The sequence below is a fragment of the Prionailurus viverrinus genome, chromosome B2, assembly GCF_022837055.1.
Source record: "Prionailurus viverrinus isolate Anna chromosome B2, UM_Priviv_1.0, whole genome shotgun sequence".
Taxonomy (NCBI): Eukaryota; Metazoa; Chordata; class Mammalia; order Carnivora; family Felidae; genus Prionailurus; species Prionailurus viverrinus.
The window spans coordinates 57,266,897-57,338,985 of record NC_062565.1 but is presented as its reverse complement, the minus strand read 5'-3'; the positions used below and the strand labels follow the sequence as shown (position 1 = coordinate 57,338,985).

Here is a 72,089-nt window from a genome sequence, read left to right as displayed (position 1 = left end):
AATACTTCGACCAGATAACTTTTATGGGTTCCAATGAGCTCTTACAACTGTTGATTTCCACAAAGATGCACTTTATTCTTATAGGGCAGGTTTCTTCAAATTCCAAACCAGTGGTGGAGGGAGGGTGAAAAGTCAAATTCAGTTTTACTTTTATTGAAATGTGAACTCATTGAAGGCAAAGAGTTATACAATTTTATTTACTGCTTTGTCCCCAGGCACAAGAAATGTGTAAAATGAATATTTAGGGTAAAATAAATATCTGTTTAAAGAATAATAATTTAAGTTTACAATCAATCAGTATCCCCACTATTCTTGCTAAAGATAAGTTAACTGAAAAACATCAACTTGTTCAGAGTTAAAAAGAATGATTTGTGGTTGTAATATTCATAGACCTTTCTTTTACAATCATGAAAATCTTTTAAAGAACGAAGACGAGGGTCATTTAAAGTTCTTATTTTCAGGAGCAGATATCTCTTCTTTCATTTACCTGCATGCTCCGATTTCTCAATTCTTTGTTCAAATCTCATTTTATTCAAATGTCATTTTCTGTGACCACCTTATCTAAACATGCCTTCCCCCCACCTTTGCCACCTTCAATTTATTTTGTTCTGTTTCTTTTTTTTTTTTTTTTCACTGTATAGGTTATGAGTTGAATTGTGTCCCCACCAACAGGTGTGCTGAGGCACTAACTCCCAACACCTCAGATTGTGACCTTATTTATATATGGGGTCTTTGTAGATGTAGCCAAGTTAAAATGAGGCTGTTTAGGTGGGCCTTAGTCCAATATGACTAGTGTCCTTATAAAAAGGGGACATTTGGGCATAGACATAGACATATATGGGAAGAAGGGTATATGAAGAGACATGAGGAGAGTACCATGTGAACACAGAGAATGGAAGTGATGTATCTACAAGCCAAGGAATGACAAAGATCAATGGACAACCACCAAAAGCTAGGGAAATGGCAAAGAAGATTGCAGAGAGACATGGCCCTACAGATAACTCGATTTTGGATTTCTATTCTCCAAAACTGTGAGACAATAGATTTCTGTTGTTTTAACTCATATTACTTGTAGCATGTTGTTGTAGCAGCTCTAGGAAATGAATATACCACTCAACATTTACCATTTATTTAACTTCTGTCTGCCCCTGGCAGATTCCAAGTTCCATGAGGAAAGAGGCATGGTGTATTTTGTTTATTACGTACCCCACGTACTTAGAACAGTCCCTGGCACTCAATAAATATTTGCCAAGTGTAGGGATAAGAAATTTTATTTTTTCCTATTCTTTTCTTTGCTACTATTTAGTCTTTCTTATCTTATAAATCCAGGTCCAGGATTGGAGAGGTAGGAAAAAATGTCAATAACTGTAGAGGAGTATAGAGGAAAAAACTTTACTTCATATTCTATTATGGTTCCCTAAAAAATACTCTGTTGTAGGAATTGATTCTCTGGTAGGGAGAGTCTTAAATACCTCTGAGGATGTCCAGGAAGGGGCTATGACCAAGATGGAGACCATCTGCCCAGGAGACTCTGTTGGGTACTTAGGATTAGGATATCCTGTGTGTTGTCAGCCTCTTGCCTGTTGTGCAACTCAAAGAAAGTGACAGCAAGTTCTGGCAGGATTGCTCCATTTCCCTTCCCCTTTGCTGTCACTGACCTCTGCTGATGCAAAGCAGCGCCTTCTGCTCACCTTCAAGAGCTGCGTTTTCATTGTCCACCAGGAAAACATTCAGTAACAAATCTCATCATTCTGGAAAATAAAAATAACCCCAGGCGTCAAAGGCCACAGTGACTTCCAGCATTTATCTCCTAAAATGGCTTCTGAGGTTTGGAAACTTGTCTGTGAGAACTGCACACAGGGTCACAGGTCTTCAACCTTCAGTGTTACTGAGAGAGTAAAGAGAAAAGGAAACTTGATGCAGCTTCCGCCTTCCCTTGACCACTAGATGTGCCTCCTGCAGCAACTTCCTGCAAACTCTAGTTACTGAGGTGACGCTATGGCTTTTTTTTTTAAAACATAAAATAAAGAGTCCATGCTTCCATTAATCCTCACTCTTATCTAATTCTACCACCTCATCTGGCCAACTCATGGGAGGAAAAAAATATTCTATCCCTTTATTTAGATGAACAATCTAATATGCCTCACAAAGAAAACATTAAGATTAATGATCTCAGTGAAGTCCTTCTGATAAGGCAGCAGCATGACATTCTAAAATAGAAAGAATAAAAACAAAGAATACGTTCATGCATAAACATCCCTCTTAATACATGAGTTTTGGAAAGTCCCATATTTCATGAATCATTAGCCTGTTTTATCTCTGTGTTATACAATCATTTCCAAAACAAGACTGTGGTGATGTTGCCACCTACTGTTTGCCTGGAAATATACTAGTATAATTCACTTTATATAACTATACTCTTTCCTCTAACTGCATTTCTCTTTCTGCAAAGACCATTTTTATCTCAATTCCTTCTTCTTTTAAAATTGTTTATTTAATCACTTACTGTTAAGTACTCTACAAAGTTATCACAAGAAATTCTTCCACTGATATACTAGGAAATCTGGAGGAAGTGGCCTAATTTTCCTTAAATCTTCCGCAATCTATTGAAATAATTTTTAGGTTCAAAAAGATATATAGTATGTGTAATTGAAACCCCATTTTATTTATTTATTTATTATTATTTTTTGATCTTTTAAATGTTTATTTATTTTTGAGAGAGAGAGAGAGAGACAAGGAGCATGAGTAGGGCAGGGGCAGAGAGAGAGAGAGAGAGAGAGATTGGGAGACACAGAATCTGAAGCAGGCTCTAGGCTCCAAGCTGTCAGCACAGAGTCCAATGTGGGCTGGAACCCATGAACTGTGAGATCATGACCTGAGCCAATGTCAGACGCTTAACTGAGCCAACCAGTTTCCTCTGAAACACCATTTTAAAAATACATTAGTCTCCAATCTAATTCAAAGGAGTTAAGATTACTGGATTGCTGTTAGTTTTAAGATTCAAATCGAAGATATTTATAAGGCAAATATCTGCTTTCCCCCTCCCGTAAATATATTTAGATGTCAGTGATTGTCCATTCTTTTTATTAGGATAAAATACCAATTCTTCTACTAACCAATGTCTACTTTGTAGTTCCTACTACTTTGTAGTAGGTGCGTGTAGCACTATTTTAAGTAGGATGTTGATTCAAACTGGAAATAAAGTGAAAAATTTTAAATCTTCTCAACCCTATTTCAGGCTAATTTAAATGCACTGAGATAATCTGTGGCTTATAGACAAATAACTATTCTAGACCTAGTAATAATCTTAATTAAAATCTGTGAACTGTTTTACAGTATGTATTTTTTTTGTATATTTTAGTAAATTTGGTCTTAGTAACAATACTGTAGAGTAATTAGTACAGTAATTGTTTCCATATTACAGATAAAGGAAGTAAGACTGGAAGAAATCAAGGTACCCGTTGAATACTGCATGGCCCAAATAACTACAAATCCAATTCTCTTAACTCCTGAGCTTATTCACTTATTATTTGTTATAAGTAGGTTTAATTAATTTACAAGATAGGTACTCAACACCTTTTCAACTTTTGCTTGTTGAGTAATTTTAAAGTATTTGCAAAAATCACGTAATTCACCTCCAAATCTTTGGGCAAGTCTGTAACAACTGAAATTTACTGAAATGTATTCCTGTCCTATGAAGCTGACCTGGACAAGCAGGTCCGTAAACACTGCCTTCCCTAAGTATGTGCTGAATACTTGGTTTAGTAAAGAGCAGATCTTTTAAAATGGTAGAAAGTACTATATTTCATTACTTGCGCTATTTCTATTGCTGCTAGCAAATTACCACAAACTTAGAGGCTTAAAATAACACAAATATGTGATATCACCACTTCTGTAGGTCAGACGTCTTGGCATGAGGTGAGTGAATTTTAGGCTGAAGGTATCACAAGGCTGAAAGCAAGGTATTGGCCAGGCTGAGTTTTTGTGTGGAGACTCTAGGGAATGAGCCACTTCCAAACTTATTCAAATTGTGGACAGAATTCAGTTCCTTTTGTTGTGAGACTGAAGTCCCCATTTTCTTGCTGGCTGTTGACCAGGAGCCAATTTTAGCTCCCAGAGGTCACTGACCTTCCTTGCCATAAAGCGCCTCCTCCGTCTTCAAAGCCAGTAATGGAAACATTTTCCCTTGTTGAGCTCCTCTCATGCTTTGGCTCTTTCTAACTTCCCTGTCTCTGGCCTCGAGACACACATATATTGAAGGGACTTGTGATTAGGTCAGGTATTCCTGGATGATTTGTCTTTTTAAATTTTTAAAATTTTTAATTTTTTTAATCTTTATTTATTCTTGAGAGGGAGACAGAGTGTGAGCAGGGGAGGAGCGTAGAGAGAGGGAGACACAGAATCGGAAGCAGGCTCCAGGCTCTGAGCTCTCAGCACAGAGCCTGACGCGGGGCCTGAAACCACAAACCGCGAGATCATGATCTGAGCCAAAGTCGGTCCCTCAACTGACTGAGCCACCCAGGCACCCCTGATTTCTTTGTCTGTTAAGGTCAGCTGATTTGGGACCTTAATTACATCCCCAAATCCATTCACAGCAACACCTCGATTAATATTTTGCTGAATAACTGGGAGAAGGTGTGCATATACCAAGGGCTGGGAATTTTGAGGGTCTTTTTAGAATTTTACTGACCATGCTTGTCATCTGTGCAGCTACAAACATTTTCTAATTTCGCTTTTAATACTCCCATAAATTCACATTACAAAATAGGACCCTCAGTGAATCTTGCTTAAATTGATAATAAAACAACCCACACTTTGAAGGTCCCTCATTGTAAGTAAGGGCACTGAAAATCAAGATCTGTGTCACCTGTTTCTCTCTACTTTCCTTCATGTATCATTAAATCGAGAATTCACCCTGTGTGTCCAGTATACGGCAAGCTCAGTGCTTTGACTTCTCCCTCTTTTCCTTGTCCTCATCTTTACAAATCTTAAATGTTGTTTCAAGGCAGCATTCCAATGCTAACTCCTTCAAAGAGCTTTGCATTAACCTTTTCTCCTTTGAATGCTTTTGTTTTATTTTTTTGAAGTTTATATCTCTAGTGTGGCGAGGGCTCCACCTTGGGTTAGGGTAAGTAACAAACTGTAAGGAATAATTGCTCCTACTGAATGGAGAATTCTTCCAGGCCAGATCTGGATTTGGTTCATCTTTGTCTCTCTAAAACACCTGGTAGTACCTTGTAGAGATTTTATATTGCCTAATGGTTGTTGAGCCATTAAGTCAAAATAAAAATAGAAACCAGAGTGGGTCAAGAATTCATAGATCTTCTGGGATGCCTGGGTGGCTCAGTTGGTTAAGTGTCGGATTCTTGACTTCCGGCACAGATCATGATCTCATAGTTCTTGAGTTCCAGCTCCACATCAGGCTCTGCACTAACAGCATGGAGCCTGCTTGGGATTCTGTCTCCTTCTCTTTTTACCCCTCCCCTGATTGTGCTCTCTCTTAAAATAAATAAAAATAAAATTAAAAAAAAAAAAAGAGAATTCATAGATCTTCATTGTGAATGCTTAATTACATTTCCACATGTTTGGCAGTTCAGGCTGATAGTCTGTTCTTTTGTGGCAACTATTTTTCAACATCATTGACTCCAGAGCTGTGGTTTCTCAGTTAGACTATATTCTTCAAATGCCTACCTAATATTGAATGTTCAACTCATTTGTGTTTTCAATTATTATAAATAAATGTTTTTGATATACTGGATAAAAATGTTTTTCTGTTGAAATTTAAGAAAACTTTCAAGAGCTAGAGAGAGACTTAGTCATCTACCTTATTATCTCATTCACAGAATTTACTGTTTTTTAATATTAGTAATATTTCTTTACAAGTCATTCCTTGACTAGTGGACTCTGTTATATGAGTCATGCATGACTCAGCGATTATTTTGGATTTTAAATGAGTTACCATTTATTTAAGCAGGCTTCACAAACATGATTAGTCATTCTGCGATTCAGCTTGCACAGTTCCAGTTATGATTAATTAAAAGTAAGAACAGAACAGATATTTACTTGGTAACTTTTCTGAATTTTCAAAGGACTTTGGCATTAATTATTTAATTTTATTTCATAAAACATGTATGTCATCATCAGCTGTGAAAAATAGCACCTTACCTTAGAGATCCCTTTTAGAACATACTGAAATAAGTGATTTTGGAAAAAAAAAATGAATTAACTTATGAATGGATAAAGTGAATGAACTTATGGAAAAATGACAGATTACAAAATAAATGGAAGCAGAGAAAAATGGACTTTAAGTTGCACATTTGAGAAAATAATCAAAACCTTACAACTTAACTAAAGAACACAAAAAAGACCTAAATAAATAATCATGTCATTGTAATAACAACACTGTGAATAAATATGTCAATTTTCCCCAAATATTCTACAATTGATGTGAATCCAAAGTATCAAATGGATTTTTTTTCTTGTTTGTTTTGGTCTTGTAATTCATCTGTAATGGAAAATGCGCACAACTATTAAAATGTTGAAAAGGGAACAATGAAGGAAGATTTGCCCTGCTGCATATGTTTTATTTAATATAATTTATTGTCACATTGGGTTCCATGCAACACCCAGTTCTCATCCCAATAAGTGCCCTCCTCAATGCCTATCACCCATTTTCCCTTTCCCCCATGCCCCCATCCACCCTTAGTTTGTTCTCTGTATTTAAGAGTCTCCTATGGTTTGCCTCCCTCCCTCTCTGTAGTCCCACTGCATATCTAAAGTATACTTTAAATTTGTTGTAAGTAAAACAGTGCAGAATTAGTGTAAGAATCAACAAATAGGTCACATACTGTAATGGAATTCAGAAACATACCATTTAGTTCTGGAAATTGAAGTGGGGCCAGAGACTGCTAGTTGGTCCATTCTTCTCTGCTATTTCGTTATAGAACCCATGATTTCCAGCTCAGAATATGGCTGCCCACAGTAAAGACCATACTTTCCGGCCTCCCTTCCAGTAGGGTGGCTATATGATTAATTCCAGATTGATGGGCAATGGGCTGGAAGCATGAAGGTTGTACTGTGATCTCAAAGTAAAAGGCATAGGCACCTTTGCCTTTCACTCTTCCTGCTGGTTGAAACAAGCACAATATATGATATCTTTTTTTTTTTTTATGGTTATTTATTTTTGAGAGAGAGAGAGAGAGCGAGCAGGGGAGGGGCAGAGAGAGAGGGAAACAGAATCCGAAGTAGGCTCCAGGCTCTGAGCTGTCAGTACAGAGCCCAGCACCGGGCTCAAACTAGCCAACCCTGAGATCATGACCTGAGCTGAAGTCAGACCCTTAATGGACTGAGCCACCCAGGCTCACCTATCTGCTATCTTAAAACAGTCTTGGCCCATGTGGAAAAAGCCATGCCTATAGTTGGCAGAGAAATAAGATAGAGGGGACAGGGATCCATGACACTACAAGTGCTGGCTCGCCTATCTTTAAATCTTATTTTTGGAGGAATATACAATTCTATTTTGTTTGTGCCTCTCTTATTTTGGGTTTCCTGTTATCTCTAGATGAACCCTATTCTATCTGTCACAGGTATAAGACTATTGATCACACATTTAAGAAATAAATTTAAAGTTTACAAAAAAGTGGAAAAAAAGAAGAAATAAAAAAGAAACCACCTTACTAAAACATGTTAAAGAGAAAAGAAAGAATCCTCAAGCCCAAGGCATATATTTCTGAGCCTAGGTTTTATCTCTCTACTGCTAATGTAATGATTCTTTAAAGGGGTGTCTTTATTTTTGTGGGATAATGGTGTCTGTTCCAAAAGTTCATTTGTAAGTTTCTTGATTAGGATTTGGAATATATTTTCTCATAGAAGTAAAGTTATAGATGATGGTTGGGTTCCCTATGAACCAGTGCCACAGAGGACAATAGCGGGTTCTGATAAAGACACAGGGACTTGAATCAGTATTGATAGTAGTACATATTTCCAGTCTTCTGTCTTTCTAATATAATCACATTGTTAAGTTTACAGTATTCTGTGTGTTTATATTATCATGAATATAAATGTTATGGATGGCTCAGCCAAATATTATACTATGATCATTTTTCCTTTACTTCAACTCTTTGTTTTCCTAGGGATTAATTACAGTTTATTTTCTTCATTTGCTTATGTCTCTATGAACTAACAGTTTGACCCTAAACTCTCAATCAATGGTCTAAACCTCTTCTTAATACATTCAGACCCACCAGGTATTCTTATGGCTCTTCAGATGTGCTTCCATCTGGAAGAGTTTCCCTTAGAGCCTTGGACTCTGAGCTTTGGATTGAGAATCCTGGTAGCTCTGCCTGACTGGCTGGGCAGAGGACAAATATCTTTTCTTAGATGAGGTGCATACATGTTAATTGTAGGGGTAGAAATGTGAGAATCTGATATTTTCACCCTCTGTAGTGAGAGCTGACTATTGCTTCCACCAAGACTCTCAACATAGGTACTTTTTTCCCCCAAACGCAGGAAGGGTTTTAGATTTTAGGCAGTAAACAACACAAAATAGCACCAGTATCCATAAGGGCTATGAGTAAACAATGTTCACTATTCATCTAATTGAATTGATAAAGCAAGTAGCAAATTGAATAGCTGTACTTTCAACATTCACTGATAATAACATTTTTTTTTTAAATTTTTTTCAACGTTTTTTATTTATTTTTGGGACAGAGAGAGACAGAGCATGAACGGGGGAGGGGCAGAGAGAGGGAGACACAGAATCGGAAACAGGCTCCAGGCTCCGAGCCATCAGCCCAGAGCCTGATGCGGGGCTCGAACTCACGGACCGCAAGATCGTGACCTGGCTGAAGTCGGACGCTTAACCGACTGCACCACCCAGGCGCCCTGATAATAACATTTAAATGTCCCAGTTTTCAGGTGCCTCTGTGGCTCAGTGTGTTAAGTATCTGACTCTTGATTTCAGCTCAGGTCATGACCTCAGGGTCCCGAAATCAGCCCCTCGGCAGGCTCCACACTGAGTGTGGATTCTCTTTCTCCCTCTCCCTCTACCCCTCCCCCCTCTCAAAATAAATAAACATTATAAAAATAAATTTCCCAGTTTTAATCAGTTTTCTAAAAATTAAATTCCTATATGGGATCTTGAATCATGTTCTGAGATATCTGGGCTACTTCCCTTCAAAATCTTTTGGGTTCTTAAAAAATGATTAGGAGACAGCGAGGGCCTGAGGAGCAGAGTTGCTATGGAGGGATCTGAAGGGCGGCTCTGCCCCTCTCCCCATCAGCTCTGTCACAGTGATATAACAGTGCCCTCAATGCCACCTTATGCTTTGAGATGATTTAAACTTACAGAAGAGTTCCAAAAATAGTACAGAGTTCTAGTATGCTCTTTTTCAAGCTTCCTCTTATGTTTGCATCTTACATAACCACAGAACATTTACCAAAACTAAGAAAACTAAGAAATTAATCTTGGCACAGTACTACTAATTAGAGAATGTATTTGTATTTCACCAGTTTTTCCAAAAATGTCCTTTATTTATTTCAAATCCCATTTTGCCCTTAGAAACGCCATAGCTTTATTTTTATTTTATTTAATTTATTATGTCAGATAACTCTACACATAGAAATTTTACAGTTCTTCCCTGGCCTAGTCATGCTAGGTGCTTAGTTGGAATTAATTTCCTTGTTTTATTTTAATTTTTTTTAACGTTTATTTAATTTTGAGAGAGACAGAGTGTGAGTGGGGAAGGGACAGAGAGAGGGGGACACAGAGTCTGAAGCAGGCTTCAGGCCCTGAGCCGTCAGTACAGAGGCTGACACTGGGCTCGAACCTATGATCCGCGAGATCATGACCTGAGCCAAACTGGGATGCTTAACTGACTGAGCCACGCAGGCTTCAACTCCCAGTTGGAGTTAATTTCTAAGATCAGTTTCCTATTATGACAATTACAGCATGGACGTGAAGAGGTTACATTAAACTTGGAATACGCCACAAGGAGCATAAATAAGTGTAGGGGACCATGAGTGTGTCTCCTGTTCTTTAATATTTTACAGAATTACAGAATATTAGAGTTGGGAAGAACCTGAGAGATCATCTTACCCCAATCCTCATTTTGCAAAGGAACCAAGATCTAGAAAATTAAGTGATGTGCCTTCAAGGCTTCATCTGGAACTCGGGTCTTTAATCTGCTGGCTCTTCCCCACTGCAGTAGCAGTTCTCGGTGTGGTCCAGGGACCCAGGGATCCCCACACCTTGTGAGGAGATTATGACATCAAAATTATTTCCATAGTAAGATGCTATTTGCCTTTTTCACTCTTATTTTCTCACGAGTATACAGTGGAATTGTCCAGGGGCTGCCTGGCATGTGGTGATGCAGTAGAATGCAGAAGCAGATGTGAGGTTCTAGTGATTTTCAATTTCTAGACACTAACAAGAGTTGCAAAAATATGAAATGGTGTCAAGCCTCTATTACTTTTTTGCGTTTTGGAGAATATGGTTATTTTTCTTTGAAATATATTATTTGTGTTAACATGTACTCTGTTCATTACTATTTTGTTTTGAAATACGGTCAATATTGATTGACATAATCCACATAAATGAAAGGTTTTGGAATTCTCAATAATTTTTAAGCACTGTCCCAGTGTTTGGAAGGATGTCCTTAGTAAGAGAAGAAAACATGGACTGGACAACATTCACTATCAAATTTGTTAAATTAATGGTGCTATAAAAATGTTTTCTGTGACACTCCCCTTCTTTCTCTAAATAGGGCTCTGGCTGTTTGGGAGTAATTTTTTTACTCATTATATGTGATAGCAAGCTCCTTGGAACTAAGATTTCATGCTCCAACATTCATGATTGACTTTAACTTTATGGAGTTTGGCTAAATATATGAATAATGATTGAAAATATTGTATTAAAATGGTTTTGAACTAGTTTTTCATTTTATCAAACCTGCACAATTGTCACCTACTTTTTTCAGGGAGTTGCATTATTTTGTACTTCTTGCCTCATTGAATTTACAGAAGGGGAAGATGACAGGAGAAATTCCCTTTCCAGAGCAAGTGAAGAGGGCAACAACAACAGCAAAATCCTCACATTCCCTGCCAATGCGTGTTTCTTCTCATTCATGAAATCACTAAGCCTCTACACAGCCCCACCCAAACTACTTTTTTTAGTGATGGGTTTAAAATCTCAATCCTGTAAACAGATCTACGTTTCCTTAGGAAATGAAATGTTTCTAGGCAGAACTGGGGAGAGGCGGGGGCTGAGTAGGTGGAGGGGACTACTGGAAGCTGTTGTAATCAGGAGTTCCAGAACTCCTGAGAGAGCCCAAATATTACTCTTCACAATGCTTGGCCATATTCTCTTCAGTTAAGGGTGTCGATGGCAGTTTTCTGGTTGTCTGTCACAGCTAGACACATATGAAAGAGGAGCAAACCCATGCAGCTTCTAGAACACAAATCTGGAGAAAGATAAAGTGCAAGTATCCTGTCACTGTTGTCATGGCCTTGCACTGACCCTAAACTATGGTTGTGTGATTGACGGAAGTGGTAAGAAAGACTATTCTCTCCTTTGCACTTATCTATTATTCTCACAAATCAGTTAGGCCCTTAGCTCCATTGGGCATGTTCTATCCTATTTCTTCAGCAGTTAGTGTTGGGAAGGCAAGAACTTTGTGTCTTATACATTGTTTTGTAACATGCATACATAAGTGTGAAGTAAAACCAGAATTATTGTGGTTTCATTTTCTTCCACTGTTTCTTGTACAATGAAAAGAATAGGTTTAATCTTGTACTTAATTTGCATCCTTTGCTCCTCTAGCCCTGTTAAATAATTCAACAGAAGGCAGTAACTTAGTGGTAAACAACACACTGTTTCCCCTGATTGGTACTTAGTAAACTTTAGCTCCTGCAATCTGTTCTCAGAGAATGAATCCCATCATTCCGTTAATCATTTTAGTCACTCCTCTCTGGATCCACTCAATTAGAGTACATCTTTTTGGCAAGAGAAGTACTCGAGTTGAACAGTCTTCCCATATGTTGTCTCAGAAGAGTGGTAGGGGAAAGACTTGAATCTTATGTTCATGGCTCAATGACTCTAATCATTTGGCTGATAGAGTCCCTGAATATAGTAGGTATTGAACAAATGCTTGTGAATGAGCAATATTGACTATGGACTTATGACAATTCACTGTTTTTTCCCATCTATCTCTTAAACATTTTACTAACATTCGGTTTCCTGAAAACTGATTTTATAACAGTAAGACTTTTAATGTATCTTGTGCTACTATCACAGATTTGGTTATTTCCATGTATCCATGCACACAAATGATTATGGTAGCTGCATGCATGGTTAGCCTATTTGCCATCCATTGCTGGACTGCAGCAGTATCAATGAAAAGATGAATAAGTGGAATAGCAAATAACCAAGAATTTTCCAAAAGGACGTTAAATATATACACATAAATATGTATAAGTGAAATAATTGACTTTATCATTCATCCAATTTGTTTTTCCTTTAATAGTTTTTAGTTCAAGAGTGAAGTTTAACATTTTATAAATTCTTTTCTTCATAGATTTTATTTTATTTTATTTTATTTTTATTTTAGAGAGAGAGTGAGCATAAGCAGGGGAGAGGAGCAGAGGGAGAGAGAATCTTAAGCAGGCTCCACGCTCAGCAAGGAGTCTGAGGTGGGGCTTGATCTCAGGACTCTGGGATTGTGACCTGAGTCAAAATTAAGAGTCAGATGCTTAATCAACTAAAACACCCAGATGCCCCTATAAATTCTTTTTGTTTTTTTTTAATGTTTATTTATTTTGAGAAAGAGTGTGAATGCACAAGAGGGGAGGGGCAGAGAGAGAGCAGGGGAGAGAATCCCAAGCAGGCACTGTGCTGATTGAGCCCAATGCAGGGCTTAGTCTCATAAACCCTGTGATCGTGACCTGAGCTGAATTAAAAGTTGGTCACTTAACTGACTGAGCCACCCAGGCACCCCTATAAATTCTTCATATAATAAAATTCCCTGGGTAAAATTACAATTGGTCTTGAAAATTGACTTGATGTCTTGGACTTTAAATAACATATTTTTCAAACAACATTTTAAGGAACAAATCATAAATCATACTAAGGAGGGGTGCCTAGGTGGCTTAGTCAGTTGAGCATCCAACTTTGGCTCAGGTCATGATCTTGTGGTTCATAAGTTTGAGCCCTGCATTGGGCTCACTGCTGTCAGTGTAGAGCCCACTTTGGATCTTCTGTCCCCCTCTTTCTCTGCCCTTTCCCTGTTCACGCTCTCTCTCTCAAAAATAAAAAATAAGCACTAAAAAAAAAGAAAAATCACACTGAGGAAAAAAATGTGTACACCTCATAAAAAGATGCAAAGCATATAAGAAGAAAGGAAATTATAGTAAGCAAATAGTGCTTATATTTACTTTTGCTGACCCTAAACAGAATATGAGGCAATGTGCTAAATAAGAATTCTTCCAGAAAATCGGACATTGATGAAAGGAGTTTTTAAAAGCAAAAATATGTTTGTTCCTGTGTCTTATTAAATGTTTTAAGTTTACTTTCAAAATGATATGTGATATATAGAATATATTATTACATATTTTTATTTAAAAGAGTGAAAACAGAAAGTCTCTTGAGAGATCACAAAGTATAAATGTGTACATTTATCGATCAAATTCTCTGTCAGGGGTTGGCAAACTGGCCATATATTGTCTATGGCTGTTGTCATCCTACAGAGGCACAACAATGACTTACAAAGCTTAAAATATTTATTATTTGGATTATGGAAAAAAAGTTTGTTGATCCCCATTCATGGTTAAATACCCAGATTTATTCCTTAAAGTTTATTTATTTAGTTTGAGAGAGAGAGATGTGGGAGGGGCAGAGAGAGAGGGAGAGACAAAGAATCCCAAGTAGGCTCCACATGGATGCGGGGCTCGAACTCACGAACTGTGAGATCATGACCTGAGCAGAAAGCAAGAGTCCAACATTTAACTCATTGAGCCACCCAGGTGCCCCCGCCCTGATTTATCCTTTAAAGTCATCTGTGCATGTTAATTATCTTCCAACAGTTTCTTTTAAACATTCCTTTCCCTACAAGGATTTTCCTTTCTCTGAAAAATTGAGGGAAAAAAAAATCAAATTAGCAGAAAGGAGAGACAAAAATAATGTGAAAGACCAAATGTTGGTCTCAAATTCTGTGCAAATGCTATTCTAAAATTTTGCCTCTTTCCTCAGCCTTCAACTATCATACTTTCTACAGATGGAATGGCCTACTTCTACCTATGCAGATTTCCATCTGAAGTCTTCAGTATTTAGGAATGTTAAATATATGATATTAAACCTCACTCCCACAAAGTAAAAAGTACCTGTGCCCTCCTAAAATAGATTGACAATTTAATTTTTGCTGCAAGTAGTCCAATGAGTTCCTACTCACATCAGTCAGTTTTAGAGATCAAAAAATGACGCCAGAGGTGCCTGTGTGGCACGGTCAGTTGAGCGTCCGACTTCAGCTCAGGTCATGATCTCACTGCTCATGGTTTTGAGCCCCACATTGGGCTCTGTGCTGACAGCTCAGGGACTGGAGCCTGCTTCAGATTCTGTCTCCATCTCTCTGTTCATGCTCTGTCTCTCTCACTCTCTCTCTCAAATATAAAATAAAACATTAGAAAAAAATTTTTAAAATGACACCAGCAGAGTTTCCTTTAACCTGTATGGGTCCTGATAGGCTCTTATGAATGCAAAGGGGCAAGGGTTATTGAGTTTCCTGACTTTAGATTCATGCATATGTTTATGATTTCTTAGGTGCTGTGTTCTTTTAAGCCTGAGTCCTCTCCTGTGTTGCCTTCATGGCTGAGATTGTGGAGTCTGGGCGAGGCTATTAGAGTTCAGATCCTGGTTGTGCCACTTAAGCTGTGGGGCTTCCAAAAGATACATAAAGTTTCTGTGCCTCAGTTACTCCATCTGTAAAATGGTGGTAATAATAGCAGTACCTAATTAATTTTGGGGGAGGTTAAATGAGTTCGTATCTGTAAAGCACTTAGACATTCATCTGTACACACTAAGAACTAGGTATGTGTATCTTATTTTATCTATTAAAATAATGTAGCAGTGTTAAATATTTGTGAAATTGCTAAAGCTTTTGTCATAATTACAAACTTCTCAAATGGAGTGGAGGAAGCAGTGTCAACACTCCAGGTTCATCTCGGTCACAGTTCCAAAGTAAAGAGATTGAAGCACACGATATAGGCACAAGGGCGTTCAGTGAAGAAGCTCAATCAGTGAGCAAAGAAAGAGATCTTCTTGGACTTTTTTTTTTCTCATTTGCTTCCTTTTCTAAAGCATGTTTGCTTAATTAAAGACCCATTACTTTAAAACTTATGATGCCATCAGAAACGTATTTATTTGTTTTCTGATGTAAAGTATACCAAACGGACATGAAACACATACCATTAGTTTATTACCTACCATCTTTTTTTTTTTTTAATTTTTTTTTCAACGTTTATTTATTTTTGGGACAGAGAGAGACAGAGCATGAACGGGGGAGGGGCAGAGAGAGAGGGAGACACAGAATCGGAAACAGGCTCCAGGCTCCGAGCCATCAGCCCAGAGCCTGATGCGGGGCTCGAACTCACGGACCGCGAGATCGTGACCTGGCTGAAGTCGGACGCTTAACCGACTACGCCACCCAGGCGCCCCATTACCTACCATCTTTTATAGCGGCCAACAAACAACGGAAATCAAATGTTTCAAATGAGTGTGGGCCCTATTGTTTTAGAGTCTAATACCTTTATGTTTTTAAAATATTTTGTGTACAGATGACAATTCTATTGTTTAGAAAACATTGTTCATTAATCATTTAAATTCGAGCAGAAGATACAGCTTATCTTTCTAGGTGGTAAGAATATTGTGTTCGGTTTGTGAATCATTCTTTTTAAAAAAATTTTGAAAATATTTATTTATTTTTGAGAGAGAGCGAGAGAGAGAGAAAGAGAGTGCACGAGCGAGCATGAGCTGGAGAGGGGCAGAGAGAGAGGGAGACACAGAATCTGAAGCAGGCTCCAGGTTCTGAGCTGTCAGCACAGAGCCAAATGGGGAGCTCGAACTTACCAACCGTGACATCATGACCTGAGCCAAAGTCGGATGCTTAACTGACTGAGCCAGCCACCCAAGCACCCCTGAATCATTCTTTTTAAAACAATTTTATTTTTATTTTTATTTTTACTTTTTAAAAATGTTTATTTATTTTTGAGAGAGACAGACAGAGTGCAAGTGGGGGAGGGGCAGAGAGAGAGAGGGAGACACAGAATCCAAAGCAGGCTCCAGCCTCTGAGCTGTCAGCACAGAGTCCAATGCAGGGCTCGAACTCACGAACTGCGAGATCATTACCTGAGCCGGAGTTGGAGGCTTAACTGACTGAGTGAACCAAGTGCCCCAAGAATCATTCTTAATTGAACAATCTTAGAATGATTTTCAAGAACCTGAAATAGGAGTAAATAATATACAGTATTTTCTAAAGCAGCAACCTGGTCAGAGAACACTCAAATGTTTGGTATATAAATTATATGAAGGGCTCTGACTTTACCTAAAAAGTAAGTAATCATGAATACAAATTGTCACTTCTGGGTGAAGATGTCTGACAGTAGATGTTTTCAGTCCTTTGTCTAATAGAAAGAAAGCACTCATGGTAACTTCAGTGGCCATGGTGAGTGACTGCAGCATAGAGGCTATATCACTTGAAACTAAGTCATCATAAAAATTTGATTTAGAATGGCATAAGAGACTATTTGTTTTTTGGCAATATATACTTAATTCTCATAATAGAAGTGTGCCATATTTTTCCTAGATAATAAATTCAGTTTTTCTCATACATCATTCATTCATTTAACAAAAGTCTATTGATCTCTTATGAGATAGGCAGTATTCCAGGTACTTGAGTTACAAAATAGAGTCCAAAATCTCTAGGAATTCACAGTTTTGGTGGGAGATACAGAGACAGATAAAATACTCTATGATATGGTAAACACTATATTAAGTTATGTAAAAGGATTAAGTGGCTAACTGTACATAAAGAAATTACATAAGACCACTTACCAGAAAAAGAAAGAAAGAAACAGAGATCAAGTAAACACAACTGAATGAACTACATTTGAAGAGAGAAATCAACATTTCAACCATCCCCACCCCCACTAACTTTTGTGTTTATTAAAGATATATATGCCCATGGTTTAAAGAGGCAAACAGTTCCTCAGTCCACTTCTGTTTCCTCTCCCAAGACATCTAGTCTCAATTTCTTTAGCTGGATCTTTTTGTTTTGACTCAGTTATCTCTAAAAATTGTACTTACATTACTATTTATTCATCTTTAAGTTTTTGGCATTAACTATTGACTTCTCACATTGGATAAATGAGGATTTAGCTGTCTTTCCTTGCTGAATATACATGTACACTTTCAATTCCCACAGTTCTAATAAAGCATTGTAATGTTATTAGGATCAAAACTTAGTATTTACATTATTATGTAAAGCTATTCACAGTTGAGCTGTGTAGTATTGTTACATGATTCTTTTTCCTGACCCACATCATTTTTTTCTTTTCCATGATGTTAGCAATTGTCTTTTTTTTCTCCAGTTGCTTATGTATAAGTATCCTATGTAAAATTAGAAATTCAGTCTCAGTTATTCCCCCAAAATTTAGACACAAGAGATGTTTTATTAATTTATTCTTTTTGAAAGTTATTTCTTGAGACTTTGCTCTGAAAATATCTGGCAATACTTTACTTTTGATATTCAGCTGTCATTCTGAGATTTCACCTTATCAGTTTCCTGGTGATTCTCTTTACTCTCCCCCATGTGGATCTCCTGTTACTTGGGCCTGTGGTTTTCTTCTATTTTGGTTTCCTACACTGGAAAACAATATCCTTCATTAGCTTTCTGAGAAAGGGTACATGAGTGGTATGTGAAACATGTCATTAGTTTGTTCATTTGATTGTTAGTTTTGACTCAGTATAGAATAATGGGTTAGGTATTTTTCCACAGAACTTTGAAACCTTTTCTCCATTGTTTTCTATTAAGAAGTCTGGGTTCTTTTGGATTCTTCATACATTGTATATGTTAGTGTTCTGAAATTTTATAATAGTGAGACTAGATATGTATAAATTTTATTCCATTTAGCTAGTTATTCAGAGTAACCTTTCATTCTGAAAACTCATGGCCTTCAATTCTGGGAAATGACTATTTTGAAGATATCTTCCCCTTTATTTTTCTCTATTATATTTTTCTGAGGCTCTTATTATTCATATATCAAACCTCCTACATTGGTCATCTTTTTCTTTTTTAGTCTCTTTGATCTTATTTTTTTTACTTTTTGCTTTTTTTCTCTTACTTCTGGAAAGTTCTACAGTGCACGCTGTATTGTTTCTTGACTTTTCTCACTGATTACTTAGGATTAGCTTACTGTGGTTTGTTAAAGTTTGCTACAATTTTTCAACATGCTTTCTACCATCCAAATCTTTTTTCTGTTGTCCTCATTTCCATTTTCTTTTTCCTTTTTCACTTATGCCTTTTAGTTCATTTTTTTTGAAACCAGCAAAAGTAAATGTGTATATTATATCTGACATCTCTCTCCAAAAAGCCTCATCCACTTTTTTTAAAGAAAAGTTTATAAAAATAAAGGAGGTCTTTCATCTTAAACGATCAAGTAAAAAAATATTTGGTTAATCAAGGAAATCAGCTAAAATAAAGTACCATAAGGCATACTTATTTAAAAAAAAATATATATATATATACATATATATATATATATATTAACTTAAGTCATCTAATTATACACTTATTAGCCAATATATTGATTTAGGATCAATGCCTTGTTTTGAGTATACATCCATTGATTTGAATCTTATATTGGCTCTCTTGCATAAACCATTATCATAGTGCTTCATGTAAGAATAATATAAAATTGTTTATTTTAGTTAGTGTTGTAATAACTTAAAGATGATCACAAGGCAATCCAAAAGAAAATTCTATACTCTAATAAGTTATCTTTATTTTCTACAGGCATATTACCTGAACAGTATTTAGCAACAAGTATTATTAGACATATACTGCTATTTACTGAGTCCCTTGTGAATGAGATTAGTACCCTTATAAAAGGGACTCCAGAAAGGTCTATGTGAGGACACAGTGAGGAGACTGCCATTTATGACCAGGAAGGGGGTCCTCACAAGGCATCGAATCTGCTGGTGTCTTGGTCTTGAACTTCCTAGCCTCCAGAATTGTAAGAAATACATTTTTAATATTTTTATACTACCTAGTTAATGGTATTTTGTTAAGCATAGCAGACTAAGGCTTGTATCATTTTTAAATCTTTCTAAAACATTCACCTTAGCTTTGAAGCAATGTTAAATATCTTTCTTTTTATTAGTTTACACAATATTTAATTAAACTGCATATTTGCAAGAACCAGTGCAGTTAGGATAAGCAATTTTGGAAAGAACTACAATTAATTTTTAGTAAGTATACAACTAGAATGGTGGAAGAAGTGGTGGACGGGACTTGTTAAAGTAGCTGATCTCGAGGGTTAGAGTGAGGAGGGTCAAAGATAATTTGATTGGGAGGCGAGAGATGATGGGGTGAAGGCTAGTGAGCACAACAGAATTGGAAAGATGCTCAGTGGATAGGTTGTTACTGGAAATTGGAATCTCTGAATTAAGATCTCTCTGACTTACAATGTATGGCTTGTGTCACTATTGCAGATAATACTCCTCTGCATGTGACAGGAAAACTCTTATATATGAATAATGAAGATGTTTTAACAGCCTGGTAAGATTTAATTGTTTATCTGATTTACTCTTCAGAAATGTATCAACTCCCTGTTTCATAATACAACAATATTTTCATTTTATTTTGCTTATTAAAATTAGAATTAATTGTTAATTTGGAGAGTTAAAGAAAGAGGATGAAAACTTCAGCTATAATTTTTTTACTCTGCCTTTATTTTTAAAAATTTTAAAAGTTTATTGATTAATTTTGAGAAAGAGCAAGCAGGGATGGGGCAGAGAAAGAAGGAGAGGGAGAATCGCAAGCAGGCTCTGTGCTGTGAATGTGGAGACTGACATGGGGCTTGATCTCGAGAACTGTGAGATCATGACCTGAGCTTAAACAAGAGTTAGATGCTCAACCGACTGAGCCACCCAGGCACCCCATGATTTATTAAAGTTTCCAAAGAAAATCAGCATTTGGCTTTGGATTAAATTATGAAAAATCAACCAAAAGTAATTAGACAAATAGGTCCAGTTTGATTTTTTTAAGTTTTAAGAGAGAAATGAAAAACTTTTTAGATATTAAGTTTTGTAATTAAGAACAGAGAACAAAATTTGTCAGCAATATAGAAACTATTATAAACAATGTGTTTGAATTTTATATTATGGTTTGGTTAGAAGTAGACACAGAGGGTAAACTGAGAAGACCTTGAAGTTTATACGGTAGACAAGGGACACAAGGGAGACAGGTGGAAAGATGAGCAAAGAAGCAAAGGAAAAAATAGAGTTGATTACAACAAACATAAAACAATATGCAGTTATGGAAATAGAACAAAAAAGTCAGGCCTGGCTGATGGGCTGGAGTGTTGGCTTGGGCTTCTCAGGCCAGAGTCCAGAACAGAAGTGATCAGCTATGGAGACTGTACACTCATTCATGGAAAATGCTCAGAGAGGATTTGATTCGATTCAGAACACTTCCCTCCTCTCCCCCACCAACACGAAGTCACAATTGAAGGCAACAGAAGCATAATTTCAAACTCTTTGAGAAAGCATTCCCTATTCCTCTGACTGAGTTAGGATTGTTTCTGGACCATGTGGGGGCAACCTGTAGATCATTCTATGTTCCTTGTGGCCAGCTGGGAAGGGCGGGGGGTTTGTCAGAGAGTGACATTTGTAAAATTAGAAAGGCTAAATAAAGAAAAATGGTTGTGGCTATATAGCAAAGGACCAGAATTAATTTAGAAGCTAGAAAAGACCCTAGAAAACAAAAGGAGAGGAAAGGAAAGGAAAGGGAAGGGAAGGGAAGAGAAAAGAAGAGAAGAAAAAAATGGGAATTACAAATGAGTGGATCTTTGCCATTGGTATAAATCTGGGTCACTTACAACTGTATTTTTCCATTTGTGTTTTGTCTGTGGACTGTGATTGCATAGTTGTCTAATAAATGTTTCATCATCTGAGTCTAACAATAGAGTTCATTCTAGAATACAATTGTTATATAACAAAATTCAGTATGTTGGAGAAAAAGTCAATCAACACAGTTTTAAGCTCTGCAATGTCCTTTGTTTGTAGGGAGTCAGGCATAAATGAGCATTTGTCATTCGACTCTTCTAGTGCATTTCCAGCATACTGTGCCTTGGGCATGACACATCAGAGTCTGGTGTTTATCTTTTATTACCTGCCAGACCCCTCTGGAAAAGAGCCTCAATGGAATTCATCATCTGCCGTGTTTGTTTCAGGTATACATATAAATACGTGTTGAACGCATTTGTTGGGGATTGTGGTTTCCAAAGTGGACTTAAATAAAAAAGTGTGAGATGGATGATGAAGGGGACCTTCTACAGGAGGTATGAAGTTAATGGTTAAAATGTTATTTACCAAAATACTGACAGCAAAGCTTTTTATTATTCTATGTGAACTATTTGAGTGCCAGTATGAATAAGGGCAGCATGATTATACTTGTTTTATGTCTGCTTCAGAGAAGTTGGTGAAGACACTCTCTCCTCTACTACACGTTGAGTTTATAAATATAATAAAAACTAAATTCAGAATTTGCATTAGGAAAGCTCATTTAGTTTGAATAATCATTGAAAATAACTTCACTAGGCACTGCATTTAAGAAGCATAAGGATGGTGTAGAATTCTTTTATGCATATTTTGGTTGTTTTTAAGAGCACAATCTTTGTTTTTCTCAAAGCTTTTGTCTCATAATAAAAATGCTTTGAGGTTAAGTGGCTAAAAGTGAGAACCCATTTTCAAATTATAATTGAAATGCATGGCATTTAAATAGTGATAGCCTCTCATCTGCTCTAGAATATATTAAAATACTCAGTTGTCAACATGTAGCACTTCTCACTAGTTTTTAATGGGTATGTACCCAACTTTTACTCTTGTATTTCTGACAGACCATTCTGAAAACTGAAAGGTAGACTGGGAGGTGCATTGTGGTCGAATCTTGGAGAATGTGGGTTTTCTTTAGATGGATTTAAGAAAATAAAATACAAGAAGCACATCTACTAAGTGCAAAGCATAGTGGTAGGACAATGCACTGTGTTTGAAATAGAGGCATAGAGAAAATAGACCTGATCCCCCCTCCTCCATCTAGTGGAGAAGACAGCTTGAAGGCTAAGGAAGAGTGGGGTCACTGCTACGTAGAATGAGTGTGAGCTGTGTGCTTTGGGATGGAGACAACAAATGCACTTTCCACAAGGAAACTGGGTAACAGTATGTGAAGAAGGGATTCACTGAATAGTAGCTGTGGCTCATCACACAGTGTCCTGTCATTGTCAGAGGTGTCAAATGATGGACACATTTAATAGAATGATTTTATCTGAAAGTAAATTTGGAGCTGAAAATAAATGATGACTTCGGGAAAGTAATTAGAATGCACATCATTACCTTTTTAAAAAATTTCTTTTAAGTTTTATTTATTTTGAGAAAGAAAGAGCATGAGCAGGGGAAGGGGGAGAGAGACAAGGAGGGAGAGAATCCCAAACAGGTTCTGCACTGTCAGTGTGGAGCCCAATTCAGGGCTCAAACCCAAGAACCGTGAGATCATGACCTGAGAAGAAATCAGGAGTCAGATGCTTAACCAACTGAGCCACACAGGTAACTCACTCACCTTTTCAAATATTGGCGTCTAACTATTCAACTTCTTCTTGGTCTAGGTTTTATTACACCTGAGCCTATGACAAAACTGTATTTCCCACCCCCAGCTGTATTCCCAGGTGGCCCAGCTTTTGTGAAAATCTTTAAGTGTCATAGTCTCCCAAGACCAGTCTAGACCAAATGTTGAGTATTCATTCACTCTTAGGAGAATGGAAAAACTAGCAATATGATTTTGAAGTACACAATTTTCATGGCAAGAGACAAACCCTGTATCTTGGGAAAAAGTTCTTTGATAACTTTGATAACTGGGACAGAACATTATATTTACTAGATGTAATAAAAGTGAGTGTTGGTGTCCACTTGACCCAACTCTCCTCTGAATAACCCCTGTAGTTACCCTGTGTAGGGTCATATTCTCAGGAAGAGAAAGAATATGGAAGGTGGGAGGGAGATGGTGTGTGACATTCTGTTTCTACTTAACTAATGTCTGGAAAAGGACAATGATTTTGTTCCATACCAGATGTTTTGGTAGCGTGAGCTGCAGCAGCATGAGGTTAACTGCAAAAAACACAGCAGCTGAACAAAGACTCGATGAATCAAAAGGGCAGATTGTGTGTGTGAAGAAACTCTCCCAGGTGGTTACTTCCCCAGCCTGAACAAATTTTTTGGTAGAATCTTCAGTGAAAATGAACAGTTATTAATCTTAGATCTGGTATTTCCCTAAAGAATATTTTACTGAGATTCTCTATTCAAAACAATGTCATAAAGTCGTGTGTTCAGCCAAATTCTCAGCAGCAGTGAACAGACAATAGATCAAAAACACATTCTTATTCCTGAAAGTAGACCCTATGGGTGTGTGAAGTTGCAAATTGATGGAAATGGCAGGACATCATAATAATTAAAAGCTATTTATCAAAACCTTGCGTGTGGTCCTGAGTTGGGTGATATGCCAAGCGAGTTGGGTAAGATCTGTTCTCTGCCCTGTAAATTATGCATCTGTGAGGTAGGCACAGAGGAAAACACCTGCACAGGTAGACACAAAGGGGTGATGCTTCCAGATTGCAGGACGAATGGACCCCATCTGGGTGAGACCAGAGGTTCATCCTACTCTGCAGCCTGTATCTTGTGTGTGTGTGTGTGTGTGTGTGTGTGTGTCTGTGTGTTGGGGCATTAAGTGCAGCTCTGTGGGAAGCTATGACTGACTTTCTAGAAGTAGGACTCAAGGCTAGAGATTTCCCTACTCCAACTTACCCTCTTTTCCCTGCTTTATGCTTGTCTGTGCAACTCTGTATAGACTTTCTGATTCTATTTTTATATTTTAAATATGTTTTGTCTCTTAAACATTCAGTTTTGTTTTTAGATTTCAAGGTTTTTAGTTCATTTTATGTTTATTTTTATTTACCTTGAATCTACCTCCCTTTAAGTACCTCTCTTGATGTTAAAAATTAGGTTTGTGTTTCACATACCTAATACACTCCCCGAAACCGGAATGCCTGTGTTTTCATCTTGGCTGTACTACCTACTAGCTGGGTGAGCTGGGGCAAAGTATTGGATTTTTCTGTGCTTCATTTGGACATTAATAGTACTGAATGGAAGAGATTTTGTGAGAGATTAAATGAGTTAATACAAGTCCAGGGCTTAGAATAGTGCTCAGAACTACTGAATGACAGCAGTTATTCATCATATGCACTTTACTATGTTGTAGATGACTAGCAGTGTTTCCCCTAAGTTTTCATTTTTATAGCCTTGAGGAGTTTTGCACTTTTTCTTTTACATGGTAGAACTTTATTTACCTTTTTTGGTAAACGTTTGTTTGTTTGTTTGTTTGTTTATGAGAGAGAGTGGGGGAGGGGCAGAGAGAGGGAGAAAGAGAATCCCAAGCAGGCTCCACACTATCAGCACAGAGCCCAACCTGGGGCTCCATCTCATGAACCGTGAGACCATGACCTGAACTGAAATCAAGAGTTAGACACTTAACTGGGTGAGCCACCCAGGTGCCCCTATTTGCCTTTCTACGTGATAATGATAACAATTACATGTGGCATACATTTATATAAATAAACACATATTGATCCACTTCTAGCCCATTAATGTTTTTCCAGGGGCAGTGACTAGAACTATATTTAGTATTCTAGCCATAAACACATCACATTGTTTTTAAAAGATGGAGCTCCTCCTGTCACATTGAAAATATTCTTTTTTGATGAGGCCCAATATTTTTATCTGCAGCGGCCTATTAGCTGATACCTTTGCTGACAGTTCTATAATGTTCTTGGATCTTATTTCACTCTATATTATAGAACTCATTACCATAAATATATATTATATACTACATGTATATTTAAATTTTTCTACAAATCTTCTCTCACCTTTGAAACATATTTGTTTTTATGCCCATCACAGAGACTGCAAAAATTACTTTGATCCTATTTACACGGATATTTTTAGAGACAAAATCTTCATTTCTCAGGTAAATATGGAAATTTATTTTTCAGTAAAAAAAGAAGGCCAGTACTAGCATCAAGCTCAGGAAATTGACCAAACTTTTTGTCCTTTATTATTTTAGCTTCATTTGTTTTTTAGCTTCATATTGTGAAAATAACATGGTGTTAGATGTTTATAAAATCATTTTTCCCCTCTCTAAAACTATTGACTCTGCACACTTTTCTCATATAGAATGTTGTGTTCAAGATTTTACCTGCAGAGGAGAGATTGGCTCTAGGCTTGGTTCTGCTGTTGCATATTTTGCCATCTTGTTGGGAATGGAAGTGAGATGCCGAGAACTTCACATCATTTACAGCGTAGGGGCAGCCAATAATTAACATTGTGGCCCTTCTTTCACATAGAGGCTTCCATAGAGAAACTATAATTTTTGGGCGGAGATGGATATATAGGTGGAACAGGGTTCCATCTAACCTACCAACTTGGATCTAGGTTATTTTACTGCAAAAGTGGTGAGAACTGGAAACTATCTGGGTGATCCCTGACAATTGACTATCCAACCCCACCACAAATGTGCTTGAGGATGACAAACCTGACATGTTTCCAAATAGCTCCTCCTATTTTTAGCCCATTATAGTTAAGTAAAATTCTGATTCTCTGTAACTTCCAAGGAATGTATCTGTAGTTACCTTTACCTTAGGTTTACCTCAAAAGACAGTGATGCTACTGAACTCTGTGTTAAAATGTGAAGTTAAAAAAAATCAACTTGAATTTCCTGCTGCCTTTTATATAAAACTGCTCAGCATTCTTAAAGGCAACATTTTTATTTTTCAATATTTTGTTGCTTGAGGGCACCTGGGTTGCTCATTTGGTTGAGCATCTCTTTAAAAAAAATTTTTTTTTAATGTTTATTTATTTTTGAGAGAGAGAGAGAGAGAGAGAGAGAGTGAACGAACGGGGGGAGCGGCAGAGAACGGGAGATACAGAATCTGAAGCATGCTCCAGGCTCCAAGCTGTCAGCCCAGAGCCCAGTGCAGGGCTCAGACTCAGGAATGGTAAGATCATGACCTGAGCTGAAGTAAGATGCTTAACCAACTGAGCCACCCAGGTGCCCCATCCAGCCCCTGACTCTTGATTTAGCTCAGGTCATGATCTCCTGGTTCGTGGGTTTGAGCCCCACAATTGGCTCTGTGTTGATAGCACAGAGCCTGCTTGGGATTCTGTCTCCCTCTATCTTTGCCCACCACCCCCACTTCTCATCCCCTTGCTTACTCTCTATCTCGCTCTCTCAAAACAACAACAACAACAGCAACAACAACAACAACTCATTATTTTGTTGTCTGTAAAGTTTGTAAATAAGAGGAAAAAATGAAAGAAGAATTTCAAACCACACGTTTGGATTCTGCTATTTTCTAGGTGTGAAGTCAGGGGGGTAGTTACTATAACTTTCAAAGACTCAGCTGTTGCATCAGCAAGATGGTTCTAGGGGCACCTTCCTCATTCATATAATATACTTACACCACTTTCTATCACATATTATATTTATGTTCCATGGAACAAGTAGCTTTATTTCTCCTATGGCATCCTCCTATCTTTATTTCTCCTATGGCATCCAAACCAGTGACTGGCCTCTTCTAGATAGTCACTAAGTACTTGTTGAGTAAATGAATGAATTTCATACAAAGAGGGTGGCTCCAGTAAGTCTCCTGTCAACAAGGTGTATAAATGTACTATATCTATTCTTTTCAGTTTCTATTTTTGATATATTTCAAAATGTGCATAGTCTCAATCAGTACTGACACATTAAGTCATTACTAGAAACAATTATTAAAGAACTTATGTTAGAAGATGAGCCATTATAAGAGTTATTTGGAGTGGTAAGAAATGACTTTCCGAAAATATTTGCTTGTCAAAAAATCTAAAGTTTAGAGGAGAACAGAGGACTCTTACTGTTTTTAAAATTTTCCATTTTATTTCATGAGCTTCTGACCTTTGAGTTTTTGCAATGAGGATTATTGCATTTGTAATAAAGAACATTGTAACAAAAGTCTCCAGAGATCCATGTATTCAGATGGAACCTCCTAAAATGCAATACAGCTTAAGGATTAAAATTATTTAAAAAATATATAGATGAAGAATTAGCGTTGGAAATAAGTAGATCTGTGGGTAATGTCTCCTTAAGAATGTCTTATTTTCTTTAAGTTGGGAAATGGTGGTCATTTGGGTCTTTGTCCTTAATGATATCAGGGACTCTAATTTAGGGTAAGACTACAGTGACTTTGCAGAAACAGTTTGGTTGAAGGAGTGAATCACTTAGTAGACCATAAAGAAGTGTTCTAGGTTTCCAAATAAGTTTCCAAAGGATGCTTATTTATCTGGTTGGTGAGTCAGAGAACTAAAGAGGCAAATACTTTGGACAGGTCTTGAGTAAGACAGGGAACAGATCAGAACTGAAGAAAATATATCTAATGACCAAGACAATAGAAAGCATGTGTTTTATAATTTTCTTTCTTTTTTATTTTCTTTTTTATTGTTCCTTAATGTTTAGAAAATTCTTTTGAAATATTAGCATGTTTTAGTTATGCTATGGGGAAAAATAGGAAATAAGATTTTGTGTATGTCTTAAAGGACATAATCATAACCTTGAAGATAAGGTGTGGCTTTGAGGATAAATACAGTGAGGAAAACCCTAAAGGAAAGGTGGAATTAATGGGGTGAAGGGACAGAGTCACTGCAGAGCAGCTCCCCAGCAGGGATTCCTTTCTCTTAGCTCACCTTGAGAAAACTGAGGGAATCCAGTAACATTTTATCTAGGAAAAGTGTTTTGATTACATCAACCCATTCATTCTAATGGATATCCAAAGATTTCATTTTAAATCACTTGTGAAGGAGAGATCTGAGTTGAAGTTCCCTTCTGGCCTTATATTCCAACAAAGTAGGCCTTGGTTGCCATTCACTGATTAGAAAATATTTACTCAATTCCTATTTTATTCTAGTCAATATATTCGGCACAAGGATACATATAAAATGCCACCTTCTAAGACTCTCCAGTCCTTGGACTAGGTTCCCCTTGTCGGTCTTTCCTGGTTTCATTTCCCATTTCATCTCTCTTGGATTCCATATCTCATTATTTTAGTCTTTCTTGCCAGTATCCTTAACTTATTTTTGTTATTGTCTTCCTAAGTTTGTATCTTCACAAAACCTCAATCCTGGAAGAATTTTATGGAGGAAAAATAATTTACCTGTACAGATTGATGCCACTATAACTTAAAAATCTCCCATTTCTGTGGGGCACTCGGCACTTTTGTTTCCTGAGTTGGCTTTTTTGAATTCTCTGCTGTGGCAATGTCAACCATTTCCATTTTTCTTAAACCTCTAGTCTTGCATTCTAATACTGTCTGTGCATCTCCCACCCAGAGAAGAAAATTGGAAACTTCATAACTGGCTACCTTTCTTATCCAGAATAGACAAGAAAGAACAAATGTTTAAAATTAGTTTTGCATCCAGATTCTGCCACTTCCTGGGTGAACTTAATTGTCATGAGGCACAATTATGTTACCTGAATAGCCCTCATTAGATGTTGACAATTCCCTTCTTCCCCTCCTCCTCTTAATTTCCCTTTCCTCCTTAATTTTTTTTTCTTCTCTCTTCCAACATTCTATCTTCCTTTCTTCCTCTTATAGAGGAAGATATATTAAAGTTAAACCTTTCATTTCAACTCTAGTTTCCATCTTTTCTGCCCTTTCAGGGACCTTGCTTTATCCTTCTTCTCCCTTCAACATCTTTTTTATTAACTCCTTTCATTAAGCATTTAAATATGTGTAAGCCGTTCTTCCTGAAAGCAACATACGCTTTTCTTAGACCCTTCAGCACTTCTCCAGTGGTCAAAGTCTCTGTCTCTTTCTCTTGTTATTTTTGAGGTGTATTTTCTGACTGTCTCCGCTTGATAGTAGAGAATATTTCTGTTGTGTTTGTAGTGTGTGGACCTTGGACTAAGCATCTCTCATTCCCTCCTCAACTCTTTGGTGTCCACCTTCTTCCGCTGAACCTGCCTTTACCAATGCCTCTAGTGACTCGAGTTGTAAAACACAATGGACTAGCCTTTTTTCCTTTTTTCTTGTTTTTGATAATATGGAAGATGTACATTTATACAACGTATGTTTTTTTTAATATAATTTATTGTCAAATCGTCTTACATACAACACCCAGCGCTCATCCCAACAAGTGCCCTCCTCAATGCCCATCACACTTTTCCCTTCTCCCCTACCTCCCCATCCACCCTCAGTTTGTTCTCTGTATTTAAGAGTCTCTTGTGGTTTGGCTCCGTCTCTGTTTGAAACTTTTTTTCCCACCTACCCTTCCCCCATGGACTTCTGTTAAGTTTCTCAAGATCCACATATGAGTAAAAATATATGATATCTGTCCTCTGACTGAATTATTTCACTCAGCATAATACCTTCCAGTTCCATCCACATTGTTTCAAATGGCATGATTTTATTCTTTTTCAACAATGGACTATTTATCATTTCAGTAGTAGGCCTACTGGTACTCCCTTCTTTTAATACAGCTTTTATTTCTTGCTATCAATGAAACCACTCTGTCCCAACTTTTTCTTTCACCTTCTTGTCATTTTTTTTTTTTCTCTGATTACTTTTTGGGATTCCATTTCTTTGTTTACTTATTAAGTGTTGTCCTTTTTCAGCTCTAGCTTAGTCCTCTTATTTTCTCAGTCTCTGCTCTTTCTCTTAATGGTTTAGCCACTTTCAGGGCTATGCTCTTTACTTCCATTTTATCTCTTGGATTCTGACCCCTGCTTGCTGTAGGCCTTCAGAAGACACAGTCATCATAGGGTCCATATGTTCACAAAACAACCCAGCAACTCCTGTCTCAGGTCTCCTCCTCATCCTGGGATCTCTAGTCAGAAACCTATCACCTTTGACCCTCTGTCTCTTGCACCTCCTATATCAAGTCAATCACCAAATTGTTAAGTCTACCTCCCAAATATATCTGTAGTATGTTCATTTTCCCCATCCCTACAGCCATTGCCATAATCAGATCAACATAATCTCTACCCTAGTTTGCCCAAGTGGATATTGAGGCTATAAGTACTTCCTTGGTTTATAGTGGCAGTGGTTCTTAATTCTAGAAGGGATGCCTAAATATATCCTTGGCACTTAAGGAACCCCAAAAACTAATTTTTGCCTTGTGGTTTGGAGAGAAAAGTATACAAATGGAAGGAAGCTACTTTAATGATACTGAGAATTATTTTACAAAGCAGAGATTTTTAAGAGAAGGCTGAATATTTTACCAATTGTGATGAAGAAGACAATAATTGATTACAAAATTTGATAAGGGATCTGCTTTCACTGAGGATTTAAAAAAAATCAGCCATCTTTGAATGGAGTGGCTACAGCAAATTGTCCAGGGGGTTAATTTTGAGCTGTGACCAGAAGAGTAGATTACATTTCCTTAGGACAGGCTAGAAAACCAATGAGCGTAGGAAAAAAGAAATCAGTGTGGGACAGAGGAATGATAAAATTAGTTTTGAATGGGTGGAGATAAAGTTTGTGTGTACAAATGGCCAGCTATGGAGTCTGGAGCATTGGTGAGAGACTGGCCTCTGCAGGGCCTCAGAGAATACTAATCTGAATTTTTCTTAAAGGTGGGGGAAAACTGGATGCAACCTAAGCAGAGAAATAGTAATACCAACATTGTGATTTAAAGAAGGACCATGGGCCATAGTGTGGAGGATGGGTAAAAATGGAGAATGCAGGGAGGACATTTTGGTAACTGTTGTGGTAATCCAGGTGACAAAGATAGGAAATGGAAGCACTCATTTTAAATGGTGAACTCACTGAACAGAATGGCCACAATCTGTTCCACTCTTCCTACTTCACTGTGCTCTGCTTTCAAGTGTTTGCTATTATAAAAAAAGTGACCCTGGACATGCATGACTTTATATTTTGTATCATTTTCTTAGAACAAATTGTTAGAAGTAGAACTAGTAGTTAATGGGTATGGATGGTTTTAGATTCATTGATGTAAGTTTGTGATGTGTCTTTGAAGTATCTCTTCTGTAAATATTTTGAATACATTTTCCTCCCTTTTTCTTTGAAGAGCACACTTTAAGGAAGCTGAAGGCATACTCTTTTCTCCCTGACATATTCTTTTAAATTTGATAATCATTGATACTTTTTTCTCCTTTTTTCTTTTCTTCTAAATTATTTTAACGTTTAATTATTTTTGAAAGAGAGAGAGAGAGAAAGAGTGTGAGTGGGGGAGGGGCAGAGAGAGACACACACACAGAATCTGAAGCAGGCTCCAGGCTTCAAAGCTGTCAGTGCAGAGACCTATGTGGGGCTTGAACTCAAACTGCGAGATCATGACCTGAGCTGAAGTCAGATGCTTAACTGACTGAGCCACCCGGCACCCCTCATTATTTCTTTAAAAAAAAAGTTTATTTATTTTTGAGAGAGAGAGCAAGGAGGGGAGGGGCAGAGAGAAAGAGGGAGACAGAATCCCAAACAGGCTCTGCATTGTCAGTGCAGAGTTGGCCGTGGGGCTTGAACCCACCAACTGTAAGATCACAACCTGAGCGGAAACCAAGAATCAGACGCTTAGCTGACTGAGCCACTCAGGTGCCTCTCCCATTATTTCTCACAGAGGTTAAAACTTGATGAGATTTGTTTTTGGCTTGCTTTCTTTTTCTTGCACCCCATCATTAATGAAGTCAGAGTGTTTGGTAAATGCATTCGTGATTATACCTCAGACTCTAGCCAGTATACAGGAGACAAAACAATGATTTTTAAAGTATTGATATTAAAAAAGTAGCTGTTAGAGAAAATTGAAAGTAAATGAATAAAATCAGTGATATTTAGAATCTAAATAACACTGGTTAATACATTGAAGGGAAACTTATTAGGTCAAATGAGGGTCTAAATTTAATGCTTGGCACAATCCCTTTAGGTTAAGCCTCTTTTAGTTAATTTGATCAAGCCACTGGGTTGAAATGCAAAATGATAAACTTTTATTAAGCCATAAAACAACTTTCAAAAGCAACAATGTGATGAGAGAAACATGAATTATGAAAATTCTTGTAATATGAAAACTTCTTTGAGGCCAGTCCCATGTATGAGACAAAGGAGTCCTCTAATGGAATGATAGCAGAAACATTTCTGAAGTGGGAAAAGCCTCTCTGTTGGGAATGTCAAATCAAGTCAGGATCAACCTACTGTAGTGGAATTTTGAGACTGTCTAAGCTAAGCATGAATTGGATTTGCATATTTATGTCATGTGATCCAAATTAAATTGTGTATCTGTGCTTGTGCTCCCGGTTCTTCCAACCTGCCTCACCTCACCTCTCTCTATCTTCAGCGTATGTATCCCTTCTTCTTTTAAAGCCTGGCCTATGGGGCGCCTGGGTGGCGCAGTCGGTTAAGCGTCCGACTTCAGCCAGGTCAGGATCTCGCGGTCCGAGTTCGAGCCCCGCGTCGGCTCTGGGCTGATGGCTCAGAGCCTGGAGCCTGTTTCCGATTCTGTGTCTCCCTCTCTCTCTCTGGCCCTCCCCCGTTCATGCTCTGTCTCTCTCTGTCCCAAAAAATAAACGTTGAAAAAAAAAATTAAAAAAAAAAAAAAAAAAGCCTGGCCTAGTTTCCCTGGCTGTGTGGAGACTGTTTATAAAATATTCTGCCTATTTAATAATAGTAGTACTACAGAGTCCAGGCATGAGTATATTCTCGGAACTCTCCCCGAGAATCCTCACATTGCTTGGCATACCCTCACCTCTCTGAGAAGTTCCCCTAGTTTATTGTTCAGAATCTAGAGCTGTTCAGATAAAGGATTAGGGCCTGACTCAGTGAGAGCCATCTCCCAAGAGCCAGGGGCCCAGGAGGTAACCTAGAATGAGGTATCTTTCCCACAGACAACCCCAGTAATGCAGGGTGCCTAGGGAATAATAATAGGGATTAAAGTCTGTTTCAGTGCTTACTACATACATCAGGCACTGCTTGTCCAACATAATGGTGCAACCAGGAGATCTGTAAATTGGAACTATATTGCTGAATGTCTGACAGATCAAGAAAAGTTTCTAAACTAGTTGGTAAACAGGTGCTGATAAGAGTCCCTTAAGGCTCCCCCAACCCCCCTAACTTCTGTAGCTAACCTACTCTTCCTCTTGGGCTTTTGGAACTTTCATGATCCATCACCTAAAGAGTTAACATCTCACCCTGCAGGGGCCCTCTAGAACCAGCAATGACGCTTCCCAGCAGCCCAGCAATGATGCAGGGGTATTCTGGTGGTGTTCATTAAGGATGCATTAAGTATTTGTAATCTGGAGTCAATGTCTGGGTTCAAACCTTAGCTTTACCAATTATGAGAAATGTGATTTTGAGCTAGTTAATTAGTATTCCTTTGACTCAGTTGATAATATATTTATTGCAAGGGGTTGTTTTGAGACTAAATGAATTAATACGTGCAAAGCATTTAGAAGAGATGTGACATATAGTAGTTACAATAAAAGTATTTTTTATTTTTTATTAGCTGTAGTAACAGTTAGATGTTTTGATCATCATGTCTCAGGACCACATTAAATACCAACGTTAGGGAAGAGATACACCGTCACCGCTGCTCTCATTGTGCTGGAGGCCTCCAGAACTGCATATTCTGAGCAGCATTCCAGTCTTTTTGAGACCTGGCTGTGTAGTAGTTGAGAAACTTTCTTTTCTTCTTTACTTCCTACCTTATACTTTGAATTAATTGCCAACATTTAAAAAGCATAAAATTTCACAGGTGACTCTTATTAAAATGAACTTTCTCTAAATGGGCGTCTCTGGCATTTGGGAAGCAGAATGGCATTTTGGCAATTGGAAGATGTGTTTGTAAACTACATCTCTCACTCCCTCTTGAGGCCTTGGCAAATTATTCTGGGTCTCACTTTTCTCATTTGTAAAATGGAGATTCTATTACTGTGAGGGTTATGCTGAGAAATGTGCCTGACAAACGGCTCGATTTTAGCACACTACTATTCAATTGCAGGTTATAGTTTAAAGCTGAAGGAAATCTTAAAGTCTATCTCATTTGATTCCTTCTATCTGTATATGAGGGATACCTAATGGGTCAACTAACACAAATGTTAGTCTGCTCAATTTTCTTTCATATTTACATACCTGACCAACTATTTCCTTGTCTACACAAGACTTCTTAATAAAGCTAGTCATGTATTTATAGAAACATTTACCAAAAGTACAATTATATGATGTATATTTCTGGCAATGCAATTTTAGAAATGTTGAATACGCACAATAAAGTCAGGATATCACTGTCAGAATTCTTTCACAAGTGTATTGGAAAATATGTAAATAAAATGATAAACTGCTAGGAAAAATTAAACTTGTATACCTCACAATAAGTATCACATCATTCAAATATAAAATTGTCTGGAGTAGAGGGGACCACAATTTTCTAAGATATGAAATTTTACTTTTATTTTATTTTATTTTATTTTATTTTATTTTATTTTATTTATTTTTAAAAAAATGTTTATTTTTGAGAGAGCACAAGTGGAGGAGGGACAGAGGATCTGAAGCAGGCTCCCCGCCGACAGCAGGGAGCCCCATGTGGGGGAACTCATGAACCTAGAGATCAGGACATGAGCTGAAGTCGGATGATGCTCAACCAACTGATCCACCCAGGCGCCCCTAAGATGTGAAATTTTAAAATGGCAAAAAAGATTGTATCCTATGAAATATACCTTTTAAAAGGTAGTAACAATAATAACAATGTGTCCTGATTACATATAAACACCAACAAGTTGAATTCTGTTTTCTTCTTTTAGCTTTTGGAGGCTGAACTGGTCTTATTGACAAATGTGTACAGCTGTTCCCCAGATAACTTGCTCCCAGATACAGAATCTTTCAGAATCTGCTCTTCAAAAAGACAATAGCTCAAAACATTTTAGACTATAGTTTTTGACCCTGAACCTGCCACTTATTTCTCCCTTCACACTACAATGAGGAGTTTGTAAAAAAAAAAAAAAAAAAAAAACATAAAAAATACTAATGTCTGCTTTTTTTCTTATTTTTTTTTTTTTAATGTTACCTTTCATGTCCTGGGACTGCAGGGGTGATTCTGCCCACTGTTGGCGCAGAGATGCCCGAGCTCTTCCCCCTTCAGCCCCTGCTTCACTGCCCAGCTCCTTGCTGGGAATAGCCCTTGACAGGTCTATTGAAGAATTCTGTCAAGGATTAGAACTTGATTGTAAAAGTGAAGTTATTTTGTTTTAAAATATTTTTCTTTACATTTTCCCAAGCTATAAAACTGTTCTGAGTATAACATTTGTTTTACCCATAGAAACTAATATGTACAAATGCAACTGAATTTTTTATTTTATTTTTTATATTTTAATTTACTTTTGAAGTAAAGTAAATATTGATGCAGTAAGGCTGAGGGTAAGAGAAAAGAAAGAATAGAATCTAATTCTTTGGGTACTTGTGCTTTTGGTCAAAAGGTTAGAGATCCAAAAAAAGATAGAAATCATAAAAAGAGGATTTTACGCTTAAATGGGTTTAGGCATGGATAATATAAAATATCCCAGAGTAAAAAATAAAGATTAAAATCTTGACTAGTTGGACAAGATCCCAATTTATTTAATTATATTTCTGTACCAGGTATAAAAGGGGTACAGAATATCCAGCCTGTAAGCAGAATATTGGGCTTGTTAATTTTGAATTATTCAAGTGACAGAAGTGACAAAATTTACCTCATTATAAAAGTCTCTTACATTCACTTTAAAGCTTAAGTATCCAGTCACCATGCTTTCCTGACATCCAGATTTAGTTGTGTGCACGATCTGTTATCTGGTTTTTGTTTATTAATTATTACAGGACACGAGAGATGAAGGTAATGAGACTGAAGCCAACAGGATGAGTAAATTAAGAAGAACAAGAAAGAAAGTTACTAAACAACATCTATTTTCAACTGAAGTAGGAGAAATGGATATATCCAACTCAAAAGGTAACTTAGTTACTCTTATCCCTCAGGAATATGATGTCAATTGCAATCTCTATTTAGTTCTCCTTTTTACAAAACCTTTTCTTTTCATCCAAGGGAGAAACAAAAACAAAGAAATGAAATTTAGTTCTACATAGGCAACACAAAAGATAGCAAATATAAGGGTATAACGAAACTATATAAAAATAACCAATCAAAATATTTAGAATGTAAAGGGAGCAGAACTAGGTTGATAGTGGGGCAAAAAGAAGACAACAGAGAGAACATATGCATAAGCAGGGAAGCACATTTCTGCTCTGAGATTGATTGCAAAGATCATTGCCAAGGATTTGGGAGGCCACAATAAAGATGTGGAACAAGTTTTCATGCCACATGCTGGGATTTCAACCAAACTCAATAGATCTGAAACAGTGCTGAAACTAGGAGTTAATCTGGGCAAGAGATGCAATCCAGGGACAGTGGTGTTCCAAGGCAGGGGCACAGGGATGGCTGGTACATAGTAACAATAAAAAGCAAGCAGGGTGCTCATCGATTTTATTATTGCTTTAAAATTTTCTGCAGACCATGTGCCCCCTATGGCCTGCAACCGGTGCAGACCTTTCCCCTTGCCCCTCGTTCGGTATGTCACTGCCCAGGAATAAATTATTTTCTCAAAGATTCCTCTCCATATCATGTTAAAAGACGGTTGAAAACCAAGGCAGTGTGTGTTTTAACATTTTTTCTTTATTATTAAAGAAAGGATCAGATACCAAATGGTGTGCCACAAGTTGGGGGATATGAGCAAACCAGTTGTGGGACCTGGCTCTGCAGACTCTCATCTGTCACAAGATGACAAGGACTCTGAGAATCAGACAACAGTGATAAAACCCTCCCGCCTCAAAACATCAGCCAGTGCTCCTTGTAGCGAATTTAACACAAACTCCAGCCATTCTGGTAAGGACTGGGAAACAAACTCACGTGTCATTCTAGCCACTGCCCCAAAATTTGTATTTGAAATAGAAATAATGTGGCCTTCAACAGGCACATGAAAAGATGCTCAACGTCGCTCCTCACCAGGGAAATACAAATCAAAACCACACTCAGATATCACCTCACGCCAGTCAGAGTGGCCAAAATGAACAAATCAGGAGACTATAGATGCTGGAGAGGATGTGGAGAAACGGGAACCCTCTTGCACTGTTGGTGGGAATGCAAATTGGTGCAGCCGCTCTGGAAAGCAGTGTGGAGGTTCCTCAGAAAATTAAAAATAGACCTACCCTATGACCCAGCAATAGCACTGCTAGGAATTTACCCAAGGGATACAGGAGTACTGATGCATAGGGGCACTTGTACCCCAATGTTTATAGCAGCACTCTCAACAATAGCCAAATTATGGAAAGAGCCTAAATGTCCATCAACTGATGAATGGATAAAGAAATTGTGGTTTATATACACAATGGAGTACTACGTGGCAATGAGAAGGAATGAAATATGGCCCTTTGTAGCAACGTGGCTGGAACTGGAGAGTGTTATGCTAAGTGAAATAAGCCATACAGAGAAAGACAGATATAATATGGTTTCACTCTTATGTGGATCCTGAGAAACTTAACAGAAACCCACGGGGGAGGGGAAGGAAAAAAAAAAAAAAAGAGGTTAGAGTGGGAGAGAGCCAAAGCATAAGAGACTCTTAAAAACTGAGAACAAACTGAGGGTTGATGGGGGGTGGGAGGTAGGAGAGAGTGGGTGATGGGTATTGAGGAGAGCACCTTTTGGGATGAGCACTGGGTGTTATATGGAAACCATTTTGACAATAAATTTCATATATTGAAAAAAAAAAAAAAGAAATAATGTGGCCTTGATTGAGGAACACTAGTCTCGGAGTCATCGAAGAATTTATATACCTATCATTTATAAAAGACTTTATAGTTTTCTTTAACCACTAGGCTGCTCATCAAGAAAATGGCAGGGTTGCAATGGTTGATCTTTCTAGTCTTTTTTTTAAAGTGAAATTCTTCTATTTTAAGTTTCTGGCTTATTAATAGCTATATAAGTATTTTGGTCTATCTGTGTATGGGTTAAAAATCTCTGGGATCCAAGTGACAGAAACTAGTTAAAATGAAATATTGGGGCACCTGGGTGGCTCAGTCGGTTGAGTGTCCGACTTTGGCTCAGGTCATGATCTCACAGTCTGTGAGTTCGAGCCCGTGTTGGACTCTGTGCTGAGCTTAGAGCTTGGAGCCTGCTTCAGATTCTGTGTCTCCTTCTCTCTCTGTCCCTCCCCCTACCTCATGCTCTGTCTCTCTCTGTCTCTGAAAAATGAATAATCCTTAAACAAATTTAAAAAAATGAAATATTTATTCCATAAAGGAATCCCTGATAAGAAGGTTGAACAAACAAGGTTTGAAAAGACAGAAATATGACAGGGTGTGAAGTTAGGTTTCCACCGTCGTTACTGACACCAATTGCAAGTTTGAGAATTCCCCAAGACTAATCCTAGTTTTGATAATTTTCTATAAGGACTCACAGAACTCATTGAAAACTATTATACTCAAGAATACAGTGAAAGAATACAGATTAAAATCAGCCAAGGGAAGAGACCCAGCAGGGAGAGTCCAGGAAAGTTCGAAGCATGGTGCCTCCACTTGTCTTCTCCCAGTGGAGTCATGGACAGAACCACTCTTCTGACAATGATGTGTGACAATATGTATGGAGTATTGCCAACCAGGGAAGCTTACCTGAGTCTTGGTCTCCAGAGTCTTTACTGGAGCTCCATAGCGGGGTTCCATGTGGCAGACCTCCGTCTCCAGCTTCTCTGGGGGGTCAAGCTGATACAACATGACTCAAAGCTCCCATGAAAAATGACATTATTAGATTTTCTAGTGTGGCCCAGAGATCACAAACAAAGACACTCTCATTAGGCGGGGTGTTCCAAAGTCTTAGAGATTATCTTCCAGGAGCCAAGGGTAAGGAGGTCTCCTTTGGTAAGGTTAAATTCTTTACTACACACAGGTCCTAAGGAGGAACTAGAGCCTGAGAAGTGAATGCTATCAGGACTCCATATGTATTAGTTTTCCATTGCCACCATCACGGATTACCACACATTTAGTAACTTAAAAGAATACAATTCATTACCTTATAGTTCTGTATGCCAGAAGTCAGGGTTGTCTCAGCTGGTTTCTCTGATTCAGATTTTGCAAGGTTGAAGTCAAGGTGTTGTCCATCTGGATTCTTATCCATCTGGATTCTTATCCAGGTTGAAGTCAAGGTGTTGTCCATCTGGATTCTTATCCAGCGATTCTTATCCAGCGATTCCAGGGAGTTCATTCAGATGGTTGGGAGAATCCATTTCCTTGGGGTTGTAGGATTGAGGTTTATGTTTCCTTGCTGGCTGTCACCTGGAGTGGCCCTTGCCTTCTGGAAGCCTCTGTGTGGTCCTGTGTCTTGGGACCAAGACAATCAGTCAAATCCTTCTCACGTTTGGAACCTCTCCAAATTCTCCTTCTTCTACATCTCTTTTCTCCTTACAGCTGGAGAAAGTTCTCTGCTTTTAAGAACTCACTTGGATAATCCAAGACAATATCCCAATTTTAAGGTTTATAGCCTTAATTGCCTGCAGTTTAACATATTCTTTAGGTTTCAGGACTTAGCATGTGAACATATTTGTGAGGTAGCTCTGCCCACGGTGGCATTTCTCATCTCTGCATTTCTTTGTGCGTTGGCTTTGTGAGTTTCTCCATGAAATGCAGGTGAGCGCTGACAGTCTAGCCTCAGGAACTATTGATGCTAATGCCATAGGGGCCAGGTAAATAATACAAATGAGTAAGGTGGGCTTGTATAAAGAAACAGTGATGCTGGCTGTGAGGAACTAGAGCAGAGGTTGACACACTGTGGCCCACAGGACAAATTCAGCCTGCTGGCCATGTTTTGTAAGTAAGGTTTATGTATTGTCTATGGCTGCTTTTGTGCTACGGCGGCATAGTTGAGTGGTTGCGAGAGCAGATACCATACGGTCTGCCAAGCTGCAAATATTTACTCTTTGGCCCTTTACAGAAAGCATTTGCCAACCCATGGATTAGAGGATCTGTGCCCCATTTCAGGCCACCTCAGAGCTCCAGCCAGTGGTTGCTATGGAGAAATAATTACCCAGTAGTACCAAATTTAATTTCTTCAAAAGAAGCTTGAACTGAAGATTTTTCTATGCAATTTTCAGATTTTCAAGTGTCAACTATTTTAAATGTTTCCAAACACTGTGAGACAACCAGTGAGAAAACATCTGCTAGCCACATTGGCTCTTCCATGAACAGTTTGTGACCCTTGTTTCATATAGTCTCAGCCATAAAATTGAGATGAAATTTACCATTTCTTAGTCTTACATCAAAAAAATCTGTGGAAGGAATTTGTGTCATGAGCTCTCTTTGCACCAACTGACTATGACTAGGATTATGGGTATCATTATTAACTCAGTTTGGTTCATTCAGAAGTTCCCTCTTTGGCCCCAGGATAGATTAATTTTTTTATAGGCCCAGAGCACCAAAAAGTTTATAGCTTGCAACAAACCACCATTACAGAATTTAAAGATATGTATGAAAAATCCATCCCCCAATAAATGCTAGAAATTTTAACATGGTGTTTTCTTCTCTGTGATACCACCCTGACTCTAAAAAAAGTTTTTTTTTAAGTTTATTTATTTATTTTGAGAGAGAGAGAGGGCACACACAAGCAGTGGGAGGGGCAGAGAGAGAGAGAGAGAGAGAGAGAGGGAGAGAGAGAAATCCCAAGCAGACTGTACTGACAGTGCATATAGCCTGATGCCTGGGGCTCGAACTCATGAGCCTATGAGATCATAACCTGAGCTGAGATCAAGAGGCCAACACTTAACTGCTTAACCGACTGAGTCACCCATGTGCCCCACCACTCTGACTTAAAAAAAAAAATATTTTTTTCAAAGAAGGCCCCCCCTCCGGACTTTTTTTTTTATTGTTTTTATTTTTGTTGCTGCTTTGTACTTGGTTATTCTGCCACCTGGGCTGACATGATACTTCTGGAGAGTGGGGTCACATTTGCTCTAAGAGGGTGTCTGTCAGAGAAGCCATGTGGAGGAAGGAGGGCAGGCCCTGGGAACGGAGTGTGGCACATCATCCTAAGCATATTCCATAAGCTAAATATGTTGCACGGTACTCTTTGGTGCACTTTTCCCTTTTTAAATTGACATTTCTGAAAGCTCAAACACCTATTCAATCTGCCTTTTATAAGTGACCACAGCTTGTTCTCTATAGCTGAAATATGTCCTCATCTTCACTGAACACAGACAACATTTCTCCCAGGCATTTTAGTTGCTATAGAGCTTTGAGGTTTTATTTTAATTTTAATTTTTTTTTTGTAGTGTTGTCTTATCTTCCCCCTCCCCCCCCCACGCCAAACACACACAGCAAGCAAACTTCCTCTGTAAAAGCAGATTGATTTAATTTATTAGTCCTCTGAGGGGATAGGAAAGGAGAACATCTCCCAGGAACCATACTGCAAGAAAAACAAATGAGTCCCCGAACTAGCAATTATCTGCCTGCTATTCATCATGTACATCTGGGAAGTCCTGACCAAAAGGTTTAATTGTAACTAACAAGTATGATTTATTTGAAGAAGAGAAATTCAGACAACGATACAGTAAGATTAGTTGGTTCCTTGAAAATGAAATTAGATTGCATAGAATTCTCATATTTGATGGAAGAATTAAACTTTTAAATAAAAAAAAAGATATCAAATTACCAAAACATGTGATGCCAATTTCCACTTCTTAATTAGATGAGGTCAAATCATGCAGGGTTTATTAATTAATTAATTTATTCACACACCCCTTTATGAAAGGATTAGAGGAGTGGTCATTGAGCATCTCTGATATGCTCGTACTGCTGCAGGTACCGGGGATACAGCAGCAAGTAAAGTGCTCTCCTGGAACTGACATGCAAGTGGGGAAAGACAGAAAGTAAACATGTGATTATACAATATGGTGGGCAGTGATAGGGACTCAAGAAAATGGAAATGAGATGATACATTGTTAGGGGTTGAATTGTGTCTGCCCCAAATTCGTGGGTGGTTGGAATCCTATCCCCTCATACCTCACATTGTAACTGTATTTGGAGATAGGGTTTTAAAAGGAGTAATGAATGTTACTCTTCTTATGAGAAGAGAAGATTAGGACACCCAAAGAGGGAAGACCATGTGAAGACAGCCATTTACGAGCCAACGAGGGAGGGCTCTCAGAAGAGACCAACTCTGGTGACACTTCGAACTTAGACTTCTACCCTCTGGAAGTGTAAGAAAATAAATTTGTACATAAGTCGCCTGGTCTGTGGAATTTGTCTTGGCACCCCTAGCAAATGAATACATCTTATTGTCCAGCCACAGGTCAACTTGGCAATCTTTGAATGAATCAGGGGTTAGACCTGTCCTCACTGTGATCAGATCTCATAGAATTATTACTCCAGATGATTATATTTTGTTTATTTTCAGCACTTTTAACCATGGTAAAGTATACCACCTTTGCACTCAATGGCATATGTATTGTCTATCGTTCCCCCATTCAATAATATAAAGCTGTATGAGGGCAGGGCTTTTTCTTGCTTCTTCCTAGATATATGTCCAATAAATAATAATAATAAATAAATAATACATGGTAACTAAACAACATATTTTGAGTGGATACATACTTTTCTTATTTTAAAATAATGCATATTTATTGTAGAAATGTTAGAGGCTACAGGTAAGACAAAGAACTAATAAGATTGCCTGTGATTATATTACGGATGAACCAATAAAATGACCTTCCTCCTTTGATAGGAGATGAATACTGATTTTTTTATGTTGTTAAAATATTTATAGCTTATATATTAATTGCTTATTATTTTTAGAATACTTCTTGTCTGAAATTTTCCATACTTTATAATTTTTTAATGTTTATTCATTTTTCAGAGAGAGAGAGAGAGAGAGAGAGCAGGGGAGGGGCAGAGGGAGAGGGAGACAGAATCTGAAGCAGGCTCCAGGTGTCAGCACAGAGCCCAGTGCAGGCCTCCAACTCACAAACCATGACATCATGACCTAAGCTGAGGTCAGCCCTTAACTGGCCCCAGAAGTTTTCCATATTTTAAAATGCTTATCAGTTTTATTTTCTGTAAAGAGAATTGTTCAACCTGGGCAGAACACCCAATACTTCAGGATAGGTTGGGAAGACAGCAACTGCTAATTTAGCATGAAACATTGTAATTGCTACAGCTTAATTGTTTGTGTTAAATGGAAGGTAGTTATAAAGCCTCAGGAGTCTCAGAGTAGCCAAATGTATCAGTGACAGGACATTATCTCTAATATATTTGTAGAGGTGGAACCAGTAATTTGTTTTCCTCATGCTTCACATACTTAAAATCTGCTTAATCTGTGTTTTTAAACTGTCAATCTTTATGCCTATTTTTAGAGCCAATTATATATCAAAAAGGATATTCAGGTATCACGTTAAAATTATAGCTGCTCAACATCAGTGATGTGACAGATTGATGAGTATTCAGATTCAGACATGATCATGGTACCATTACTAGGGTTAGAGTAATTGTGTTCACTTTATGCGTTTCAGAAGCACTTATATGATGCTTAATGTCTGCCAGGGATTGTTAAATAACTTGTTTAATCGTCACAGCAAGCCTATGAAGAGGGTAATATTGCATCAGTGAGAGAGCCCAGGCACAGAGAGGATAAAAAAAGTGTCTAGGGCACAGGCAGGATTCCGAGGGAGGCAGATAGGCTTCAGTGTGTGTGTTGAATCATCACGGTCCGCTACCTCTCCTCAAAGTTTGGACAGTAGCTGACATGTATGATGTGTATTATGTGCCAGATCCTTTAGATCTATGTGCTTTATATATATTCATTCACTTTATGGTAACAAGTCACCAACTGGGAGTTAAGAGGTCTGGTTTCTAGTTCCAACTTCAGCACTGGACTGAGAGCATGATTTGGACTACCTTACTGTACCTATCCGGGACTCAAGCTAGACAGTTAGTTGAATTAGGTGATTTATCTCCAAACTCTCTTCTAGCTCTGAAGTTTTAGAATTTTCAGTCTACCTTAAATGCCTTGAAAATATATACATACCTACCTTCACACGCACACACACATAGACACACACACACACGGACATTTGGGGTTAGGTTTCTGGTTTTAAAATTGAATACTCACTCTAGATTTTTCCTCTCTTACACTCTCATCCTTGAAGAACCCTTTTGTTTGCTCACTCACACTGATTTTAAAATTTAAATCTGACAGTGACATGTAGATGTCTTAGATTTAGATGCCATTATAAAATCCTTTTGGCAAACAAAACAAGAAACACAAAATGGAAACCCGCAGAAAATACACAAAAACCAAACACTTTTGCCTTTAATCATACAGGAACTTCTAATGAAGGCATTACTAGTTAGTTCAAGAAGCTCAGTCTTTTCAATGATAGTCATCTGTATGCAGACTTGTGTGGTGCCTTATTCACATAAGGTTATCTTTCACCTACCCCCAAGTGCTAAACAGTATCTCAGGCTGTTTAGAGACCATGTTCTTGGGAATATGGTAAAGGCAGGGAAAGAAATGTAAGATCCCCAATGCTAAGCCAATAACAGTATATGAGTATATGAGTATATGATGCTTTTGTTAACAATCATGGTGACGAAGCCACTACTGTGTAGCTTCCTTTTGCTTTTCAGTTCATCGTGATCTAACTACTTAGGGCCATTCTCTATTTTACAGATAACACCAGAGATGGCACTCAGCTTCCGACCACACCCCATATCTCCTCTAGAATGAAGCACATTAAGCAAGAGATGGTCAAAAATCACCTACAGTTTGTGCGATTTGAAGCAACAGACCTCCATGGTGTGTCCAGATCTAAGAGTATCCCTGCACACTTTTTCCAAGTGAGTTTTACAGGTGGAGTTAAGATTAAATGTAATTTCACGACCATGAGCAAGCAAATGGTCCTAACTAATCTTTCTTATTTTCTTGTAATCTATACAGTAATTAAAGCTGAAAACCAATAATTTATTTTCTTTCTTGCTTGTCCCTCCCCAAACACATTATTGCTCCTTAAGGAGCTGAACATATACTTTCAAGGCCCAAGCAGCAATTCCTTTACCCGATAGAAATACAAAACTAATTAAGACTGGTAATTTTAGTTTTTCTGCCTTGAATAGTTTCCCTCTATAGAATTATCTTTTCTCTCTTGCTGCAATTATGAAGATTATATTTTGTTTGACATGAGAAAATTGCAACAGAAGACCCAAGAGCAAATATCAAATGAAAAAAAAAAGATTAAATAGTAAGAATTTGCTAGATAAAAAGAACATCCCTTTCAGCTTCTAATTCTGATAAGAAAATACCTTATTGTTGTTGGATGACTTAATGAATATGATTAAATTCTTGAAAATAGTGATATTAAGAAATACTGTAGTTTTGGGTATGTTTTGAGACTTTTTGGGATTTTTTTTCCAGCTTATGTCATGTATTTTTTTAATGACTGATTTATTGCATCACTGAAACATTTCTTAGAAGGAAGGGATGTTAGTCAGTATTACATATGGAAGTGTAAAAGTTAAGCATCCTTGAAGTTTATTTTTAAGAGATATCTTACTTTTATCACTTTAATATTAAATTGTAATTTTATCATTTGTTTTATTTTGGGAAAAACTGAGCACTTTTTTTTTTTACAAGAATTCCAACAGGTTCAAATTTGTTTCTTAAAAATTTTCAACATCACTCATCATCAGGGAAATGCAAGTCAAAACCACAATGAGATATAATCTCACACCTGTCAGAATGGCTGGTACCCAAAAGACAAGAAATAACAAGTGTTAAAAAAAAAAAAAGAAATAACAAGTGTTGGCAAGGATGTGGAGAAAAGGGAGCCCTTGTGCACAGTTGACGGGAATGTAAATTGGTGCAACCACTGTGGAAAACCACAGTATAGAGATTCCTTAAAATATTAAAAGTAGAAATGCCATACCATTCAGTAATTCCACTACTGGCTATTTACCCTCCAAAAACGAAAATACAAATTTGGAAAGACATATTACCCCTACGTTTATTGTAGCATTATTTACAATAGCTAAGATACGGAAACAATCTAAGTGTCCATTGATAAATGAATAAAGATGTGGAACACATATACAGTGGAATATTTCTCAGCCACAAAAAGGATGAGATCTTGCCACTTGTGACAACATAGATGGATCTAGAGGGTATTATGCTAAGTGAAATAAGTCAGATAAAGAAAGAAATACCATATGATTCCATCTACATGTGGAATCTCAAAAAAAGAAAACAAAGGAGCAAGCAAACAAACAAGCTGAAACAGATTCATTGAGAACAAACTGATAGTTGCCAGGGAGTATGGGGTAGGGGATGGGTGAAATAGGTGAAGGCAATGACAAAGTACAAAACTTCCAGTTATAAATACGCCATGCGGATGAAAAGTGCAGCAAAGGGAATATAGTCAATAATATTGTGATAACGTTGTATGGTGACAGATGGTGGACTTTGGTGGACTTTGTTGTGATCCAAATTTCAGTTATAGAGATTTAAGCTATTTTGCAAGAATTAGTATTGAATTCCTGGTGATCTATATTGGGGTGTGAAGTTGTTCTAGTGCTTTATATATATACAAGGTAACTTAATTTGTGGTCATGAACATGACATGTTTGTATATATTTATATATTTCCCCCTACTAATAGAGTAGTTTGAATCAGAATGTCCAAAAACGAAAAAAGAAAATGATAGTGTTAACAAAGATAGCTCGGAAAAATACAGATTAAGTCGTTTGAAGAATACAGTGTGACTTTTTACTATTCTTTAAATTTGTGAAGGCCTAGTGGAATGAAATGGTAACAAGCCGTTCCTTATTGTTCACAATCGAGTACAAACAGATTTAAATTGCAGGAACTCTCGGAAGTCTCATGAGTAAAATAATATTACTCCTCATGTTAGAGACATACAAAACGACAGATTTTCAAATGAAGAAATTGAAAAGTAGGGAAATAATATTATTTCTTACAGTAAAAATTCAAATGAAAGGATTTTATATTAAAGTACTCTAAAATTCCACAATATGTATGTGTGTATACAGGTCCTTGAGGGAGTTGAAAAATTAAGCAGGCACTGAATAACTGAATAGTGCTTGACTTTCTCTACTTTATTACTGGCAAAAGCAGATTTGGATCAGCTAAGCCAAATGGCATTTGAAAACATGTGTATAGATGGTGGAAAGTGAAGGAGACAGTGGCTTAAGGTCAAAGGCAGAAGAGGGACCAGTAGATTGCCTCTACTCGCTTTGGCCCCTTTTTGGTACCCATGCTCTTTGGGATTGGAGGTAATATAAGAAACAATTTGGCTCACAGAATGTTAGTATGTTTTATTAACCTCATGATGCACACTGACATTATGGGAACCAGACTTTATATTTAGCTTTCTCTACCATCAGTGTAACCTTCAACACATGAAGCCTTGTTATACTGCTCTGACACTATTTCTAGAAATTGTTTTATGTGTCTGCTCAACTTTATAACCTCATCATGTCCCTGTTGTCTGGCACATAGCAAAAGTTAAATAAATGACCAAATCTATTGACCCCAAGAGGTATATAGCTAGAAAGTGTCTTAGCAATCATCTAGTCTAACACTTTTGTTTCACAGACATGGAAGCTGATGGCACATAGTCCAGTGATTTGCCTAACTTCGCATAGGTAATTGGTGAAAGACCTAGGGCTAGAAGTCAGATTTGGTAACATCCAGTTCATGGCTGACTTGAAGGCTATAACATTTTGGAACTCTAGCTCACAGGCAAAGTTTCTGGGACTGTGAGGCTGGGAGGCAGTCATTCTTAGTGGGCTATAAAAATGACTGAAGACAGAAGTGCAGCTTTCAGTAGACCCGGTTCCTCTGGTGTTAGGATGTCTGTCATGTGTGTCCTAGAATAGGATAATTGTCATGTGTGTCCTAGGATTGACCCATACTAGTCTCTCTGGGAAGAACTGAGGATTCTCAGTTAACTGTGTGGATTACAATAGAATAAGCCAAAATAAAATCTTATCTGAAGTATTAGCAACTATGCCATAAAATAAAAAGTGCTTTGAAAAGGGCTAGGTTATAATCATTTCAAATAATTTCATAAGGCTTTACCTTTGTTGTTTGTGATAAAGACATTTTATCATGTACCTTGTATTTAGGACTGCTACTTTCAGATCCAAGAACATATAAAGCCTTGAAGGCTACAAAGGTTAACAGTTGCTTATAAAAGTAACTTTGGGGGTTTATTTTTAAAATATTTGAAATTTACTTGATACTAAGCTAATGTTACCCAGCAGACATTAGACGCATTTTTTTTTTTCCTCATCAGCAGTGTCTCACCCCCACCTCCACCCTTTTGTTTGTTTTCAAGTTTCAAAACCTGATTGCTGTGTCTACTTTCTTCAGGAAAAAGTGATCCATGGCGTTTGCATGCCTCGAGGTTATCTTGAATTGATACCGAATCCTAAGGACGACGAAGTGGATCACATAAGAGCAACATGTTTTAATAGTGACATAGTCCTGATGCCAGAGCTCTCAACCTTTCGAGTGTTGCCATGGGCTGAGAGAACGGCAAGAGTGATATGTGACACATTCACTGTGACCGGTGAACCTCTTCTGACTTCCCCAAGGTACATTGCCAAGAGGCAACTGAGCCAGCTACAAGATTCTGGCTTTTCCTTGCTCTCTGCCTTCATCTATGATTTTTGCATTTTTGCCGTGCCTGAAATTATCAATTCAAAGACCATATCTTTTCCTGCTTCAACTTTGCTAAATAATCATGACCAGCCTTTCATCCAGGAACTCGTTGATGGTTTGTATCACACAGGAGCCAATGTTGAGAGCTTTTCCTCCTCTACCAGGCCTGGTCAGATGGAAATCTGTTTTTTGCCTGAATTTGGCATCAGTGCAGCTGATAATGCATTTACCCTCAGAACAGGGGTCAAAGAAGTGGCAAGGAAATATAACTACATCGCCAGCTTTTTCATTGAGACTGGATTCTGCAATTCAGGAATTTTGTCTCACAGTCTCTGGGATGTTGATGGGAAGGAAAACATGTTCTGCAGCAGTTCTGGGATTGAGGAGCTCACGATCACTGGGAAAAAATGGTTGGCAGGACTCTTGAAGCATTCCGCTGCTCTCAGCTGCTTGATGGCTCCCGCTGTTAGCTGCCGAAAGCGTTATTCTAAGGAGAGTAAAGACCTCAAGGACAGTGTGCCTACAACGTGGGGATACAATGATAACAGCTGTGCTTTTAATATCAAGTGTCATGGTGAGAAAGGCACCCGGATAGAGAACAAACTGGGCTCAGCCACTGCGAATCCTTACCTGGTGTTGGCTGCTACTGTTGCTGCAGGCTTGGATGGACTTCAAAGCAGCGATGGTGTCCTGGTTGGTCCAGATGACAGCACGGACCTCTATCAGCCAAAACCTTCCGAGATTCCTTTGAAACTGGAAGATGCTCTTGTGGCACTGGAGGAAGATCAATGCCTGAGACAGGCTCTCGGGGAAACTTTTATTCGCTATTTTGTTGCCATGAAAAAATATGAGTTGGAAAATGAAGAAACAGATGCAGAGAGAAATAAATTCTTAGAATATTTTATTTAGAATAGCACCCTTAACTCTTCTTTCAGAGATGTGATTTTTACTTAAGTAGTTGATCTCCCAGAAAGAAAAGATTGGATTTTTATAATTAACAACAAAAAGACTACAAATGCTTTCGCTCTTTTTTGTCCCCATGGAGTATTTGACAGATATGAAGTGGGTAAAACCAAAGTAACATTGGCCAAGAGTAAAGTTGAGGGTTAAAGAAAAATTGTGATAGATGTAAAAATGGAATGATCTGTTTCTTTTCTATTTCTTTACCTGTTTACATGCTTTCTATTTTTGAGGGGACTTTCTGCTAATGCTTCTAGCTTTTAGGTCTAGGCAAAAGGGCCAGATACTCACTCAGTAGCATTTATTGGGCACATTTTGTGTGCTAACTCTTCTGCTGGGAGCCACAGTACCAGAGTAGACCCAGAAAAAAACATGAGAAGACAGTGAAAGTGTTTTGGATCTGTGTATCTTGAGCAGAACAGAATAATTTTTTTTTGATAGACCTAATGCTGAAGAAACTATTTGGAAGGCTGCTTTATGGCTTGAAAAGGATGCTTTATGAATCTCTTTACAGAAATTACTTTCTTATTTTCATTAACTATAATTGTTCTAATCAAAGCTTAAGGGAAAATGTGATTCCTGAATTTAAAGTTGGTTATTAAATGAGTATACATAAGAAATGTAAATTAAAAACTATAATGTTTTAAGACCAGAAACTAAAACATTAGTATCATAGTAAGAAGTTTCTATTTTCAAGGACATTTTATGATCTAAAATTTCATTTTACAGTGTCTGAATCATAACGAAGCTTGAAATGATGATTTGAAGGCAATAAAAGATCCAAAAACTTTAATATGAATAAAAATTGAAAGTGCACACACAGTAAGACCTGAACTTATTAGCAATGTGCAACAGTCTATTGACATATCTCCGGTTTCTGTTTAACAAAATAGACTTAACAATATGTTTGTGATATAAGTCTTACGGGGCAATACCTTTCATCTTGGGTTTCCCACTACAAGAGTTAGAACTAGTGTCTCTAAACACTACATATATGTAGAGTGCCCTACATCTTCTCTGTTAACATGCTCCACATGTTACCTTTAGTTATCAGTTCATACGGCGGATTTCCTATGGATGTGAGTTTCAAGAATGAAGGACACAGATCTTATTCATATTTGTGTTTATATATCCTATTCCTTGTAGATGTTCTACAAGGAATTCAATAAATGTTTAATCAATCCATCCATCAATCAATCAATCAATCAATGTATATAGTGTAAGCATAATGGAGTTCTATGCTTGTCCAGTATCATACTCTTACACATATTCATATACCCAGAGAGAGTGAAAAGTAGAAATGGGGACAGCTGAGAGAATCCGTGATTTGTGGTTTGTTATTAGCCCTAAACGTTCTGCTGTTAGATGTACTTCTTCAGCTTCTCTGTTTCTAGGAACTCTTGGGTAAACAATTTGATCAGCTTGATGGGGATCTTAGAAAAAAAAAAACAACAAACAAACAAAAAACAAAAAACAGAGAGCAAGGTGGAGTGATCATGCTTTTTGGCCACATTGAACCCTTAAGTAACTTTCTTATGTTTGTAGAATTCCTCACTTTTTGTCTCCTGTTGTCCAAAGTAGAAGTTAGAATCTCACCTTTCCAGTTTTTCTTGCAGCCTTGGTGCAGGCTCTGCGGATCAGATGCAATAATTCAACCCTTGTGGACTTCACTCTGGGTAAACCTGAGGAGGCAGCAGTGACAAGAGTCCCAAGGGTAGCATCCTGGTTTGGCATTGGTAGTACTAGTTGCTCAGTGGGAGTGGCTTATGGTCTGTGTGGAACAGTCAGTGTAGCTTCCAAACCTGGTTTTCTGACCATCCCTGATTCTATGAATTACTTAATATCTCTTAATAAATTCACTTCTGCTTAAACAAGCTCGAATTTGCAAAGATCGAAAAACAGTACGTAAGGATACACAAAGAGCACGAAACTTTGATAAGGGGAAAAGAAGATACAAGATAGAGAGTGCCCTTTATCAGAAGAATAGGAACAATTTAATGTTTATATTAGAGTAAACAAAGGCTTATTAAACTCCTTGTTTGGAGCATACATCATGCTCGTGCTTTCTCATTCATTGCCTCGTTTGATGGTTTGTACAATTGCATGAGCATGGTATACTCATTATTTTAAATGTAAGAGAGGTAAGACTCAGTACTTAAGTGCTGACAGAACTGAGAATCAAATCCAGGTATCCACCCTTGGGGCATCATGGTCTCTGTGCTATATGCAAATGTCATTCCCTACACGGTTCCAGCTGAGAACAACACTGAAACTTAAGCTGCACATTATATTTCACTTTTAAGGCTTTTGGGTACCAAAATGCAAGTAGATACTTAAATAAACATATCTTCCTTTTCTGTTAATGTGTCGACATGTTCAATTTAATGTCATTTCACTGGGTTTTAGCCAATATGTTTGACTACAAATAAACCTCAGCCAAGCAGATACAGAATTGTTCAGGTAACAAATAGCTGATAACTCTGTCCAAGGCCAGAAAATCTCATCACAAAGGAGTTTCATGTCAGAACAGCATCTATTTCAGAACTTTTCTCAGAGAAGAATAGCAACCCAAGCCTTAAAGAGTTTTATAATTTTTTTGAATACAAAAACAGCTGTTTTTGAAGTTACTGACAGTCCTCGGAATGTGAACTGAAATTATTTTGTTCTGTCTTCAGAAATATCCTTTGACAAGTGTTCAGCATTCACTGAGAGCATAAAAGATTTGATACTTCTCTCTGGCTGCTTAAGGAATAAAAGATAAGAAAGCACATTGATTTTTAAAACAGTCAGCTTACCTGAAAGGAGAAGGTGTAAATTAAGGTGAAAAGAGAATCGGCTGGGAATCTGGCACACAACGAGGGAGCTTTAAATTTTTTCCTTTTTAAGATTTTTCTTCTATTGTAATATGATCAGTTAATCAACTTATAAATCCGCGTAAATATTATCTGGAAAGGAAAGAAATGTATAACTTTAATTAATAGCTGTACAAATAAAGGGCCTCCAATGTATGATTCATTGAAAACAAATGGGTATCTGTTTACTGGACTCATACAAGGGATTTGCTGAATAAATTGTTACATTGTGGGGAAGTTTGCAAATGTAAGCTAGAGGGCAGCAGCGGACCATCAAACACAGAACTTGTGGCTTGGAATTCATCACAAAACCTGATATTAAACATGAAAGTAACCAGATCTTAAATGAATAGAAATTGGAAAAAAAACGTATTAGAAATACTAACAGCATAAATGCATCTCCAATCACATGACTCGCATTTGAGTATCTTTAGGTTAACAGATATTAAGTAGAGGCTCAATATCAGGGTAGGGGGAAAGAAGAGAGGAAGGTTATAATATTACTGACACTGAAGGGTACATTCAGGAGCCATTAGAAATATGAAACCATGGAAACATTAGCTTCATTATGTGATGCCTGAAATTAATCCAGGTGTTTAAAATTCTGGATGACTCTGCAATGGATTTGGAATAAATAGTTCTGAAAAGGACTAAAGAAGAAATGTTTAATATTTAATAAGCTATAAAAAGAATGATAAAAAACCTGGCTATAATTTGTTACTTATTCGGAGGTCCATTTAAATAAATCAGATTATAAAAGCCTCTCAAACCTCTACAAATTAAAAAAATTCCTCCAAATGATAGTTTTCTTTCTCACATCACTAGAAAACACATAGGCTAAATCACCTTTCACAAGGTAATCAGAAATTAGGATACTTTAGTGTCAGGAGTGAAAAAATATGGTGAGATTTTAGGTGGTTATTGACTTAGATACTAAGCAACGTTTCTAATCAACTTATTAAATAATTGTTTTTGAGAGAATTTTGCTTGTAAATTCTGAAGAGGAAGCTGCAAAACTGGACAATACATGTTTGTCTCTCACAAAGAATTTTTAACTTAATTGAGAGAGTAACACGTAATGTCTACGGATTGAGGACAGATACATGTTGGAGAAGACAACAAAACAGCAGAGTGGAGAATGTCATTGATCGAGTAATACTAAAGTCTGTATCTTGTCTATATGTCCTTGACTCCGAACTCACTCCCCGCAGGGGCAGGGGTTATCAGGATCCCTGTCTCCAGGACTTGAAGAAGGAAAAGAAGTGTGGCTAGGAAGGAGAGAAGAAACAGAGGCTGGGTCAGGCTGTACCCCTGCCTTTATTCCCCGACAGTGAACGGGCATCTTACTTGAGCTTCTCATCTAATGCAAGAGGCGTCTCTCAGGTGTTCTCAGGACCCCAATCTTCTGGCCTTCTCAGCCCTAATGCTACCATTATGCTACTTCTACTTATCTCCTGTGCGGACCATTCCTGATGTTTCTTTCCGTCAGAATTTAAACATGTTGACATGTTTCCAATGTGTATAATACATGTACACACATCCCAGGAAGGGGAAAAAAACTGTATCCATCTCAAATACCCTTCATACTCTCTTTTAAATCAAATTTATTGATTATGTTACATATCCTTGCTCTTTCTACCTCCTGTTACTATTTACTCCTGACAGCTCCATAGCAATCTACTCCATACTTCTCTCATCAAGGTTGACAGCCATGTCCTCCCCTCTTGTTAAATCCACTGGCCATGTCTCCTTCTTTATGTTTCAGGACTGCTAGACAGGTAGAATTTGACACAGCTGGACTCTGCCTTTTTGTTGAAATGGTCTCCTCTTGACTTGTAAGACAACACAGGTTCTAGGTTTTCTTCTTTATGGCCACTTCTCAATCTCCTGTGAACTTCTCTCTTCTGTCTGATACTTTTTGTTTGTTATTATTTATGATCCTTGTCATCTCTCTAAAAAGTCCTCTCCTCTTTCTAAAAAGTGTTCCCATAACCTCTTATCTATTATTAGTATTACTTTTTATTGATTAAAACTCTTGGTTTGAAGTAATGGAAATCAAATTGAACTTGATTAAACAAAAGGGAAGTCTTGGAGTTTTTCTCTGGTAGAGGTAGAAGGTGTGCCTCATGGGCCATAAGAACCTGCATGTGGGTAGGTCCCAGAAATGGATCTAATCAGGGACGAAGGCACTGTAGATGAACCAGAACATCTCTGTTCTTATCTCTGGGTCTCTCTTTATGCTAGCATTATGCTTTCTCTCTTGCCATCGCTTGGATTTCTCTATATTTTTCCCTATACAATGGAAAATGGCTGCTGATACAGCGGACCAGATTTATATCTTTTATGTTCAACAAGCACCTGCCTGAAGCTGGACTTTCTACTTCCAATTCTAAATTGCCTGGTTCAGTTTGGGCAATGTACCCACTCTTCATACAGTTAACCGTGGCCTGCAAGGGCAAGACATAGTGTACAACCGTGGCTGTTTCCTCTATCACAATGTGGGTAGGACAGAGAAGGGGGAACCTGTGTGGGATGACATGAAAACCCAGTGAGTCTTCATGGCAAATTCCATCCCTTCAGTTTCCATCTACAAGTAGGTGACTTCCAAATTAATGGCTCAAAATACACTTCCACTTGCATATCCCCCAGGCATCTCAAATTAAGTGTCCAGTGTTTAACTCATGACCTTTGGCCTAAAAATCTCCTTATCTGTCCTCTGCTATTCTTTCAGTCTTGACTGGTGTCCTACTAGGAGAAGTCCCTTCACCAGGTTACTGATAATCTGCGGCCATTCATTGTTTAAGCACTGGAGGTCTGGTGAGACGTGTGTTCTCTTCTCTTCACATGGTCGGGTCTTCCCCCCTGATCCCTCTCACCTACCCATGTTAGTCTGTCTTCAGCTTTTTCCTGTTTGAAGGGCTCACTGAGTCTCAGTCATATCCTCTACCCACTGAAGGATCTACACAGTCCACCGGGCAGCTTCAGCTATGGCTTTACCTTATCCTGCACACCAGTTTGCCTCAGGTCAACTATTTCCCTCTATGCTTTTGGCATGTGATTTTGGGCAAGTAAGCTAATTTCTTTAAGCCACGTTTGTATCATTGATAAATAAAGATATCCTGCTTATCCACAGCAGCAGGCCTGTTGCAATAACTCTCCCTTTTTAGCTCAAAATGTACTGTGCTAAGCTTCTTTGGATATTCCTTTAAAAATGTGACATTAAATGAGGGATCATTTGACTTAACCATCCAACAGTTACTGAAAACTTTGTTATGAGTTAGATGAACAGAAACCTAAAACTGAGTGGAAAATAAAGAAATGTCTTGACTGAGATCTGCAGAAAGCATCTGAATTGGACCCCACATGCACTCACCTTCAAATCTTCTTGGCTTCTCTTTATAGTATGAAACAGTACCCTAAGGTCACTTGTCGCCCTTGGAGCTCATGGTACAATAGAATGATTCTCTTCAGGGACACTCATTTTTCATACTCATGTACCCAGTCAAAGAAGCCTCATGCTGTATGACGGCCTTGCAGGTTGTTTTGGTATTTTGGTCAGGGCACAGTAATTGTTTTTGCATGTCCTGGTTTCCCAGAGCTGTTTCTCCATCTCACTGATATGAAGGAAGAGAAAAAAAAATAGTGAGAAACTGAGGCAGCTTTGAGAATCACAGTGGTTACAAGGATGCCCTAAAACAGTGCTGCTCAGCGCTGCTCAAAGGGAACCTTGCAACAGCAGAAGCATCACCTCTGAGATTTTTAGAAATGCAAACTCTCAAGCCAAGGAATATGTGTTTTCACAAGTGCTCTAGGCGATTCCTCTGCATGCTTAGGGTTGAGAAGCACTGACCTTCAAGATCAAGACCTCCAGTAGTTCACAGAGATTTCTATAAGCCCCGAATCTAAGGGGAAAACACACAAAGCCTCCACTGCCTTCGAGAAGCTACTTCCATGCTTCTAGTTTCTCGTGCCCCTGGGGCTAACATTTGCTATTCTAAACTGCCACAGAGCCAAACAGCTGTTCTCACACCTAGGATATCTGCCTAGTACTCAAGAAAGGCTTTTGCGTGCTTCAAAAAAAGTATGTTATCTGCTGTGCTATTAGGGCCAATGTGATGACTATTAATCAAGTTTGCAGCTAAGGCAGTTAAAAGCTTCTTGACATGTGAATGATCTCACTTCAGTTCATCACTTAGTCCTTTAAGGAAGGAGAGAGGCTCTATAAAGAATAGTCTTTCATTGAATGACTTCCAACTTATTGGGTTTGGGATATTTTTAAGAATGCGATTTTGGCAGGACATTTAACCTTATTGAGCTATCTGTACTCTGTGGAGGCAAAATTCCTGCATGATCAAGAAGTCACATGGTATTTATTTGGTACTAGTTGGGGTTATGCAATACCTCTTAATTCTCTTAATGCCTCTTACTTCTAATAATAAGCCCATTTTTTTTCATAAGGCAGAAGCAGTTTTTAGGATATACACTCACAATAGGAAACACAGTGTACACACTGCATTTGTCCACATTCCTGTAAAAGATTCTGATATTTCTAAAATGCATTATGCACATCAGATTCACACACACACACACACACACATACACATACATACACAAACACACATGCATACACAGGAATGAAAGAGAAAGAAGTGTATTTATCCACAATAGATTTAAACCCCGACATAAAGACACACACAAATGTATGATTTGAAGGACAGCCATTATGCCTATTGGGGAGGTCTAGTGTAGAATTTTCAATGGTGAAGGTTCTGGAATTAGACTCTGGGTTTGAGTCCCAGCTCTATCTCTCACTATCTCTGTATCCTTGTGAAGGTTTTGTGAACTTTCCATGCTCAGTTTCTGATCTGGAAAAGGAGGCTCCAAATAAAACTTCAAAAGTCAATGTGAGTATTAAATTAGTTAATGCATGGAGAGCCCCTGAATTAGTGCATGACATCTGTTAAACACGCAATAAATATTTGCAAACAAATTATAGTATTGTTTATTTTTTGTGACAAGAGAAAACATGAATTTCCTTTTACCCTGTCCATATGGTTTGAGACCTTCCCAGCTGGGGGTTGTAGTTTAAAAAAGGAGTTCTCTTGGAGATATTTATGGTGGAGTTGTATAAAGGAAGCAAGGATAGGGACCAGTTTTAGACTTAACTTTGATGTCTTCAGGCCTCAATGTTTGTTTTCCTCCTTCCCAATCCAAGTAATTCCTGGACAAGATAAACACTACTTTATCATGTCAGTGCAGAGCTTGACATGGGGCTCAAACTCACAAACTGAGATCATGACCTGAGCTGAAATCTAGTCAGATGCTTAACCAACTGAGCAACCCAATTGCCCCGCTTTTCTCTTCCTTCCTCTTTCTTTCTTTCTTTCTTTCTTTCTTTCTTTCTTTCTTCTTTCTCTTTCTTTTTCTTTCTTTCTTTCATCTCTCTCCCTCCCTTCCTCCCTTCCTTCTTTCTTTCTCTCTTTCTCTTTCTCTTTCTCTTTCTTTCAATATGTATAATTTAAAAAAAATTACTTTTTTACTTGTAATATACTTCAGAGGTAGTCTTTGACTGACAGAAAATATAATAGTATATCAAATTCAAGCAGTCCTTCGAACATTATTCTTCACAGTTATATTTTATACACATGTAAGAAGAAGATGACTTTTGCAGATGGAACTTTCTAGAAGAAATCCCATGTAGCATAGATTTTCAACTGCCTGTGAAGTTGAAAGGAATCTTTCTAACATACTAAATCACAGTGTGTTTCTTGAACAATACAAAGGACTGAAATGCAAGCTTGTTCATTCATTTGCTTACTACCAAGTACAATTTTCATGTTAAGTCAAAAATGAAATATGCAGGGTTAAGAGAAAGACAAATTTGAATAATTTATGTAAAGGACAAAAACCTCACATATACAAAAAATAATGTTTGACACTGGGATTTCTTCTGAAAAGAGCTCGCTTTATTAAATTTCAAGGAAAGTAAACTTATTCTAAAGAGTAACAGACTTATAACCTTTTAAACAAAGAATTGTCCTCAATGAGGACATTAAACTTAGAAATTAAATATTACAAATTGGTAACAGTATTTAGACCAAGAAACACACAATTTTGCACACTTTAATTTTTTTACATTATTTTCAAACTTGAAAATATTGTAAGATTTTTTTCCTGAAGACTTTATTTATTTATTTTTTTCAACGTTTATTTATTTTTGGGACAGAGAGAGACAGAGCATGAATGGGGGAGGGGCAGAGAGAGAGGGAGACACAGAATCGGAACCAGGCTCCAGGCTCTGAGCCATCAGCCCAGAGCCCGACGCGGGGCTCGAACTCACGGACCGTGAGATCGTGACCTGGCTGAAGTCGGACGCTTAACTGACTGCGCCACCCAGGCGCCCCATCCTGAAGACTTTAAAAAATTATCCCCAGATAATAATCTACTTTATTTTGTGCTACCTCATCTAGTTCTACATAGTTGAAATAGTGATTAATACACTTTTCTAAGTAGGAAATAAAATATGAGCAAGTGAAGATAATCACAGGCTATTTCATATAGTATTTATAAAATATAACTAATCTTATGATGAATTATCACATTGTTCTTTCTCCTTTCAAATTTATACTATGAACTTTGGTATTAACAATTTTTTGGTGAGGATAAAATCTTTCATCCTTCTTACTAAAAGGAAGATTAGCGACACTCATCTTATGCCAGAGACTGTTCTCCTGAGGTTGTTTTTTTCATGACTTCCACACAGAACACTGTGCTTGCTACTGTTCATGGTTGGTTAGAGCCACATTGCAGCCTACGAAGGGCTTCTACTGAGAAATTCACAATGAATTAATGAAATTTCAAGTTCTGTTACCAGAGAGTGACACAATAAAATCCTCTGAGATCCATATCAAACCAGAGGGTTTCACTACCAAGTGACTCAGTTGGTTTCATGCTACTGCACAGTGAATAAGAGTCTCTCAATAAAGCCACACCATGAGCTTCTATATACCGTACAGTAAATCAATAGCATTTTACAACAGAATTATATGGTAAGCTTCCCTGTGCTTTACTCTAAATCAATGGAGATTCACAATAGGATTCACCTTTTAGCTTCTATGAATTGCATGGTAAATCAAGTGTCTTTATTTATTTTAAAACTGGATAGTTGCCATTACATTAGGCAATAAACCTACAGGCATAACGTTTCTAAGAAAGAAGCCTTATTTCCAAAACTTGCCTCCAGATACTTAATGAATTTCTCATGAATAAAGGTGATAGCTTCTATGATGTTAAATATTGGAGCCACTTGGACAAAAAAAGAAAAACTTACTGGAAGGGGCAAGACAATTTTCAGAACCACAAACTCATGAAGAAACCGAGGGCTAAGAAATTTTTCTGTTGGTGAGAAGTAGGATGATGATAGCAAAAAGGATTCAGAGAGAATGAGGAGGTTGTAAGAGGGAAGAGAACAAGATGCTTGTCAAGCATTGACTGAAATATCCCATCCAGCAATTACTAAAAATTTTATTCTTTTTTTGCCAGTGAGATATAATTACTTGATTCCGTGGTCTCTTTTAATGGTAACGTTTTAGGGACTGAGGACAAACAATTTCTAGAGAAAATATTTTACCAACCTGGAAATATTTTCTCAATTCTGAAAGCTTCTTGCCTTTTTAGTACAATGCTATTAATTTTCTAAATACTAAATTTAAGTAGGGTGAGTTCAGATTGGGTTTTAGTCTGTTGTAGGGGGAAATAATTGTAAGTATCAAATTTGATTTTAAAGTGATTTTCACTTATGAGACAATCAAATGATGTAAACCTTTCAGACAACCCAAAGTGTGAGATTTTCAAGTAGATACAGAACTAAACATTTTAGGAATATGAAAGATACCAATTATCCCTCACCTTTCTTTTAAGGATGAGGAAGCTAAGGCCCAGAAAATTTTATATAATTTGCCCAAGGGCTGTTAGTCACTGGCAAAGCCAAAATAATATCAGGATCTTCTAATTTCCAGTCTAGTGCTTTTTTCTTTAATGCTGTACAATGTCATCTTCCTATTATCCCATATTTAAATAGAATTTTTGTGCTGTCACTGGAACTTGTAAAATATTTTTACCCTTGAATCTGCCCTTTTATTTGCATTTTGCCATGTTTTAAAGCCCCATTGGTTTTCTGCCTAGAGGAATTTTGAATTAAATTGCCTTTGGGGTTCTAAATTTGTTTTAAAACTCATTTTGAATTGGCTCATAAAACTGTGAGCTTGTCCTGCTTGAGTTTGGGCCCAGCCCCTGATTTAAATTGACTTAGACATAAACTGGAGATAATTTCCAATTTTTCTCTACTTCCCAATCACCAGTCAGACTTTTGCTATTCTGTTATACGTTCTTATGACAGAAACTGAGGAAAGTATCCCAACCCTTGAGGTGATTTAGAGAACCCTGGACCAGATTCAAACACATTAAGGAAAAAAAAAAAAAAAAAGAGTAGCGGTAGATTTTAGATACCAAGCGTATTCAAACCTGTTCCAGAAAAAATGCCAGCAGGTGTCAATGACTCCTAGTCCTCCAGTCCTTTATCACCTCATTAACTTTTGACTGCCTGACCCAGGATGCTCATGGCTATGTCAGTGTCAGGCTTCTGGCTTCCTATTTTCTCTCAGGAATATAAATTATTCCCCCCACCCAACTTAAAGAAAGCTTTTACTGACAATACCCTTTGGGAATTGGAGTAACAGAGAAATACTATGTAAACATACATGTTCTGCTTGGGGCACCTTTACCTCTAACCTTCAATAATCTTTGAGATTTTATTTTATTAAAAAAATTTTTTTTAAACGTTTATTTATTTTTGGGACAGAGAGAGACAGAGCATGAACTGGGGAAGGACAGGGAGAGAGGGAGACACAGAATCGGAAGCAGGCTCCAGGCTCTGAGCCATCAGCCCAGAGCCTGATGCGGGGCTCGAACTCATGGACCGTGAGATCGTGACCTGAGCTGAAGTCAGACGCTTAACCAACTGAGCCAACCAGGAGCCCCAATCTTTGAGATTTTAATTCTATCTTTTCTGTGTCCAGTTCGGCCCAGAGTTCCTAACATTCCTACCTTCCTTTCTTCCCATCTAAGTCCTGAAATACACAAGGGGACAAAGTTTTAAGCAAGAGTTTGCAATGGAGATTACATGCATAAGCTTGTGAGTGTGTGTTCAGAGTTTGTGAATGGATGCAGGTAAGCAAGTCAGAAATAGAAAATCATCCACATTTTCTTTTACATGAGTGCAAGGTAATGCTTACACTTAGCTTAAATAGCTGTTGGGTAAATGAGTGAAATTAGGATACATTTCTCTTTCAGATTTCAGTTTTGGATACTTAAGTATTCTGCTCTAGTGGAAGGCAGGCTAACTAGAAGCTGCAGACCCAGTTCTTGGCTCCCTGTTGGAGCTACCCCCAAGCTGCCGACAGATGTTGATGTGTTGTCACATTCAGGGTGACAGCTCTGTGACTGTAGCCCAGAGAGAGGAAGAAGGCACAGAGAGAAGGGAGCTGGGGGGAAACAAAACCAAACTACTCTGCCTGATTATTTCCACCCCTTAAAACAATGGTTCTCTCCTTGGCTGCACATTGCAGTTACCTGGGAATTTACCAGTTACCAGTGTTTGAAAAACACTGATGCTTGGGTCCCACCCCCAAACATCCTGATGAGATTGGTCTAGGGGCTGGGGCCTAAGCTTCAGGATTTAAATAAAAAACCTCCCAAGGTGATTCTAATGTGCAGCTGAGTTGTTCTTAATCTTGGCCTTAAGGAATTATTGACTATCAATTCTGCTTTTGATTTAACCAATAATTCTCAAACCTGCTTGTGAATGAGAATTGCCTTGGGAGGCTGTTGAAGACACAGATTCCTAGGCCTCATCTTGCTCAAACAGAATGACTTCAGGGTGGGTCCCCAAAAATATGCTTTTAAGAAAATACCCCCTCGGGGCACCTGGGTGGGTCAGTTGGTTGAGCATCCAACTTCATCTCGGGTCATGATCTCGAGGTTCATGAGTTCGAGCCCCACATCAGGCTCACTGCTGTCAGCACAGAGCCCACTTCTGATCCTCGGTCTCCCTCTCTGTGCCCCTCCCCTACCTGCATTCTCTCTCTCTCTCCTTCTCTCTCTCTCTCAAAAGTAAACATTAAAAAAGAAGAAAATACCTCCTCAGTGATATTTTATGCAGTCAGCTACTTGAGAAAGAGAACTGTTTATCTGTTCTTCTTTTTACAAAATTTTTAAACGTTTATTTATTTTTGAGAGAGAGAGAGAGAGAGAGAGAGAGACAGAGCATGAGCAGAGGAGGGGCAGAGAGAGAGGGAGACACAGAATCTGGAACAGGCTCCAGCCTCTGAGCTGTCAACACAGAACTCAACAAGGGGCTCAAACTAACAGATCGTGAGATCATGACCTGAGCTGAAGTCGGAGGCTTAATCAACTGAGCCACCCAGATGCCCCGTGTTCTGATAACTACTGGATAATTTATCCTGGCTTATGTCCCTAAAGTTCATAGGAACCTTGGCTGACGGCACTATTCATAGCTGAGGAAGGGGAGGGTTTACAGAGTTTACAGAGAAGTGAAAGTTATGCTGGAAACGCTTCCCAAGTGGGAAGAAGAATAGGAAGGAATATGGAAAAGGAGGAGAAAATTTTTGTGCAATTTTAACATGATTTGTTGATAAACTTATCTTGAGGTAAGTATATATCAATCCAGTGATTCTTTGATGTTGCAAAAGACCTGGACTTGCGCCCTGCAGCTGGAACTTTCCATTGTGTAAACTCGAGATATCTGTGTTCAGCCATGAAATGGATAGAAGAAGACCTCATACTTTTGTGGGGTTACTGGGAAGCAACATCTGTAATGTATCTGGGACAATCTTTGTGTGGAAGGTGGTAAGAGGCAGCCATTATTTTTATCGCATATCCATAATTTTTTTTCTGAGCAATAATACATGTAGAGAGGACGACGAGGAGAGAAGGATAATCAAGCAGGAGCATATCAAGCCTGGAACAATCATAAGACTTAATTGCCATCTATTAAGAAAAACAAAAATGTCAAGGTTGTTTTTTTTTATTTTAGTCTTAATTATTATGTTGTTTTTAAAAATGTAGGCAGTCTCAAAAATGCAACTGTATTTTGAAACATTTCATTTTAAGCTCATTAGTGACTTGTGTCTAATCAAAAACATATCTATCCAATTTGCAGTTATCACCAGCATTATAATCATCATGCACAGAATTATTATTTTTCTACCCTAGATATACAAAAATAACCTAAAGATCCATTTTGGCTTCACTATAGTGAGATTTTTTTTTCCTTTTCCAAAACCCAATAAGTTTCTTAAATTATAGGAAAACGTAACAAGTGAATTAGAGTCTGATATTTATTAAATAGGATGTCTATTTGATGGGGTGTATCAATTTTAATATATCCAATATTCTCAATAGTCCATATTTATAGAAAATATAGACTATGCAAATATGAACAGCAGGCTGGCTACATTTCTTTGGCTTCATTGGCAAAGCCTATGATTATAAATGACAAGAAGACTTAAAATATCTCCTGATCTGGCAATAGAAAATCATCGCATGTACTGTCCTCATAGCTTAGTTTCAGGAAGAGAGAGAGAGAGAGAGAGAGAGAACAAGGAAGGTATTTTATTATTGCAGAAGTTCTGTTTCTTCTTAGTATGAACCCCACACACAATGGGGAAGACCTACAAGTGAATCATCATAATATCATTATCCCTTTATAAAAAATATAGAACTGGTGATCTACTTTAAAAGTATCATTGGTAACAACCACAGCCCCAGAAATGCATGAACAAATGAACAGAAAAAGACTTTCAAGGCCCAATGGTATAGGAATGTGAGAACCACGGATGTAGGTTCTTGAGGTGAGTTAACTCCAGTGGAAGAAAGGATGGAGAATGTGAAATTCACACAATAGCTTAAGGTTATGGGGTGAGAGCTTCAAGTTTCAAGAGACACTGCAAAAAGCAAACTTAAGAAATAGTTTCAAAGACAAGGAAAGAAAGGAAGACTTCAAATAGACTTCGTTACAGAACAAAGGAAATTCATAATATTGCATAACATCATAATGTTGATGGGGGATGCTTATTAAAAGTAATTTGTATTTGATGGGAACCACAGCATAATTAGCTTAAATGTGTGGTTTATTGTCCAGTGGCTCCATTTCTGAGAGAACACCAGAGTGGGCTGGATCAGAGCAATTATGCATTAGGGTATGCTAAGAGTTCCAGGTATTCTTCTCAATATCCGAATAGCAGTTGTTCATGGGAGCTTAATGTGCTTTTCATTATTCATGCAAAACAGTAGTATCTCTGAGGGTTGGATTCTTATAGTTAACAAAAAGACAGATTCTTCCAGTCTGGAGGATTCAGGTCTTCTCAGTGGGTGGGTTCTCCAGAGAACTTTTCAGACAGAATAATGAATAATCCAAAAACCTATTAACTTTTGAGTTCTTGGGGTGGCACACACTTGGTCATTCGTGGTAAGAGGGAGTAATTTAGGTAACCTATGCACAAGTCCAGTCCTATGTCTCCTATTTTGGTTCTTGGATGACAAAATAAGCGTATGTCATCTTACAAAAAGTTTCGTGTGTTTATGTGTTGACATCTTTACGCAGAATATCTTTTCCTTATTATTTATTTTTCCTCTAATAATATGGATATTTAATCTGTCTTACACATGGATGAATCGTTTTGAAATACAGTTCAGATATTGTCACCCCCTGAGCAAAAAACATCAGTGACTCACAGCTGTCTATAGAACAATATTTATATTCCTTAGTCTTTACCGTCTGCACTGGCCTTCAAAGATCCCATAGCCCAGCGAAAATGAACTAGTGGTAAATTTTATTTTCACTCGGGAAGTTTGCAACATTGTGCCTACTTTAGCTCCAGGTGCTCCTTTCATTTGAACTTCCATTTATCCTCATCTCTGTTTGCCCAGGTCTTGTATCCTTCAAAAGCTAGCTAGAATATTCTTTTCCACTCCATCTTTTATTTTCTTTAAGCCACACACTAAATTAAAAATACATTTTTTTAAAATCTCCTAGACTAGCTTGCACATTAGTTGGAGATTTATAGACCTCACAAAACCAATCAGGATCTTGTGAGTAATCAATGTAACACCTAGACTCAAAGCAGTAAACATTTTCTCACATCTAATGTGAACAATTCCCATGTTAATGGTACAGTGCCTTTTCTAAAAGGCTTATTTGGTTCACTTCCTTTCCCATAGTAGGAAAACTTGAATCCTTGTTTTGACGAGGTCCATTATTAAGACAGTCAAAAGGGGCTGCAGATGGAGAAAGCTTTTAATAGTTCTCTTTAGTTATTTCACCCAGCACTCTTATTTTGTAATATCTTAACGTCTTAGTTCAGGCTGCTATAACAAAATACCACAGACTGGGTGGCTCAAATAACAGACTTTCACTTATTTTGCACCATTCTGGAGGTTGTGAAATCTGGAATCAAGGCACCAGAAGATTTGGCTCTTGGTGAGGGCTGTCTCCCTGCCTTGCAGATTGTTGTCATCTCATTGTGTGCACACACGACCTCTCCTTGGCGTGTGCCAGTGGAGAGAGAGTGTGCTGTCTTCCTTTCCTTTTGAGGGCTCTAATCTCATCATGAAGGTTCTATTCTCACTTCCCAAAGACTCTGAAGATTATTGCTTCAACATTTGAATTTTGAAGTGATATAATGATTCAGTCCATAACACTATCTTTATATATTGCCCCTGCTACGTTTCCAGTAAAAGTTCTAGGTGTTTTGGAGAATATCTGAAACCTTGGCCTGGAGTACTCTACTTAGATGATTATTTATCCTCTCCATGTCCACAATCCATAAATCATTAGAAAATGAGAACCCATCTTTTGGAAACTCTGCAGAACAAACAGGATAAGGGTAATGGAAGTACTTCTGAGTAACTATACTCTAATTATAGGCTGTAAAACATTTCAAGACTAAATAGAATTCAGAGGGCCTTCCATTTTCTCAGATGATTAAATGTAGGATGTTAGAGAAGCTGTTGTTTATGCTGAAACCTTCCAACCAGGAGAGACAAAGTTTGCTGAGATAGGTTGGTCAGGGAGAAGCTTAAGAACCCTGCATGTTTAGCTGGCTGACCAGATGGATTCCATCCCAATCTGTGTGTTCTCATTTGAAAATCTATCAGAGAGTCACCTCTTTGAGAACAAGTACCATATTTTATTCTTGTTTATAATTTCTGTACCATGATGCTTTGTATGGCCTAGGCACTCAGGAAATAATTACTGAATTAAAGAATGAAAACTGGTATTGTTGTGAGGTATGTTGGAAAAGGTTTAAAATTTTGAGTTGAGTTTCAGCTTGGTTATTTACTAGCTGCATGATATAAGTAAATTATTTAACTTTGCAGGCTCTTAGTTTAGGCATCTGTAAAAATAAGTTATAATGCTATCAAATTTACAGTTTATTGCAAGGATTAAAGTGTGATTAAAAAAATTCCTGTCCTCAGTTTGTGTCCATTTATTCAACATACAGTTAATGATGCTTGCTCTGTTTCAGTTCTATGATCTTGGGATACATCAATCAACAGAACAGACAAAAGCTCCCATTATAGAACTTGTATTCTAGTGCAGAGAGAGAAACAATAACAAAGCCAGTAAGTCAGTTGCACAGGATGTTGGAGAGTGCCACTGAAAGAAGAAAAGAACAGAGGGGAGGGGATTGGAGCCCGGTGGTGTTGGTGCAGGAGCAACATAGGCGTTGGATAAGGGTAGTGAGCGAGGGCCTCGCCGTGAGGGTGAGATGTAAGCAAAGATTGATACGAGGTGAGGGAGCTAGCAAAATAGATACCTGAGGAAGAGGACTCCGGGGTTGGCCAATATCCTCAAGCAGGAGCCAGCATGGGGGTTCTCTGGTGAGGTTGTAGTCATGAGAGCAAGAGAGGAGAGGAGCAGCAGATAAAGTCAGAGAAGGGGGGCTGTTGGCAGCAGAATGTTCGGGGCCTTGTAGGCTCCTGAAGATACTTCACCTTTTCTCTGGGTCAGACTGGGTGCCATTGTGGAGTCTGAGCAAAGATGACATGGTCTGGCATCCATTGTATTCAGTTAGTGCCCTGAGCACAGTGGACAACGAATGCGCATCTGATGATGCTTATGAATTGAGATTTATATTTTTAAATGATTATTTATGATTTTCTTTAATCAGAATAAAATTTTGGTTGCATCTGTAGCATGCGGAAGTGATTAACAAAATAAAACAAAAATACAAGGATATTTCTGTCAGCTTATTGCCAGTCTTCTAGGTTGACTAAATATTATTAATGAAATGTTCGATCTGTGTTTTCCAAAGAGTTCTTTCTTAGAAAGTCAACAAATTCTGGCTTTTATAAAAGTCAGTATAAAATTTCGCCTCATATTAAGTACCTTGGAAACTTATGGGAAATTTTTGGAGAATTTAAAGCACTTTATATTTCTTAAAAATAATACTCTTTTTCTATGAGGAGGCATTTTCCTGACCTATATCTGGTGGAAATGACAGGACAGACTTTCATTCTCTAGTCACAGAAGTGAGCTCACGGTGCTTATTGTATCGTTTGGGGTTCCACTGCACTGCTTTCTCCTTTAGCTCAAACCATGAATCCAGACCTCTCTGTTCCTCATACTACTTGGCATTGTCAGAATTAAAAAAATCAGATTCGGCATTAGAACTTTCACAGAGGTTTTAATTTTCTTCTCTACTAGTGCCACTCCTGTCTCCCAGCAACTTGCTTACTCCTAATCAGAAGAAACACTTTGAATCGTTCCTTTCTTATTTTCAAAGGGTCCTGAGGGTACAGTTGCAACAACTATACTAGTTACAACCTAATTAAATGATATTCTTTGCGAATAAATTACTGACATCCACAGACATATAGTTTTCAAATTGTGTTTAAAAACTCAAAAGGAAAAAGCCCTTTACAAATTTAGCATATGCTCACAGAAAAGAGATTTGAATACTTTTATCTTTAAGATCATCTAATGCACTTTATTAACACACCTTAGGTGCATCAGATGAGAACATTCTCTGAAACTTATTTTATGCCATTTAAAAATATTGAGGATGTATTTGGTTCGGTGAAAAGAATATTATGTTTTACTCAGTTGTAAATAGAGTTATAATCTTATATATATCTCTGAATTTAGTTTCAAAGAAATAATACACTAGTACATTATTTGGTAATATTTATGCTACACTGTGGTAGACAGACTAATGGTCCTCCAGAGATCCCACATCCTACTGTTTGGAACCTGTGTATAGGTTACCTTACATTGCCAAAGGGGCTTAGCATATATGATTAAGTTGTGGATCTGGAGATGATAAGATTATCCTAGATTATGTGTGTGGACAAAATGTAATCACAAAGATCCTTATAAAAGGAAAGCAAGAGGATCAAAGTTGCAAAAGGTGATAAGAGCAGAGGTTGAAGTGATGTGGCCACAAGCCAAAGAAAGTCAGCAGCCTCCAGAAAGCTGTAAGAGGCAAGGAGCATCTAGAAGGAACCATCCTTGGAGACTCCTTGAAGTTAGCCCAGTGAGACTGATTTTAGACTTCTGATCCCCAGACCTGTAAGATAATAAATTTGTGTTGTTTTAAGCTACCAAATTAGTAGTAATTTGTTGCATATCAATAGGAAACATATAATTAAATCAAATGTACATTTTTAAAAGTTGATAACACACCAATTTATGTGTTCAATATTTGATAGCACACACACACACACACACACACACCCACAAAACTAGAGCAAGAAATACCATCCACTATTGTTTTCATGTAATTAACATAGATGCAGAAGTAGAGGACTATTCCAGAAACCTTTTTGACTACACAACTGTAGGGATACCCAAGAGTTAAGCAGTCTATTAACTTATCCTGGAGGTTAATTTGCTTGCACGAGATGTCAGAGACAGTTGTAGTTACAACTAGGAAAAAGGAAAACTCATCATTGGTGTCTGTTATTATACTCTTCCAGAGTCTTTTGTCATTTGCGTAGCTTCCTCCATCTGATTCTGCCTTCTGTGTTCTGTTCCACTCATCAAAAGTAAAACATCTGTTAAGTTTATACTGCATTATTATTGTCCAGTTTAATTTGTTGAATATAATCAGAGATAGTTATCCTTTTGTGTATATATACACACACACACACACACACACACACACACACACAATTTACATACAAGTTAGTTAGCATATAGTGCAACAATAATTTCAAGAGTAGATTCCTTAATGCCCCTTACCCATTTAGCCCATCCCCCCTCCCACAACCCCTCCAGTAATCCTCTGTTTTTCTCCATATTTAAGAGTCTCTTATGTTTTGTCTCCCTCCCTGTTTTTATATTATTTTTGCTTCCCTTCTCTTATGTTCATCTGTTCTGTGTCCTAAACTCCTCAGAGATATTTATATATTTTGAAAAAACCCAAGGGAAGAAAACCCTCATGGGAGAATTTTAAGCACCATGACATCTTTCTTGAAGAGAAATTGAGTAGGACTGGGGAATGGAGAGAAGTTCTCACACTGCAAGATGTGATGGTGTGTTACCATACTTTGCATAGAATAGAATCAGATGCTGATATATTTTGAGTTTCTAAAACTTTCAATAATAAGTTTTTGTTCAATATAGCCAAAAATTTTAAATATAGATAAGTATATAAAATGAATATTCCTATAATAAGAAATAATATTAACAACTGCTAGTAACAGTGGTGGATTCTGATATTATTTTAGATATAGATTTTAATACATCTGATGCTACTCTTTATATTTTTAGTACTTTTTTCACTTAGCATTGTATCATGAATATTTTTTGCATGTCATTGAGAACTCCCAAGTATTTTGCTATGAAGAAAAAGTAAAATTCTTCATTGTTTTCTTAACTCAGACTCACATTTAATTAGTTTTATAAAGAGGAAAATCTTTAGATATATTCTTATTTCTAAGATCTGCAAATCCTTTCATATTGGTTAGGTTAAGCCTAAGTAGATTAGTGTGATCATATTAATGATCACTACATCAGTAAATAAAATAAATTATAAAGTTTACACTTTAAGTCAATAAACACCATTTTCTCAGACAAAAATTTTAACAGGTAGAATGTTTGTTAGCATTTGTAGTATTGAAAAATGCCAAGAGTCCATGAATACAGTAAAACATATTAGAATATTAGAATATTATTATTTTAATAGCTTGTTTGAATAATTATTTTAATAGCTTGTTTGAACTTTTTTATGATTTATTTGTTCATTATTAGCAATAGGGGAGATTAATACTTTTTTATTTTTTATCTCTTTATATAGTAAGGATACTAAGCACTGACTGATCATATTTATTGCAAATATTTTCCCAGTCTTTCATTTGCCTTTTATTTCTATCTGTGTGGTTTTCCTGTGTTGCAATTCAAATTGTATGTAGTTTATCCATCAACCTGTTCTGTTATAATTTCTTTTATTATTTTCAATCTTAGAAAGTTCCTCCCTCAAAATATTAGATAAATACTCATTTATATTTTCTTTTTTTCATGTTTATTCACTTTTTGAGAGAGAGAAAGAGAGAGAGCTTGAGTGGGGGAAGGGCAGAGAGAGAGGAAGACACAGAATCTGAAGCAGGCTCCAGGCTCTGAGCTGTCAGCACAGAGCCTGATGTGAGGCTCAAACTCATGAACTGTGAGATCATGACCTTAGCCAAAGTTGGATGCTCAACCAACTGAGTCACCCAGGCGCCCCTTTTAATATTTTCCTATAGCTTGGAAATTTAGATTTAAATTATTTGTTTTATTGATTTATTTTATATTAAATCCACTTAGAATTTATCTGAAAGTGTGTTGAGAGACAATCTTTTGTGAACCTTTTATGATTCTGCACATGTTGCATGAGAGGCACTAACTACCTTTTGCTTCACACTGTTTTTTTTGAGGATGTTTGTATAGTAAACAGCCTTAGAAGACAGACGTAGTATCTCCCTCCAGAGCAAAGGGCAGGCATACTTACTGAACATTATAAAATATTAAGGTTCCTTAAACTCAGAATTCCTCTCCTCTATGGCAAGCATCAATCTGGGCCCATTTGTGCTTCCTCTGTGGCACTTGTGGGTAAGGAACACCAATGCAAGTATGC

General features: G+C 37.6%; 1 protein-coding gene across 1 annotated transcript; it reads left to right on the top strand.

The window, feature by feature from the left end:
* Nucleotides 1–21,580: 21,580 nt before the first annotated feature.
* LGSN (lengsin, lens protein with glutamine synthetase domain) lies at nt 21,581–49,990 on the top strand. Its single transcript, XM_047857708.1, has 6 exons — nt 21,581–21,606; nt 25,271–25,337; nt 36,190–36,319; nt 37,052–37,249; nt 45,074–45,240; nt 48,791–49,990. Exons 1-6 carry the CDS (start codon nt 21,581–21,583, stop codon nt 49,988–49,990), a joined length of 1,788 nt encoding a protein of 595 aa, XP_047713664.1.
* The last annotated feature ends 22,099 nt before the right edge of the window (nt 49,991–72,089 follow it).

What these genes read in the sequence shown, in the direction of transcription:
- LGSN (XM_047857708.1), top strand. Translation starts at nt 21,581, where the DNA reads ATGATGAAGGGGACCTTCTACAGGAG. An exon ending in AAGGGGACCTTCTACAGGAG is followed by an intron (nt 21,607 to 25,270) that starts GTATGAAGTTAA and finishes TGCCCATCACAG; the next exon opens with AGACTGCAAAAATTACTTTG. An exon ending in CACAAACTCCAGCCATTCTG is followed by an intron (nt 37,250 to 45,073) that starts GTAAGGACTGGG and finishes TCTATTTTACAG; the next exon opens with ATAACACCAGAGATGGCACT.